Genomic DNA, 71,646 nt, shown 5'->3' on the forward strand with positions numbered 1-71,646 from the left:
AATATAGTCATAGCAAGCCATAGACCGTTTTTATAATGAACACCGAGAATGTTGTCCCGCCAATACAGATAGTGGGTCCTTTAGTATACACAGCCCTTTTCTGTACGAAAAAAAACAAAGCCGCTCCAGTATATACCGGCTTCGTTCGGTTGCTAATGACGCACGACTTTTCCTGCCCCCGCCACTTCCACGTAAGCGGCGGCGTGTGTTTTTATCAACAGCCGCGATCGTACGTTCTATACACCGACTCTTTTTCCCGCTCGACGGCGCACACTACGTGTTCCCTGTCGCGACGTGGTAACCGACACGCACAGTTACCCGCATGGCGAGAGCGCTGTTGCGCTAAGCACAGCTGGTGTAGGGGACGCGCGAGTAGGTCCGCACTCAGAAAAGTCTCCTTTTGTTTCCTATCCTTCATTCACTGACTGCACATCCATGGCCCACATCGAGCCTTCGATACGGCTCTGCAGCATCTACCGCGGTTGCTCAGCTGCCATCGCGAGGTTGGCCTTAACTGCATTGGTCTCATCTTGCTGCGCTCAGCCGACATTCATGCGTTACGTAGTGAAGCCCTGCTCATGTGAGTGTGGCCCATCCAAGCACTTTCAACCAGACTTCGCGGAAACTGATAACACCCCGAGCTTTACCGTCACATAGCTCAGTTTGCAGAGCGCATTTGTTTGGCTTCTGAATCTCTCGCTGGTCCGGATACCACGCTCTCACGTGCCAGACCAGGCAATCTGGACACATTTGTGTGGTTTTTGCAATGCGTTCCTAGTTTATAGCGCCATTCGGGTCGGTCTGCTAATGCCAGAGTTACGACAACCATGTTGAAAGAAAACGGAAAAATCAAGATGCATTCTTTGATATCACAGCTAACTTACGGCCCAAAGCTAATTACTACCCAACGCGTAACAATGACGTCTGGTATGTGCCATCCTTCCGTACTAATTATGGTCGTCAAATGCTGCGACATATAATTCTAATTCTTCTTAATCGGCGCAATGAGCCCTGAGGACCTAACGGTACGGGTTTTTTCTTACTGCAAGTTTTTTCCTCCTTTATCCCGTTTTCTTTTGTGATTGTTATCCTTAGCTCATTTTTAGTGTCTTTGAGCGTTGCGTGTTAATCTTGCCGACTTCAACTATCTATAATTTCAAGAGGATGTTCGCTAATCTTTATTGAATGATATTTACCTATGCACTGTAGTTTTTTTTTTATTGTTCTGTCCGTGTTCTGTTGCTGCCGGTTTTTATGTACGGGGGTGCGCCCCTCTGTCAAGCCAGTCATAGGCTTTTTGGGTGTACCCCCTAACATCCTTGATGTTTAAATAAAGGTATTTGTATTTGTATGTTGACATTATTGCTTAGTGATGTCAGAGTTAAGACAACCATGTTGACATTATCGCCTAAAGAAATGTTTCGTTATGCGCCATACGTCGCAGCGTATTGTTCGCTAACAACATGGGAAGAATGATTAAACACTAACGTGCTGAAATATGGCACCCTGATGACAGTTGCGGTCGTACGACACTGGCATTGACGCATCCCGGTGCGGAATAATCTTACAGCGGTCAAGGCCATGTCGAGCCCAAAAAGCCTACTTGCATTTCGGACGCTTTTAAGGCATGCCTAAAGGTAAACGGATATTTTTCTTTTAATATGTAAGAAATTCCTTTCCACAGCTACAGATTTCTTCTAGCTATGGAGCGGGCGGAGTGGGTGAGGGAACAAACGCGGGTTAAAGACAACCTAGTTGAAATCAAGAGGAAGAAGTGGGCTTGGGCAGGGCATGTAATGCGAAGGCAAGATAGCCGGTGGTCCTTAAGGGTAACGGAGTGGATTCCAAGAGAAGGTGAGCGTAGCAGGGGGCGGCAGAAAGTTAGGTGGACGGATGATATTAAGAAGTTTGCAAGGATACGGTGGCCGCAACTGGCAAAGGACGGGGTTAATTGGAGAGACATGGGAGAGGCCTTTGCCCTGCAGTGGGTGTAGTCAGGCTGATGATGATGATGATGATTATGATTTAAGAAATTTCACGAACTCAATAATCGAGCTGTTTGCTTTCCATAGAGTGGAAGCAACGACGATTGTTCCTCTAGCTCTTTAATAGCATTTTTTTTTTCTGGCCTTCAGCACTGAAGCCGTCTGCATTACAACCTGGCGCAATGACCACGGCGTTCGGCAGCCGAGTCCAATGTCGTGGTTTCAGTATCGAACACGAAGGCGCCATTTTCATACCGACGAAATTCTAAGGCCCCGCAGACTGAGATTCCGCTCAATGCTGTTAAAGAACAGTTGTAGTTGCTAGTAACCTGAAGACCTCTCACTTCACCATGCCCACATACTGATAGGCAGCACTGGCGCATTTATTGATGCACAAAATTTGTTCAAAATGATAGCCCGCGCCGTGGTTTAGCGAAGTCACCGTGGAATGGGGATGTCCGATGCTCGACATTGCTCCGGTACAAGATTTCAAACACAGCTGCCGAAGTAACCATAGTTTATAACTTTAGTACTAAACAACGTATCAACAGCAACGCATAACGTAAAACTAAGACTGCATTAACCTCGTTGTGTTCACATGATTGCTCTGCTATGCGTCTAAATTACTGCGTCTTACCATCTCAACCCTCTTGTGCAGCTTCCCTACCCGCCGTAATACAGAACGTAGAAGTGAAGACCCAAATGGACCGGGGACAAGCCAACCTCGACTTCAACGTAAACGTGAAAGGACCTCTCGAAGATCCCCTACTGAGCATCACCATCAACGGTCAACCGTCGAATCCTCGCCAACGGTGCGTACACACGATACGTGGAAGCGTGTTTTTATATTTATTACTTATTTCGCCAGTTTTCATACTACAAGTTTTATCAATGGCGTATTCAACTCTCAATCTTATATCTCTTCAGCGTCGAAAACAGTTTTAGGGTGAGTGTAACACACATCTTGTCTCCTCGAGGATGACACCGCAGACCATTTTCTACGCTGCTTTAATCAAGACAAGGTGTTTGAATCTTTAAAAGCTACAAAAACACCTAATGTGTGTTTCATCAGGTCAAGGTTACCGGGCTGTATAATGAACACAATGCGGCAAAAACTTTCTCGCGCGTTTGGAGCACTATGCTGTAGTTGTGCATTCATCAAAGGCTGGAGAGAGAGGTAGGTAAGAGACGAATGCTGCCGCAGGTACCTGATTCTTGGTTCACAGCTACATCATGCCTTGACAGAGAGGTGAGGTTAAATGAGATTATAGAAACAAGTGCATCGAAGTTATAAGTCGCATGGGTGAATCCAACCTACTTGATCTATGTCGCAACTCACCTTGCGCCCGTAAACTACAGATGGCCCTGCAGGCAGTATCTAATGGAAGATAAAACATGATTCAGACTTAGGTGTAACGCTAACATCAGACGCGTCTTTCACGGAACAGTATGAGCTCACGTATGGTATTGACAGACAAGAAGGGTAACCTGGGATGTGTCACGTTCGATTCAAATGACTGAGCTGTCTGATGAGATTTAGCGGATTGGATTAAGAAGTTTGCGGGGATAAGGCGGCCGCAACTGGACAACGGCACGGTTAATTGGAAAGACATCCTGCAGTGGGCGTTGTCAGGCTCATGATGATGATGATGAAGCTGCCCACTTCTTATTCTGATGGTAGATCTAAGCACTAGAAGATCAATTTCTTCAACTTCTTATTTTTTTTCGTACGTTAGAATTGCTAGCGCCTGTTAAGCTGTCTAAAGGACGCTATAAAGTTCAACAGCTAAAGTACCATCCGCATTGTGCGCTGATAACTCCTTACGTTTGCCGCGGTAATAACAACGCAATGTACATTTCTGCGCAAAAATCTTCGGCAACATGAGCCTATTCTCAATTTTGCTTGTCTTATTCTCATCGCGGTGTCGACTTAGCGCTAATAAGTTCGTCGAATACGAAAAAAGTAATAGCAATGAGACTTGAAAGTGTGCCTAGAAGTTCCAAAACCTTTGTTTAAGTGGCGGCTACATAATGGCGGCTATAGATCAGTGAGAAAACGTTGGTGTGAACGATTGCGTTCAGATTCTTCTGTTTGCACCTGTCCTCTTGTGACGGTAAAAAGGATAACCGCCGTCATTAAAGAGTATGTTTCCTGTTTGTCTTTTCAGCTACTACCGTTTGTGCGATCTAATTCAGGAAGAACACAATGACAAGCCACCAGGACCTTGTAATCTGGACCCCCAATTATACCACGTTGAATTGCAAGTGTCCGGATACCCGGCTTTCTACCTGACCAGAGAGGTAAGACCACGCTACCCAAAACACAAAAAATAACGATAATAGTGTGATTACTGTTTATATATGTCGTTACCAGACCAGCTGAATCTACTGTGGGATGAAAAACTTTCCGAATTAGCTCCAATGTCGACGAGGAAATATGTTTCAGCGAAATGCCTAAGCCCCTCACTTCATTTGGTTCCCAGCAACTCCCGATACCGTTTCTGCCCTCTCCTCTTGGGCAGGGATTTGACCAGACCTTGTCCCACTTGAAGTTATTGATAAATTCGCTCTCGCCCTACCATAAGCTTGCCGTACCGGTTAGCTCACTTGGTAGAGCGGCTGCAGCGGTGAAGCGGTAGTCCCGGGTTTGAACCCCGGATCAAGACAATTTTTCTTTAACTACGAAGTTTCTGAGAAAGCTATATAGCTTTCCTTTGTAGCCGTGTGGCTGCGCTCGGGTGGATGTGAGTAATTACTCCTTTAGGACAGGGTTAATTGGTGTGGTGTGAGAGAAGCATTTGTCATGCAGTGGAGGTAGTGAGGATAATGATGAGGATCCTCTGCGCCAACGCAAAGAAGTGTGGGAATGGCAGCATCTTTCTATTTAGAAACGTAAAATCTACCGGGGGCACTTAAGTATTTTTACGGGCTTTAAACGCGAAGACATTGTGCACTACTGCTGCTTCCGTAAGTGCCTTTGTGGTCCATTGTGTCTGTGGTATTCTGTGCATTTGTGTAACTTGGTTCGCGTTCGCCACCAAGCCTCCCACCATTCGGAGCTCCGTGAGTTAATGCCCATATATGTAGAATTGGTCGTTCTCTACTTAACATTCATAGATGGCGGCGAGTTCTCATACCACTACCAGCGCAGTGGCGCAGCAGTTAAGCGATGCGCCTTCCACTGGCGGGTGGCTGTTCTTGTCACAGCCACCCGTTGGGATTGTGCACTCTTTCCGAGCATTCTCACGCAGCTGGTGCGACGACTCTCCGAGGTTACCCGAGCTTCTTCCAATTGTATGCAGCTTGCGCGGCGCTCCTTCTAAGTTAACCGAATTTACACGAGCTCCCTCCCATTGGCTGCAGCTTGCGCGGCGCGCCACCGAACTTACCCGAACTTACCCGAGCTTACGCGAATTTGTTTATAGACAGAAATTGTGTACATTTTCTGTACGCCACTCATGAGCCAATCGGTTTTTTTTTTCTTAGCCGCGTCTAAGCAACGAAAGAGCATTACTACACTGCAGCAGTGCGCCTCCGACCGGCCGATTTGCTTCATAGAAAAGCATAGACTCTGGAAAATAGAAACGAAAAAGCAGTGCATGCGGGCGGGAACAGGTGGTAGAATGTTATGCGACGAGAGGAATACGTGAGCCTCTCACAGCATGCGCGCTGTAGACCAGAAAAATAAAGACAGAAACTGAGAAAAGGCAGTGAAATGAGGTCGGCAGCTTTAGCGAAATGGAATGCTTGCCACGCACGCCAAACTTTCAATCAAAACAAAAGAAAAAAGTAGTGGAAGTAATGTCAGAGATAAGGGAGCAGGCATTTTGCAAAAGCATTCCATTCTGCACGGCCAGCCGCATAATCCACCATACCGTACCCATTTCGCAATTCCTTGCGGCCAAGCGACATTTTAGCCGAGAGCATTTTGAGGCTCAGTAAATATGTGATGAAACCCATATGAAATAACCGATTACTATGAAGTTATAAAATTCAATATCGTTACCAACCAGTAAGGACAGACACAGGGATATAGCGTAAGCTGTCTGAATACTGAATCCTTGACTGAAGGAATATTTTCCGGCGAGTCTTTTGAGAAGTCCACTCTGCTCCGACCATGCGCAATAACGAAATTCGACTTGAAATTTCTTCCTTTAGCCTGCATCCTGAGCTGTGATGGCAGCAAACGTAGTGGTGGCGAGGATGTATACTTCTCTAAACCTAACTCTTCTTCCAACGACATATAAAGCTGATACCCTCTTTGAAGATGGCTCCTGAGTCATGCACCTCACGCCCGAGAGTGCCCAGGCCACCCTCTAAATGAAGTTCAACCCCCCCCCCCCCCCCATTTCTCTTGGCAGTGCTCAGCCAGCTGCCAGCATACTACTCCCCCCCCCCCCCCCCCCCCTACCACTCCAGCTATAAGGAATTACCTTGGGTCTCCCCGAAAAGAAAATTTCTGGCTGCGAGCCTCATGCACCTACCTACCACTCGCCTGTCTTCAGTGTCCGTGCAATGTCTTTGCAGTCATAATGAGCAATCTACGGACGGAACATAGTGTGTGACCGCTTGCGCACGCCTAAGAACGCAAACACATGACACAAAATATTCCTAACATGTGCATTTCCGTATTCATTTTAAGCGTGCACCTTTATTCACCTCCCAGGCATGTTTAAGCGGGAGGTTTTCATCCTCAAGCAATTTACAGTATTTGACATTTCGGTGATTCATGCTAAAGAACGAAGGCTGTTAGCGAAAGACTAACCGCCCCATAACGAGTAATATATTTCACCAGGCGCAATATTGTACAAGCTGGGAAAGATGCACATGAGTTGTAGTCCGTTTTTATAAATGACTAATCACCTGGCAATAATTCAGGGTCGTGTTATGTCCACTCGCCAGTCAACCACTTGCCTTCGGTCATTCTCACTTACTAGCCCACCTTTTCTACACTTTTACTAGACAAAATCAACTAGCGGCATCTGTCGGCAGCCAGTAGTGAGAGGCATAGAAAAATAATGAGTGTAGTGAGATGCTGTGCGAACATGCTGATAGCGATGGCCTACCTACCTACACGGCGAAAAACTTCACGAGTAAATTCATTTCTGCGCTGGCACTGACTAAATCTTACGGCTATAGAAAATTACTTAGCGGTACCAAACATTCGAATTTCCGCAGTGAGCCTTGATGTTCAGCGCCTTGAGGCCCGTGGTGGCAGTCGCGAAAGCTAGCAGCGTTTGTCAAATATTTTTTGTTCTTCAATATCTGTCATGCTAAGCAATACGCATGTTTAAACGTTAAGTCCTTCGGCTTTCAATTCTCTCCGCTTCTTTGGTCACCTAACTCTGTACGTTCGTTTTACTCCGACCAAACCACGAGTGTGTAACTATTTTGAAGAAAATAGGCGTCAAAATAAACGGTTGCCTTGAAAAGGTGCCCGCCACACCGCTGTGTAACGCACCTGCACGAAGTGCCGCCGCGGTGGCTCAGTGGTTATGGTGGTCGGCTGCTGACCCAAAACACGCGGGTTCGATCCCGGCCGCGGCGGCTAGAATTTCTTTGGAGGAGACATTCTAGAGGCCCGTGTACTGTGCGATGTCAGTGCACGTTAAAGAAGCCCAGGTGGTCGAAATTTCCGGAGCCCTCCACTGCGGCGTCTCTCATAGCCTTAGTCGCTTTGGGACGTTAAACTCCATAAACCAAACCAAACCAAACCTCCACTAAACATAGTCCTCGTCTTTATGCGGTGTCCCTCCTTTAGAAAAATGAGGTCGAGAGCATTTGTACTACTGCAATTCTTCTTAGATAGATTCTTTGTACCGTTAATCCGATTATGTATTATCTCTAGTAGTAGTAGCAAAAACATTTATTTTTGCAAAAGGAAGAGTTAGGGAGTAGGGGGTTGGGGATAGATAGATGTGGAGCTCCAGTGGTCGGTCTTCCCTAGTCCAGGATCCCGTTGGCCTCCGCCGCTGCCTTGGCCCTGGTCACCAGCATAAGCTGTGTGCTCGGGTCGGAGTCAGTAAGGAGGGCCTCCCACTGCTCTAGACTAGGGCTATTTACCTTTGGTAGTAAAGGGCTTTTTTCACATCCCCAGGTGGCGTGGTACGTTGTGGCGTAGCCCCCACACCACACGCACTCTTTCGCGTATCTGTTCGGCCACATTTTATGATACATGGCTCTGCTTGGGTAGGTGTCTGTAGTCGTCTGAGCGTGGTGGCCTGCTCTCTGTTGAGGATATCCGCCGGAGCCGAGTACTTCTTGCGCGCTCCCAACAACGCCTTCATTGCCTCCCCGTAAGATTCTGGCGTGCTGAAGGGTTCCACCGGCAAACCCACCTTCTGGTTCGTGAACCCTCGGACAACGGTGTCTGCCATGAGATTTCCCTCAACCCCAGTGTCAGGGACCCAAATGATGGTGTGTTGAATGTTTGTGTTGTTTGATCCATGTCTAGACCCGCATTTTGCAGCAATAATTATGCGACTACTCTGCTCTAAAAGTGTCAATACTCGTTTGTTTGGTAGATTTATGTTTTTATTGAGCAACATAACAGCTAAGCAATATTATCCTGGCAAGTATTTCCGCTCATGTGAACAGTAAACATTAAAATTTCTCTGCATATTCGATTCTTCCCACTATTAGTTTAGCGCTTGCATAAAGAATTTCGCGACCTTTTTATACATTATCTCTCCCTTTCTTGCATTACCAACAGCTTATCACCATGCTTTTACGGTGAAACATTTTTCAATTTTTTTTAGTGTTATGTACATCTATAATCAACTGCTAATACACGTGACGAAAGGCGCCTATAAAGTCATCAATTAATGGATCTCCTACAGTCAGTTATTTGTGAGAGTTATTTTACCGATTAAATCATTCTGACTGTAACTCTCAAAGCTCTCCATAAATGTAGTTAATTTTTGCTAACCACATCATCCCTATTTGGCGTAGACGTTTCTACCGAGTAGCGATACAATGCACTTTGCACCATCGCACAAGTTTTGCAGGTTTTCCTCGAAGGTATCGTATGAGCAATAGTGGCAGGAATTGCGATGCAAATGACGCACATGAGCCAGTGACTACGATTAAGGGTAGTTGCTGCGAATTCAACTAAGTGGCACAAATTCAAGTAAATCGAAATTCAAGGCAACTCGAGCCGTTCTTTTCTATAGCTTGTGCTGACTGATGTCAAACCTCGTATGGACACCATTCCGGCAGAGAAAAATCACGCATTAAGTTCTTTTCCTCAGTTATGGTTAATGTCAAATATCGCGAATCCGTGGCGTACCACTTGCACGCCGGATAGTCAATTCTAAATAGAGTTTGCGAATAAACTTTGATGTCACCTTGTTTTGAGTGCTAGTTCATTCAGGCAAAAACTGTTTGTTACTGCGACCGAGCTGTGCAAATAAAAAGTGACCAAAAATGCGGGACTTGCACCCAACGTTCAACAGTTTCAGGTATCTCAGTTTTAGACAACTTTTTCGGTAGAAATAAGGAAACATTTGATGGACAAAAACATGCATGTGGTCCTGGATGGTTGACTTGGTATTTGACATAATAAGAATAGTCATGAAAGATGGACCAGACGGCAAATGTCAATTCGCGACATACCGATATCTGAAATTTTATCGGCGCAAACAAAATTTTGAACCCGGCATTTCAATGCGTCTATGTTAGCTAGCATAATGTGAGGGTAGTGATGTTTTGTGTGGCTTGTAGCTACGGCTACTCCATTCCTGTTCTCTTTTATTTAGCGGTGCGAGTAACCAAGTTCCCCTTAATGTTCTCCCTTCTCTCCCATGCAGGGTGTGCCCAGCAGATTGCATTTCGAGATTCAAGACAAAGGTGAAGTAGTGGGATGCTCCTCGAATGAACCGTGAACCGCACAAACCGCATTTCGAGAATGGCCACATCCTTTGCCTGGATCTGCCAACCCGACTCAGCGCTCTACACGACACGGTAGAAGACTGCAAAACACTTTCGATGCGTTGCGAATCGAAACGCATCGGATTCCAAGATGACTTTCCGAAGCCGTGGCTACAGCAAAGCTGTGTCTAGTAGTGCCCTGGCGCAGCAGCGGTGACAAGACTCTTTGGAGGAACATGTGATGTGACCATCATGCAATGTTTTGCCTTTTATTGTTCTCAGAAATTGTGCGAAATTTGCGCTTTTGTACAAAAAAGAAAAACCGCTTTCATAAAGTGCCCGTGTCATTTTTTGATACAACAAAATGTCCAGCGAAACTTCGCCGCATGCAGGGTTTCCTTGTGACGGTAACAACTGCGCACACAAACTGCGCATAACACCACCACGCCACATGATAGATGACAGTGATAAAGCACGGCGAGAACGATGGGGGAGGGTGGTGAACGATAAAAGCTGCGACAACGGCAGCTTTCCGAAGAGACGCTTTCCTGCTTCAGCAAACCGGGGCGCATATAGAAAGACAAACAGCGACACGACATGAATTTCCACTGCGCCACGAAATGGAAAAAAAAAATTGGAAAGCGAATTTCGGGAACGACTGAGAAAATTCGTTGAAACACGACTCTTTGAAACAAAATTTGAGCAGAAAGTCTATGCTGTTTTTGCAAACTTGAACCAAGGCCGATAACATGTTGGCGGAGAGCGTTTGGGATGTTCGGACGGGAAAAAAGCGTAACAGGAAAACGAAAAGTAGCAAAACTAAAGGGGTGTAATAAAAACGTTCGGCAAGCCGCACGTTGTTTTTTATTTTGAAAGCAGGCAGGCTTCGTTCTTTGCAACAAGACATTTTGCGGCTGACGCTATGCACTATAATACATTTCTACCCCATAGTCTGTAATCTTATGTGGCTATCACGATCCCTATTTGCCGTCGTTTCAAAGTGCTGCTATAGCTTAAATTCTTTTCATCCACGGTTCAAAATATTTGGACAAAACCATATTTTCCTGGTAACTTTACATAAGGGAGATGAGAAATTTGGAAGTTTCTTAATTTGAAGAAAAAATCAGACACCGTTGCGAGAACTTTGCTATAACGAAGCATCGCCACGGCGAGAGCTCTCACTTCCGATTTCTTTGTGACCATATCTAACTCCATATGATAAGGTTTACTTATTTAATTACTCATTTATTTTTCTATGCCTCAGTGTCAATCCTCTGTGTCTTAAGGGAATGGCCGAGAGCCCACATCGTTTTATTAATGTTTTCAATCTAATGAATGCTTTTACTGTAGGGTGCAGGTGGTGGGAGAAGATGGGTTCAGGTTGGCGCTAGGTGGGTGGGGCTTTGGGGCGGGGAGGTGCACTCATAACAGAATGGAGTAAAAAGGGGTGTAACCTCTGCTGTTCTATAAAAGAGGGTGCGGTCGAGGACATTTATTGCCTTTTCACTCCCATATAGGGGTATTGGTGTTTAGAGTGTGGCTGGTGGGCGTTGCCTCTCGAGGGAAGCTGGTTCCCCACTGCATCCTAGAATTTCTATTGCGCCATCGCTTTTTCGTTCCGCCACTGCCGAGGTTTCTACCAGGTGGAGGCCTTCGGGAGCGTAAAGGTAGGTGAATTGGTCGTGAGTCGCACTTCAGGAGGGTGCTGTTGAGTGTTTGTGTGATGCGGAGGGCTTTTGAAGGGTGGGGGTAGCTGAAAACGGAGTGGGAAGGTGGATAGTAGATGCCGCTTTTAGAGGTTGGTGGTTTCCCTCATCGAGGCTTGACACAGACAACGCCGATATTTTCGACAAGTGCCCCTGTTACTGCTATCGCAATAAAGAATACACAAGTGATCACGTGATGTGACGAGGCAAATCTGGGTTAACAGTTCAGGAGTGAAAGCTGACTCTGACTTATAGACGTTGGAAAACAGTGTGGAAGGAATAGTTCACCGATAATCCAGAAGGCAGCGTCCTGCTTTTTGAAGCGTGATAAGGATGTCTTCGAACGCATTGGCAAAACAAAAACAACCGAAATTACGACGCATAAGCTCTGTATAGTGAATCTGTAGATATATTGAAACACATTTTACGGCAATGTATCAGTATAGATCCAGATGTCTAAGTAGAAGCAGTTACTACCCCGGAGGCCCTGAAGTTTAGAGGTAACCAATTTAACGTGAAGGAATGTGCTGTACACGTTAGTGAACCATTGGAAAATTGCTGGCTTGAAAGCAAGACAGTCACACAAGATCAGAATTAAACATTGGGAAAGAGTGAAATTCAGTCTAATCTGATTTCTTTTTGGAATGAAGAGTTCTGTAATTAACTGTATATTGGGGGTATTGCTGAGGGGATTGTAAAGGAAACAGCTCCCAGTACGATCATGAAACGTGATGCGAGAAAGGTATACATAGCAGATGGATTTACCCTGTAGTTAAGCATCATAACTTTGATGCTTTTATTATAATAAACTTTTTTTACTTTACACCGAGGCTTCACACACACGAGACAATTTTCGTGGGGTGAGAAAGTGGGCGAATATGGGTGGTTGGGTGGCCCCTTCGGAAGGTGCAGGTGGGTTGGGGGTAGGGTAGCCCTCTAGCTAGAGGGGTGGAGAGGAGAGGTGGCTGATGCGTGGTGCATCTGGAGGGCGCCTGGCTTCTTCAGCGAATATCTAAATTGAATTTCGTCTTCGCTTTTTTGTTCCGGTCCTGCGTGGGCTTTTAGTCGGCGGAATGCGAAAATTTCTAAATCCCACATGAGAAAATAAATTTTCTTTTTCAGCTTTTCATTCTCATCTACGTTAAACTGCTGAGGGGAACTGTTAGAAGAAATAATGCTGAGAAGCAAGCTTTACACGTTCAAAACAAGAATTATTCTATCTCTTCAGCCTCCACATGAACACGCGTGCAACGGCCTTAATAATAAAACGGAATATTCCTATCTTTTGTCTCCACTGATAAAGTTGTGTACTTCCACACGCGGCGGGCCTGCATGCGCTGGCAAGGTTACTTTACCTTCTTAGAGAAAGTAGCCTTTATGTTCTTCAAGAAGAATGTTCAATCATTATGGAAAGGTTCTTCCAACATTTAACTGTAACGTTTCAGAAACTTAGGAATAAGGACGTTAAGAGCATGCAATAAGTTTGCCTAAAGTAAACAAAGATAACTGCTGTAACGTTCTCGTGCTAACGGAATCTATTGCAGGTAAGAATGAAATCAGGAACTGAATGCCACTATAGCCTCAGGAACGATAGAGATAGTATTCCTCAAGCCACTCGACAGGCAGCAAAATCGTCGGTGTAGTCGGGCAGTAGACGCAATAATACACTGCCTTCATAGATTTATTTTGAAACGAATTCAAGCGCACAACAACACGCACACAAGACAGGAAAGACACAGGACAGGCGCTCTTTTTTTTTCATCTGATTTATTTGCAGGTAAGAGAGCAGATTATATACATAAATGGAGACATGCGCAGTAAAGAAACACATCGTCAGTTCACAATGCGTGCTCGAGATACCTGTACTCTGCGTGCAAAAGATTAACAGACGTGTCACTCCCACAGTCATGCCCCCTCTTCCTGATGTGAAAGGCTTCTAATAGTTCACGTGCCGTCTTATCACCGCCTCTGCCAAGTATCTTTATCTCTTTCAGCCGCGGCTCGCACGCTCTGCAGTTCGCACAATGCTCTGCCAAATGTGTCCCTCCGCCCCTTAACGCCCGCAAATGTTCCCCCGCCCGGTCATTGACACACCGCCCGGTCTGGCCTATGTAAGCCTTCCCGCAGGTCAACGGTATCTCGTAAACGACACCGGTACAGCAGTCGATATACTTTTTTGAGTGCTTCTTCCTGCAGCCACTCTTCTTTTCCGCGCACGAAATGCGTGAGCAAAGTTGGGCAAGTTTCTTCGGTGCGGAGAACACCACAGGAACGCCGTGTCGGCCTGCCACTTTCTTCACATGATGGGCAACCTTGTGAATATACGGTACCACTACCGGTTTAACCGAGTGCCTTTCCAGTGTTTTCGCTTTGCCGAACATGACCTGCTTGGTTTTCCGGAGTAGGGCCTCGGCCACAGAAACAATGACCGCGCAGGGGAACCCGGCCGTAAGTAGCCGGTGTACTTGCTTATTAAAGCTACACTGCATAGCATGCGGGCACGACTTCGTGTTGCGTGTTGTTGTGCGCTTGAATTCGTTTCAAAATAAGCTATGCACCATCTAGCCCAAACAGAAGTTTTGTTAAATTCATAGATTTACTCAGCTGCATTGTGCGCTCTAAACAAATAAAGAATGTTTCGGTTCGCAGCCGCCTGAATTCATGCAGATAATGGTCGACTTGTTTATACGAGTATCTTTGGCTAGTCCACAAGAGGCGTGCGAGCACCGACCTCTTATGGGTAGGCTTGAATCTGCCGGGCAATAAAGCCCCTGGAAATTTTTAAAGTAGCGACAACCTTTGCAGAACGCCGCCTCACCCTCTCCTGCGCCCGTCGCCTCTTCCCATTGGTCGATGGTTTCGCGCGCAAAAGTTCTTTAAACCCACGCTTTTCGCCGCCGCAGACGCCATATTGTCCGCTCCAACCGCGCGCCGTAAGTTCGGCAGGCGTCGTTGCGGACACTGCGCTTTTGCTTGCTGTGAAGAACAGCGGCTTTTGTTTTGTTCGGAACGTGTGTCAGTCACCTAACTTCAAGCCGTCTATCTGTGCGGCATGACGGGCTGCTGCGCCTTCGGGTGCAAGAACCGTCACGACGGCGGAAAGCGGTTCTTCTCGATCCCATCATCGAAAACCGACGCGGGCGGGAGGAAGGTTTGGTTACACAGAATTGGCCGGGCGAATTTTAATGCAACGCCATCGACCAGACTTTGCGACGTAAGGGACGTGCTTTCAATAGCTGCTGAGTTTTCCTTTTTTTTTTTTCAAGCTACGCTGTGCAGTGGTTTGTTCGCGATCGAGCGTATGGCCGCAGTAAGCTCGACATAAGGGCGCTTGCGTTGAGCGCATCGTGATTGCACGCACGCAAACGTGTAAGTGACGCGAGGCACACGTCTAACTCTAGAGTGACGTTCCTTAAATTTGAGCGCATGCCGCAGTTAGACATACATGCGTACTATAAGCGCAGATCAAACTGCGCTCTGACATGGTGAAGCGCAAGCGTTACATACCGCAGTCGCGCGCGTGCTTGCGTGTATAGTATATATATCTATATATATATTAAAGAAAAAGACAGAAAGAAAATTATCGCGCCGATATGCATCGTCAAGGCACCGTAGGCACCGCTGGTGGAAACACCAGCTGTCGCGCGCTGGCTTGCGTTTAATCTCGAAATATGACCAGTAGCTGTGGGTATGCGTGATATAGTGCCCATCGTAAGTGGGTCGCGCGTTTCCTGTCACATACTTTGTACCATCAATTCCGCGTTCTCGCTTCCCCTTGACGCCTAACTAGTTAGAAGGAGGCTACGAATGTGAGCAAATCTGTGATAACCTCTTTTATTAATGCTAAAACGTTTTTTTTTTTGTTAACGTTGCCCACATTGAGGCCTCCTCTATCTCAGTCTTTAAAAGTATTGTAGCCGCTTTTTTTTTTTAAATGAGATCCGTATAACAAAAGGCTTTCGCTTTACCGATGTGCATTTAGTACTCGGGCTGTTTCCGAACCTGAGCCGGGCATGTCTATACCTCGCGGGCCGGGTTCGGGCCTATATCGAAAAAATCGAGCCGGGCTGGGGCGGGTAACGAAAAAGGTTGACGGGCTCGGGACGCGTGAATAATTAAGGCCCGTGCAGTGCTCTAATAGCGACTATACGAATATGGAAGATTATCGGACAGATGTGTTAAAAGCGAGGTAGGTTTTGCTTTTCACTAAATGACTGATACCGATGAAACATTTATGTAGAACTTTATTATCCCATTGCTGGCAGGCGAAGGATATTTGCGAGGTAGGTTTTCTCCTTACTAAGTAACTATTCCAAAGAAAATTTTAATGCGGGAGTCTATATCGTTACAGTTCATGCAAGCAAAAGAACATTAGGGGAGGCACAGATAAGTACACACTTAGCGTGGCCTTCATACCGTATTTCGAGCACTCCCTCAAGCGTCTTACCTGGTCCGCGATACACTTCAGCAGAGCAGACCAAAACTAAAAGCCACTAGAAGAGCGGATGTACCACGCGAATTAAGAATGCCTTCACTTGCAGGTGCCTTTTAGAATGTCAAGCCTGTGCATCCGTTGTAGCACGTCCAGCGTTCCGGCGGGGACGGTCGTTCTGTTTGCATACTCTTCACCAAAATAGATCACCGCAAATTCATTCTACGGCCTCGTGATTCACGGTCACGTTCAATGCGCGCCCCACTCTCGATGTCAAACTTGGCACGCCGCATAAAGCCCGGCGCACCCGGACACGGTGCGCGTGCGGCTCTACCAAACAGTCCATCTATGCGTGCTCATTATTGCCTTTAGAAGATTCAGTGAAGCATGCAAATGTTTCTCCTAAGTCACCGATGTATTTATGCAGCGGAACGCACGGTTAATGCGGAGACATAGAGAAGAATTCGGCGAGTACGGGAATCCAGCGGAACCAATTGAAAAGGGGCGTTAGTTCCTGCGGAGCGGGCTAGAGGTCGCCACCGCAGTCACATGAAATCACAAAGAAAACAAAAGTCGTTCGCCCGGCGCGCAGGGGAGGAGGATAGAAGAGGGAGGGCGTCTTGTCGCTACTTTAGTTTTTTCAGGGGCTTTACCGGGCAACCTCTTTTCGTGGCCTCTGGGAACGTATGCGCCAAAAGCAGAATTTTCAGTTGCCCTCTTGGAAGAGAGATGGCGCTTACCTTTTAAAGCCAATGTTGCACATCATTTTTAAAAGCGCCCAGCTTGGGCTGCAATTTTGGCTATGCATAACCGACTAGAAAACTGGAAGTCCAGCGCATGACTTGATGGCACTGTCGAATGTCGCCGCTCATAATGGTGGGCTTTATTCATGCCGGCGGCACAAAATACACTCGCCATTGTAAAGGACGGCGAAATTCTCTCCTTCCTCCATGAACGGCGAGCAATCATGCGTTGACTCCTGCCATCTGTTGCTCTGCAGCGGAAGCCTTAAAATAACCTTTCTGCGTGTGCTAGGAGAGGGCGGTAGTAAAGCACACGTAATGCGGAGGGGGTAGGGTAGTTTTGCAAGAGCTTCTTGAGAGAACATCGGAGTAAGCGACGGCACCGTTGTCGCTGTGCTGGTGTATAATATCTCCGGAAGAATTTTATATCTAGGATTAACATGAGTCCAACTAGTGCCCTTATGCGTGATTAGAAAAAAAAAACACTTTGTTGAGGCCTACTAGTGCCCTGATGCGTTATTAGAAAAAAAAATTTAAGTCTTATTTCTTGTACAGTCTTAGCAAAAGTTTAGAGCCCATAGGGTTTGCTTCTAAGCCTCGCAGTGGGACTCCTGTAACATTTGTGGTAGTCCTACCCATTGGAGGAGGCAGGACCAGAAATCTTCTTACCTTCAGCAAATTTGGAGCGCTGGAGAGGCATTACGAAAAAGACAGTGTGCTTCAGAATCAAACCCCCTGGGCTACAAACTTTTGACAAAGGCTGTACATGCCGAAAACTAGGCAGCGCCACCCGACAATGGAGGCAGCGGAACGTATGGATTTTTCATAGCCCTTTCAAGACAACAGCGTTTCTCTTTACATTGAAGGGTAGCCAGCATGGGCAAACAAACTGTCAAATGTAAAACTTGCAGTGAATCATTAGAAATTCTTTTTTCTTGTGAAGTTTACTGGCCTCTAAATTTGGTGATTGTCATTCCAATCATTTGGGTTAAAAGGGCTAACAGAGTCGAACATTAAAATGTTGATATCATTGACTGGCCTGATTGGTTAACGGAGTAATACAAAGCCTTCTGGTACACGGGCTGCTGTCCCCAGCCGCTCCTTTTTTTTTAGCGTTCATCCTTTCGTAATATGTCATTACCGAAGGCTTCGCCGTTTGCATGCTGGCCATTGCAGCCGTTAACCACGCGGGCTTCAATCCTCAGTGATATGTGTGTCTGATAGAATGGTCTAGACAATGTGCCCATTTTGATCGTGCCATTCAGGAAAGATGGGCGAGGAGACGATTGTAAGCCTGTAATGGCTAAAAAAACTACCGCAGTCCATTATCTTGGGTCTAAATGAACTGCTAAGCCCGTTATTATTATAAATGGCAACTGTCGCTCGCTTAGAAAGTAATGCGCGACGAGATCATCAGCTACAGCTAGTACACCCAAGGACTGACTGCACTAAGGAAATGTTCCACTTGACGATTTCCATTATTCCATGTGATTTCCGCTTGGTTCGTAAGGAAAACACATGCAACATACGTGCTATACACTGACTTTACGGACAACCCATCGGAAAGTCGAAATTCGTACGAACCACTTACTTAGGACCTCATGCACATTATATGGAAATCGTGCGAAAACTATGCAAAAATTATTGAGAAAAATGTGCAACACTCCTGGAAAATGCACGCAATTCCGCAAATTTCAAAATGTAACTCCCATTCTGCGTTTCCATTTTTTCGTGTGCGGAGACAATATAGAATACTTGAGCATGATACCAATTCCTCTAGAAAGCTATGTGCTGAATTAGCGCCGTTTAAGTCATTTTTGACATAGACTGTATTATGTCATAGACGCTCGTGGTTCACCTTCACCCCAGATGGAACGCTGCAGACGTAGTTTCAACATATTGGACGAGTGAGGAAAGGACTCGGTAGTCTAGAATGTGCGAGAACTATGGTCATGTAGTCCACGCGGTACACACAGTAGTTAAATCTGTCTAGGAGGCGCTGTCCCACCGTCGCTTTTATTTTAATCCTGGATGGATGTCACATCCCGTGACCAACAAACACGTCTCAAGCACATTCAGTGCGACAGCCTGGTTCACAGGACTCAAGGCCTTTCCGTCATACTCTTCTGCTTCAATAAGCACTGAATTTAAATAACTTTTCTACAAATCTATCGGATCATTCTGTTGGTTTTTAACAACACCGGACGTAGAAAGATGGCTGCCTCACTTTATGACCAAGATGCTGCCCCTGATCGTTCTGCACTGTCCGCTTTCCTTCACTGAATCCCGCGGCGCTGAATTGCTCCAGTATAGGCGCTGGTATGAAGGTTTCTCAAGAAAGGTCGCATTCTAGTGCCATTCCTTTTTCCTCGGCTTGATGCAGTGCATGATAACGTAGTACGCGTGGCAGGCTACAACTTTGGACCCGTCGTTGATGGTGCCACGCAGGTCACCGTTCTGCTGATAAAAACAATGAAAACATGTCCATGCCGCCACTCTTTACTTCGCAAATAGCGCTGAAACTAATTGCTGCACATGCAAATGAGCTTAAGGATTCGGTTTATGTTTGCGACGACAACAGTAATGAAATTACGGATTCCTTTCTAAGCGTTGCGATCAATGTGTTAAAACCAAATGCAAAAAGCATTTATAAGTTCTGAGTTCGGTGACTTGGGGTCGCATCTTGTGACACGTCCTCGGTTCATGACTTCACCCAGATGCCATTGATTGCTACGAATTTTCACGTCATGAGTGAAAGCTAAACAACGAGTCTCGTTCGCTGGTTTCGGTATCGAAGTCTGACCGATAGCGAAGAAGAAAATGCATCCTGGGGCTCTGTATTTTATAAGCTTCCATTGTCTGTCATGGGTGACAGAGTAACCCGCGGCTTTCAAGCGTATGTGGGAAGCGACCGGAGCATAGGGTGGTTGTAGACGGGACCTCACCATTGGCTGCACGGGACCTCACCATTGGCTGCATATATCAGCCAATGGTGAGGTCCCGTCTCCAACCACCCTATGCTCCGGTCGCTGAAACTTTACGGTCGATTTTCTCGTTTCAGTTGTTCCACGATCGCTATGACTAACTTCTTAGACATTTTGTAATAAATGGCAGTACACTGAATGTTCTTTTGCGCATAAATTTTGAGATGTTCAGGTCCGCAATAAAACTCTCCATTTTTCAATCTACTCTACGATTATTCATCATCGTTGCGCATCCCACACATAATGTGGGCTTCATCTCAATTAGCAGTTTTATCCTCAGGAACATGCCAAGTCATTTGACACCACTTGGAGCATTCTGCGTCAAACGGGTGGCCCCCATATTTATTGCAAATGGTGGTGCCGGGGGGGAAGTCCCACTTCGATGGCCGCTATACTGGCGCATGTATAACGGATCGAAAGTATAGGTATCAATTGGGGCGCTCCGCTCCCACTGTTACGATTCGATACAGTGTGATCACATGGTTACTGTTTGGGTCAATTTGGCCTTCATTGGAGACAGACGCGTCCTTGACAAACGTAACTAGTAAGATTCAACGCTCCTAAATGGTTCTAGCTGGTCACTCCTCTCTATCGACTCTCACGCCAATGAGCGGCGATAGCTGAGGAGTAACATTCAATATGAATTTGCGCCAGTAGATACCCTTTTTGACAGCACCCCTGGTTATCCACAAGCCCTGGCGCGACGTCGGTTCGCGAATGTTGTAATCGTCGCAAATTAGAAGGACATGGGAATTAAGATGGACACTATTCCCTTAACTCTCTAATATGCGAAGCAACGAATGAATGGCAACAGTTGTGAACTTTTCGTATTTGGTCTGTAATAATCGCTGCAAAGCAAAAACGTGAAAACAAGCAAATTAATTGGCAAAATACTGGTTACTGCTCAGTTATAGTTAGCGAAATACGATAATTTGAATGTGTTTGAGCGCGACGAAAGTAGGCACAAATATGTTCAGGCGCATACCATGAATCAGTAGCAAAACAGAAACCTGTCATATCAGCTGGCGATGTAGCAGCACAGGCTCAATTATTTACGGCTTTTCTTAGGGTTATGGTTAGTTCTTGAAGTCGGTGGTCATCAAGAAGGCTACCTATGTCTCAAGACGCTAGCACTATAATATTTTTTTGATAAACTCGTTAAAATCCACACTTTCTGCAACAATGGGAGAAACCGCTATACATCTGCTACCATAAATGGAAGATATTTACATTTTTTCGGACAGAATAATGCGTGATACGCCGGGCAATCCGGGAACTAACCGAGCCTTCTTCATTATACTCAAATATAGTGCTCGATGTTAAGTTTGTTACCAGCTAACAACTAATCAAGTGTCGAGTGTCAAATCCTTCTATCCCATAGTTTTGCAGGGATAAGTTCTCGGCTACTGTACTCTTTGACACGGGGCGTCTGCTGTTCGAACGCAAACTGAAGCGCCTCGCAGCGGTCGCACCACGAAACAGCCAATGAAGAAACGGCGGCCAGAAGAAAAAGCAGGGCCTGAACGCGTATAGGTGGAATGCAGATATTGAGGACGTATTCCAATCAGACAAGCTGTTATGGTCAGGTCGCGTGCAAAGAAGGAAAATGAAACTGCCCGACGTATTCTAAAGGAACGTTGAGAACAATGCCATCGAAATTTCTTTGTGTAAATATCTATTCTATAGCTGTTTCTGAACACGTTTTCGTTCTGAACACGTTGTCGTTTGTCCGGTTAGCAAATGATGCATTTCTTGTTGAGAGACTTGGATTTGAAACTTTCCTTGCCATGCAGTTGAAACCATGTCGTCTGCACCGAAATGTATTCCCTGAGCACCGTTTTGAACGGAATGGTGATGTAACATAGCCTCTTAGCATATCACAGCTTTCCTTTTGGTTCACATAGAAACTTATATAACATATGGAATATAGTGGGCGCTTATTTTTAATGCGAAATCAATGTAGTATGTTGAAAAGCCGGCGCAAGTCGCCGTCCATGGAACCAAATTCCTCAGTAACGTCAGCATACTCTTGCATTAAGTCAGTAGTAAGCCATAAGATAGAGACATGTGCAGCAAAGAAAAATAAATAAAATTTCGTCCTTAGGTGCAGGGAACTGAACCAAGGACCTTCAAATTGCGAGGAGAGCACGCAAACTACATGCCACAAAAGCGTTTTTTTCTTATATTTTCTTTAATTACCCGTTTAGATAGTTTACGACAACAGGTAACAAACAGCGGAAGTTCTTGGCGAATAAAGATGAACCTAGTTTATGCGTTTCCTTACGACTGTATGACAATGATTAGGTGCGTCATTAGAAAGGAAGGAATCTTTAATGAACCTCGCAACAAAGCTCACGATGAGATCACGCTTCCGTATTGAAAGCGCGTAAGCTGTGATAAGCGCCTTCTCAATTGATTTCTTGTAGTGAGTAAAATTACTTTTTTAAAGCCGTGAAAGATATGACAATGCTGTCTGTTCAGGTAGGTTGTTAGGCATGGTAAACGTTATGTTCGTGGTAGTAGTCAGTTCAAAGTCGATTCGATAACTAATATTCATTTATCAATTTTTTGTAAATTTTTGGTTATGGGACACAACATTACATCACGCAATCGGGGGCATTGAAGCTCGCAGGTGAGAATAGTTTTCAATTTTCGAAATCAGCATTGTGCATCGATATATCAACGTGGAATCATGTCCAACATTCTTGGACGAAAATTTTTAAAATTGCAATATTCTAAAAATATATATAGAAATGTCGAAGATAATGGTCCATTCTCCCGCTGTGTAGCAAAATCTTTCTTTTGTGAGGTTTCCATCGCTCGCATCTAGCAGTTAAGACTGCCATAGAAAACCATTACAGAATGCTCTTAGCGATAGCGAAAACGTTAAAAGCAAAAAAAAAAATCCAGCCTGCCGACGGGATATCACACACACACAGAGATTCTTTATTTCTCTAAAAGAGAAAAAGGCCCCTGCGCAAAAACCTACTTCAGAGTAGCTTGACTAGGCCTGGAACCCTTTACAAAGCAGCAGAGATGGTCAAATGTTTTAGGGCTGCGCTTGGGTGGATGCCAATGAGTAATTACTCCCTTATTACAAAGCAGCAGAGAGCGTACAGAATTCATAAACATAATAAAGCACAGCGTGAATTTGGATAAGCCATGCAATTTCGAAGCGCAATAGAGCCGAAATGTGCAAGCTTTTTTTTCTTTTTTTACCGATTACATCAAAGCGAACATGACACAATATTACAGGCAAGAAAAACAATACATGAAATTATAATCAGACATCTAGAACACAACGCTACTAAAATAGTTCTAAGTAACACACGTGAGTACAAAATAAGATGTTCACTATGAGATAATAGAGATAGGCAAGCGAAATTTTCTGTTTATAAGGAGACACAGTGAGGATGTACAGACATGTACAACAAAAAATATTTAAGAGAAAAAACTGTCGGTATCCTTCATAACACTGAGAAAATTTCCAATAAAAACATATTTTCCAGCTGGCGTTTCCACACCACCATTCATGAATTAAGTGTGTTAGTAACTAGGAATTGCATCATTTGCCTCCCTTAGTTTATGCGAACCTTAGGTATCGTGCATTTCTTTCTTTGACGTGTATATCTGAGTGGGTTCATTTTTTGTAAGGATGCAAGTTTGAGGAGGAATTTACTACGGAGGAAGGAAACGGATTTCATAAGAAGCAGGACGTTGCACTCTAACATTTTGTTTACTGGTGGAATATTGTGTACGATAAATAACGGTGGTGTATGTGCCACGTAATCGGCGGATGAAATAATACGAAAGACCTTTTCCTGCACGATGAGAGTGTGGTTAATATGTGTACGGGCTGCGGTCCACCCGACTAAGTGGCAATAGTTAATTTGGAAGTGAAATAATAGAGGGTATATCATTTTGTTAATTTGTGCAGGTAGTATATATCGCATATATATTGACTGCTGTAGTGAAATCTGACAATATACGAAAAAATTGCGCTTAGAAACCGGTTCTCGTTCAAAAATGTTTTTCTCCTGAATTGTTGGGTATGTAAGTGCGCAAAACGAGCCCACACTGGGACCAACATGCTGAATACGTCGGAAGTAATATATCCGCACTTCAAGCCAGCATGACGCAAGCAAAGGCCAAAAAGTAAAGAGGCACGATGTCAAAGAAATGGTGCTGTTCTTGAGCAATAAATTGCACGACTGACGCAGTGTTCAACGTTGCAGCACAGCGGGCCAAAATACATCGGTTTGGCCCACTAGCGAAAACGACAAGTAACATTGACAGCTGGTGCGCCCTTCTGCGCTTTATAATCACCATAAACGCAGCGGGAGCCCATTGTAGCATGCGTCTGCATGACTAGATGGTGTCAAGTGACCGAGACACGAGCACTAACGAGGAGCTCTACGAGGCAGTGCGCGTCTCCCATAATTTAGAACGTGAGCGTACTTTCTTTTTGTGACCGAGATTCCCCCGGCTTGCAGTGGGGCCAAACCACTTCCAGCGCATGTCGTGCGTCTGTTTTCGTATTGGGTCGTTCTCCGCGTGTACTTCCACTGCAAATTAGTGGATTTTTGGCGGTTTCAGGTGTTTATCGAGGAAAGGAAATGGCGAGAAATTCTCCCACTTCTCGGTGAAAAATATATTGAAAATTGTTTGTTGAGGAAAGGAAATGACGCAGTAACTGTCTCACATATCTCGGCGGACACCTGAACAGCACCGCTAGGGAAAGGGAGGAAGGTGGGAGTGAAAGAAGAAAGAGAGAAAGAGGTGCTGTAGTGGAGGGCTCCGGAATAATTTCGACCAACTGAGGACCTTTAACGTGCACTGACGTCGCACAACGCACGGGCGCCTTTATGTTTCGTTGCAATCGAAACGCGGCCGCCGCGGTCGGGTTCAAACCCGGGTCCTTTCTTCTTAGACTCCCTCCTTTAACCCTTCCCTTACAACGCGGTTCGGGTGTCCACCAAGTTATGTGAGACAGCTGCTGCGTCATTTTTCTTTGCTCAAGAACCAATTTCTTAATATTCCATCTCCAGCTCGCCAAGCGCCTTAACCACTGAGCCACCACGGTGGGTTCCATGGTTACGTCATCTGCTATTTTTGGAAGCACTGCTGCTGGTCAACGCCAACACCGAGTTTCGTAACCGCGGAACTATATAATGAATTCGCATAAAAAAAAACAAGGCGCCGTAAAAATGCATTCCTGCAGTGGGGTACCCTATGCGTTGCATTAACTAGACTGAAAATATTTTCGTTTTTCGGGAGAAGAGAGTGACAGTTACGCTGCAAAGTATTTTCAACAGTACGCTCCGTCTTAGACCGAACAGCGGTCTTTGAGTTTTTCTGTGAAATTTTCTTTCTTCGAACTCATGCTTGCTAACAAAGCCATTGTTTGCGGGTCTCTAATCAGCCCGCCATTTTCGGCGAAAATTATTCGATGCCTCCAAAGCACGCACCTTTGTCACCCACTGCCTGCCAAGAACTGTCACTGGGGTGAATATCATCTTCCCATTGTAAGCCATTCTCTGTACAACAAAAAATTCCAGAAATGTACAGGGCACCCTCATTTGAGACAGCCTAAAATACGACTGGCAGTTTTCGCACAATGGCAACGTATTGTACAATACGATTCGTAGCCAACAAGGCGTTCAAGAAGGTTTTCTCATGGCAGCCAATGCTTTCAGTCTGCTCGCTTTGCCTATAATTCAAAAATTCTGGCATAAACGAGACACATATACGCCATCTGTATTACGAGTGGATGGTTCCCGATGAGTCACACTATTCATTCAGGTCATGGAATAGGGAAAACATGCGGAGAAAATATCAATGAAACACGAGAAATAAAATTCATTTCCATGTCCACGATCCCTGGAAACGCTTGGAAATTACAGAGAGGATATATTTACGCTTGGAAATTACAGAGAAGAATATATTTTTTTAATAATGTCGTGTCCGGTCGCTGTGTTGAATGCAGCGAAAGACGCACACGGTACTTTAAGACTTCGTTTATTTAAAGCTGAAGAGGGTGCGACCAGCGTCGACCGAGGCAGCAGCCGAACTGGCCGCCCGAAGAAAGGAGGGAGCTGAGAAGCGTCCACGGGAGGGAGTGGCTTCCCAGAACAGGAGGAGGGTGCGGGGGCGCACCGTGGGGGGCATCTGGTGACAGCGTGCGACGAGGGGCAAGCGGTCGTTAGGAGGAGGATTGAGTGGTCGTTAGGAGGAGGACGCGGGGGCGCACACACACAAAAGCAATAAGTGGACACAACACTTCCTTCCCCCTTAGAAAGTTGCCTGGTATCGTGCAGGGGGTCGGCGCTCACGCGTGGAGGCGCGCTGGCTTTGTGCGCTCGGGGGAGAAACACTTGTAGGCTGGCTGTTGTTCGCTGTGTCTCCTAGGTCTGTCCTGGGCGAAGTCTCTTCTTCCGGGAAGAGGTGCCAGGCTATGTGGGAAGATGGTGCACGTGTTCTCTCCGCTGGCGGACAGCTCTCAGACGGCGTCGTAAATCTACGCAGCTGGTTGAGATGTCGGCGTGCTACTGTGCCATGTATGTTGACGAGCCAAGAGCGCAGGCCTATGCGTCTGACAATTGTAGCTTCCTCCCAGCGTGGCTTTTTCAGAAACTGTCGGGCGAGGACGCGCTGCCCCTCATTAAGCGTGCCGCAGCGCGGAATTGCTTTTTCTTCCCGGAACGTCTCTGCCTTTGGCTCGGGGAGGATGGCTGTGAGCTGGGTTCGCATTTCACGCTCGAACATCATTTTCGAGGGGGTCTCGCCTGTTGTGCTCTGAACCGTCGTGTGCTGCTTGAAGAGAAAGCGCGCAAGGCGGCGCTGCAGCGAGCCTGTCTGATCTCTTTCAAGGGCGCGTTTTAGCTCGGCTACGTAGCGCTCGGCTTGTCCGTTTGTCGCTGGGTGGTAGGGTGAATGCCTTCCGCATCAATTCGGTGTCCCAGAAATTGCACCTCTGGCACCGCAAAACAGCACTTCGATTTGCTTATGCACAAATTAGCGTTTGCTAGCCTTTCGAGAACGAGCTCTAGGCGCACTGCATGCTCTTCAGTGGAAGTGCCACTGATGATGACATCGTCAAGGTAGACACAAACTCCTGGAATGCCCTGAAGCACTGTCTCCATGAATTTTTGAAATATGGCCGGGGCTGCAGCTACGCCAAAAGGCAGTCGCTTGACTTTGTACAAGCCTTTCAGTGTGTTAATTGCCAATAATTCAGCAGTTGACTCGCTCACCTTCAGCTGCTGATACGCCTGGGTGAGGTCCAATGTGCTGAAGACTCTTGCGCCACGTAGTACACTGAATACTTCTTCAGGTGTCGGTAGCGGGTAAGAGGACGCTTTAGTCGCAAGATTGACGGTGCTCCGGTAGTCTCCGCAGAGGCGTATGGTTCCGTTCTTCTTGCGAACTACGACAAGTGGTGTGGCCCATTCTGAATGCTGCGTCGGCTCGATGACACCTTGCTGCTCCAGTTTGTCCAACTCTTTTTCAACTGAATCTCGGAGAGCAAACGGCACCGGCCTGGCCTTCAGAAATTTGGGTTGCGCGTTGTCCAACAACTCCAGTGTGACCGGGGGCCCTTCGTTTCCTGGAATCTCTTCCGAGAATACTCTTTCGTATTTCTCTTGGAGTTGCTCAACCATGTTCTGGCTCGGCGTCTGGTGTATGCCGCATATCATCACGCCTAGTGGAGAAAACCAGTTTCTCCCTAGAAGGCTTGATCCTGTGCCCTTCACAACAAGCAGAGGAAGCGTATGGGTCTGGCCGTTGTAGTTAACCTGCACGTTGGCAGAGCCCAATAGTGGCAGATTCTGTCCTGACCACGTTCGCAGGTGCGTGTCGTCTTGTTGCAGGGCGGGTGCGTCAGATGGCCATGAAGTTCGGAACGTGTCCTCACTGATCAGAGTACAGGCTGCGCCGGAGTCCACCTCGAACTTAATCAGCTGGTGATGTACGCTTACTTCTGTAAAAATCATCGGTCGCGTGCCGAGATTCATGGTGTTCAGGTCGTACAACACAGATGGTGTTGCTGATGTTGCTCCATGGAGATCAGATAGCGGCGTATTCTCTGAGGCGTTGACGCTGTGATTAGGCTGGGAAGGTGACTTTATCTTGGCAAGTCTCCGTTTCGTAATGCATGCTCTTTCGATATGCCCTCGCTTGTGGCAAAAATTACACGTGGCTGACTGGAATCGACATCCCTGGGGGTTGTGTTGGTCGTCACACCGCCAGCAGCGTTGTGCCTTTTTGACCGATTTTACAACAACAGAAGGCTTGCGCACCTGGTTGCTTGTCTGGTGTACCGGCTCGGTGTTCCGGCGAATCCCTCTCTGCTGGTGACCGGCGCTCTCCGCTCGAACGGCGATGTCGTAAGCTTTGCTGAATGTGAGGTCCTTCTCAGCGAACAGGCGCTGCTGCAGTGACTCGTCACTCAGTCCGCACACAAATCTGTCGCGTAACATCACGTCCAAGGGAAGCATGGTGGTGTTAGCAGAAGAAGCTGCGTCTCCCTCCTGCCCGGTAGCTGTTGTCGACAGCGTTCCAAAATTGCAGTCGGCAGCGAGCTTCTTGAGCGCGGCTACGTAGGCGCTCACAGTTTCTCCTCCCAGTTGATCTCGTCGTTGGAAGCGAGCCCGGCTGTAGACCTCGGATGGCCTTGGGTCGTAGTGCTTTTGCAGCGCTTTTACGATGTCGTCGTAAGACACTGCCGCTGGTGTGCTTGGCTGAATAAGGGCGCAGACAGTATCGTAGGTCTGCTCCCCGCACAGCGTCAGCAGGTTGGCCCTCTTCAAGGCTGGGTCTGTGATGTTGTTAGCTTCAAAGTAGAACTGAAGGCGTCCAACCCACGATGACCACGATGAGCCGTTGAATTCTGGTATCTGATTGGGAAACCCTCGCGTAGCCATGGCTTGTCAATAGCGTTGCGTAGCGCGGGTCGAATCCACTTTCTCGTCGCCACTGTCGTGTCCGGTCGCTGTGTTGAATGCAGCGAAAGACGCACACGGTACTTTAAGACTTCGTTTATTTAAAGCTGAAGAGGGTGCGACCAGCGTCGACCGAGGCAGCAGCCGAACTGGCCGCCCGAAGAAAGGAGGGAGCTGAGAAGCGTCCACGGGAGGGAGTGGCTTCCCAGAACAGGAGGAGGGTGCGGGGGCGCACCGTGGGGGGCATCTGGTGACAGCGTGCGACGAGGGGCAAGCGGTCGTTAGGAGGAGGATTGAGTGGTCGTTAGGAGGAGGACGCGGGGGCGCACACACACAAAAGCAATAAGTGGACACAACAAATAATCACCCATTTGTAAACGAACTTCATTCCAGGCCATAAAAGGCAGTGTGTTCAGTAGGTCGTACTTGATGGGCTATAAGTGCTTATTAGTTAAGATAGCTGATCCACTGGATCTTCAAATCAAAGTTTTGAATGCCTTCTCTCCAAAGGAGCTGATAACTTTCTAACATGTCTCTCACCACTGCACATGAATTTCTTCCATCGGTAAACTGATTCCTGCATACCCTTGCAAAAAAATCCCAGTGGTCGTCAGCGACGGAAGAGAGTTTATTTTATTGGCGACCTTTCAGTCGCTCTCATGGGAGGGGCGAGCCGTTCAGACCCCCCCCCCCCCCCTTCGTCTAGATTTAAGTTTTCGTTCTAGAAAACAAATAAGAGCTGCTAGCGCGACTATACTGACTGGCCTGTGATAAGGGCAAGGTAGAAAAGAGGGCAACTCATTTCTTCGACGACAATATGCAAAGAGTAATTTACAGGTGCTGAAAGTGGCACCCAAAATTGGTGTACTCCCAAGAAAAAGAATGTTCTAAACTTCTATGTAATGTAAAGTTGTTTAACTTTCCCCCCTTATTAAATCATATGAAAATCACATGTTAAAACACGTAACAAGCTCCGAAATGTTTTCTCCTGTTTCTTCTCGGGAAAGCCAGCGCTCGATGCGTCCTGTAAATATGCTCTTACGCACCGACTGAATGAAGGCGCTCCTTTAAATTTCTGTACCTCATCTCTCAATCGCGAGACATCCGGACAAATCAACCCATCAAGTGCGTAAAAATTTGCAGCGATAATAACGTCCAGGCCTAGAGGACCAAGAGTTTTAGGAAAGCCTGTATGAAAACATGAAACCTTGAAAAGATCCACTGCTTAAAGCGAAATTTCTCGCTAGGTTTCCTGTAACCTAAAAAAAGGGTGCTGATTGAGCTGTCCGCCATTGCATGCGGCTGCTCTAAGCGCTCTGAATCTAGAGCAAACAAACATATCCTTTCGGCGATCACCGTTCGACGAGTGAATTTCACTCTCAAAAACTGCCTTCACGACAGCTGTAGACCACCGTTGAGTGGCACTTTAAAATGGCACGCGTCAGTGAAAAAAAAATATACTGCAGGTCTAAATGAGCGCAAACACGTACATCGATTCCACCCACTCCGGGCGCGAGCGACAACTACCCCAATACATTTCTTAGCCGCCAGGACGTGAGCGTTTCGTAATTCGTTACGTCGCCAAATTTCTCGCCAAGCATGAGGAGAACGAAGGGAAGGCACCTTAACGCGAAGTACTTAGGGGCCCCATTATCGCCCGTGACACAAAACTCCGTTCTTGTACGCTCGCTCGTTCCTTCTCGGAAACCCTCTCTTCTCCTCTTCCGCTTGCCGGTGCATTAACTTTTTTTTTTTTTTTGTAATGTGATGACGGTTTGGGAAGCTCGACAGGATTGGAGCGCCGTCTGCTGTCGCCTCTTCGAAGCCACCCCTCACGACATTTTCGTAAATCTTTCTCTTTCTCACTCCCTGAACAAGTTCAAAGAAAAGTTGCATGATCAACACGAATGACTCCTCTGCTGCAGAAGACCAGCTAGAGCTAGTCATGACTGCCGTGTGTTCCAAACGCTACTGCATTGATGACCTGCTATACAAGTCGACGCGCTTCAAGATAGAACCACACGGCGGGGAAGATTCGAAAGAGTGTTTTAGTGTTTCTGCTCCTGTCAAACGCTTCCCCCGATGTACGGCTAAAAATGCATCTGAAATACAGGAAATCACTCGTAGCAAGGCTGTTGGCTGGCGTGGCTTGAATGATCTGCAATGAAGCTTGCGTTCCAGGTAAAGTGTCAGCCCGAAGCGCGCCCGAAATGAAGACGAGTGACGTGTGCGCCCCATACAGGAGCTAGACAGTTTTGGGCTGCTTATTTCTTCAGCGACTGTGCCGCGACTATATCGAGCAGTGAGGCCAGATAGTCGAGTGAACTTCGCCGACTGACGTCGTCGGCGCAATACTTACTGGAGGGCCTTTGCAGCATAAGAGACCCAAGGCGGCGGCAATTCGGAAGGATGTGGATTGCTTTGGTCCTCTGCACCTTCGTCAAGCTTGCGTCGGGCGACACTCAGAACATTGAGTTTAGGTCGTGCGCAGGTGAGTTGCTCCTTTATATCATATGCAGCACTGGTCCAAAAGCTCCAGGCTATGGAGTTTGCGTATTGAGCGTAGTAGTTGAGCAGTTAGCGCCCGCCTGAAATTCAGGAGGGAAGGCAAAGCAATTGTCGTTAGCACTACGGACTTTTGGAGCTTCAGAAGTACCGTAAGTATCCAACTATGCTTCTGAAAAGCAAACCTTGTGGCCTGAAAACTTTCGACTTCAACAGTAGCGCTTCTTTTAACAACGCAGAAAAAAGCCACAGCTCCCGCCAAAGGGACATTTGGAAATGGCGTTCTAGGTCGCTTCGTTTGGTTGGGGGGTGGCTCTTTCTTCTGCTACTTTCTGCGGGGAAATTAAGTTCGGCTGACGCAGCCGTCACCTCTGAGGTGGAGGCGGAAAGCGAAAGCGCCTCGCTACTCAGTTTTTTAACACATTAAGAAAATCAATTTGCTTGAACTTAAGTGCGCAAGGCATTTGGCGCGTAAGAGCATACTAGCCGCTCACCGGAAAGGTTTTTAGCTCTTGATCTAAAAACACGCGCTTTAAAACACCAGTACGGCAAATACAAAAGCGCCGTATCTTTTTCAGCGGTTATCAGAAGCCGGGTTTCAATTCTGGGCTGCGCAGGAGGGCTCAGGGGTTAACCCTAGCACTTCAAAGCTCTGAACGAATTAGAGACAAAAGTCCCCTTCACTCCCATGGCATCCCGAAAAGTGAGAATGCCGTGCGAGGTGTTCTGCCCATAAGAGAGCCCTGCGGTCTGAGTACTTTTGTAAAGGCGAGCACATTAGCGTTATTGCGCCTTGCCATTGTAAAATTTGTTTAGAGAGTATATAGACTTTCTGTAAACATCCTATAGAGTAATCTATCGGCAATACAAATCGTATAGGCAGTCTATGAACTATGAAAAGACAAAACTAAATATGTATAGAAAAGCAACAATCTATAAAAAGTCTATAGAGAGTCTATAGACCATTTTTAAGGGTTGACAGACGATCGAGCTTGTGATGGGGCGATGAGGCTCTTACGTCTCTCTATGTGCTTGGCAGGTCTACTGAATAGCGTGTTAAGGCTCCACTGCTTTCGAGAGTTCTAAACTTGGCGAAGGAACAGGCACCTTATCGCAAGCCTAAGAGGCGTGTTCGATGATTTGTGCAGCGAAATTGCCAATGCACAACTTCTTTAAAGCCTGCATGAAGTCAGGTTCGATTGCCTGAGCGAGGATCTTAAAGAAAAAACAGCGGAAAATACTACCAGCAACAACTACAGGTTACATTCGTTGGTAGTTAGATCTGAAGGTAATATGCCCACACTGAGTACAAACGCTTTTGATTGGAAATAAAAAGGGAGGGGTTGGTGAGATAAGGAACAACCTTTTCTTCGTATGTGCATTTTACTGGGCTGTGGACATTTCAAATTCTATGCTTCATATGCTAGAGTAGCTGTAGCGGAATTTAAACAAAACAAATTTATCATTCCGATTAACGGCTTGTGCACTCTTCCCTAGGTCTGGGCCTCACTTTCGGGTTGCCTGAAAGCTGTCGGAGAACATTTATTTCGAAGAAAAACTTTCAAACAAGATGCGCCGCTGTTTGCTCAAAGAACTGAGAAAGAGTGTTTGGAATTGTGCCTGATTTAAAAATGGCCCTCTTCTGCATTGTTTTTCATCACCCTGTAATATGCCGAGATATACTTACAAAATTGACATAATGTAGTAATTACTCATTGACATCCACCGAGCGCAGCCATAAGGCTACACAGGAAAGCTATACAGCTTTCTTAGAAACTTCGTACTTAAAGAAATTTGTAGAGCTCAATTGGTAGAGCGACTGCTCAGGTGAAGCGGTCGTCCCGGGTTCGAATCCCGGACCAGGATGAATTTTTCTTCAAGTACGAGGTTTCTGAGAAAACTCTATAGCTTTCCTTTGTAGCCGTATAGCTGCGCTAGGGTGGATGTCAATGAGTGATTACTCCCTTATTACAAATCCACGCCACCTTGGGGGATTCCCCTAAACATTTGACCAACACTTACAAAATTGTAAATAAATAAACAAAACCACCAGCTGACGAAATCAAGTTCTTTTAATTTGAGGCAGCTGGCTAAGAATTGAGGCATCTAGAAAATATCATTACCTCCAAAGGATATCTATAAAGCCTTGAATCGCTCCTGATGAATCCCACTCAATGAGGTGAATGTAGCGTGAATTGTCCATTCACTTCCCTGTGGCTGCTGTAATTAGCAGTTCACAGCACTATATTTTCTCCTTCGCAGATCACCCGAATGCAAAGGACGCGGAAATTAAGAGCGCCGTAGGACGCGACTTGGAGGTCGGCAAGACTTTCAGTATCGACGTCACCGTTGTCTTTAACAAGGAAATCAACTCGGACCCGAAGCTCAACCTAACTATCTTCACGTCGAACGGAGTGAAAATTGCGTGCTGGTTCGGCGCCGGATCCTGGTAGGAAAGCGCTACCATCCGCATTTAAAAGTTCTCGGAATGAAATATTTGCAGAAAGGCTCAATTTCATCCCCTTATTTGCGTACGTCCTGGGATATATATATTGCCACCGTCCGAACCAATCAGTGGCGCCGTACTGCGGCCGAACTGTTTAAGATGGGACTTGCCAAGCCTTGGGCACTCGAGGTGCTCGAAGATCGTCTTCTTCCTCGCTCGAGCTGCCTGCTGGCTTGCACGCCCCCCTCGTCTAATTAGAACCTGGTCTGTTTCTTCAGCCGTTTGTCGGTGACAATATGCATACTGACTTATTGCGAATTACACAGTGCACACATAAATTGCAAGTACAGCAATTTTCATGCGAGGGAATCAAATTTTGCATAACTTTTTTTACGACTCGTGTGCGTATGTTATCATTAGTACATCCATCTCTGAAGTTTCGGTACAATCTCAAAAATCATCTACCCAGTGCAGAAAATATAACCAGGCAGAAAATGCCTAGAACAACGGGGTGCTCTTATATGTCGCGTAATAATGTAAGAAGATTATGTCTCCATATGTGTCCGCGAAATCATGAGGATAACCAGGCCTACTCCCGAGAGAAGGATTGTAGCGGAGATGTGACACCATAAAAGGCCTGCATCCTCACCAATGAAATAAAAGTTATATGTGTTCATTTGTGGCAGTGAAGTTAACGTTCATTTGTGACAGTGACTCAGTACATCAGAAGCCACAAATGACCACCAAATAAATAATCGCAAATAATTAATCAATCAGTCAGTTATTTCACCGAAAAAAAATAAGAAGCGAAGGAAGAAAAACCTCCGACGAGGCTTCTGGGACCAATGTAAAAAAAGGAACGACTTGAGCAGAGATAATAATATAAACAGGAAATGAAATGATATTCAGGCAGAGAGAAACAATTAGGACGCGAATAAATACAGGAAGTTAAAATAATAAAACTACAATAACAAAACAAAAAGTTATTCACAAGAGGAAGAAAGCATTCGGAGACAGAGCTAACAAATGTCTGCAATGCAGGAGTGATAATAAAAGCACGAAACTGCTGCGCATAATGTATTACTACAGCTTCCACAAAACGCATGTTAACCTAATGACATGAAGTCATGGTACAAAGGATGTTAGTTCATGTGCAGATTATACTGCATATATTATGTAATGGGCCGAAAACACTGTTAAACACTAAGAGAACCCAGTAAATCGGCTTTACAACGCTATAGGAGATATCAAGGCTGTTATCAGCAAGTATATTCGAAAGTGACATTAGAGATTCACATATAGCATCTGTTCACCGTAGTTAGCTAGTGGGGTAGGTACAGAAAACAACTTCATCCGGCCCAGTTAGTACATCGGTATATAGGCTACAAGCTGAGCCAGGTTATTACCAGTCACTAAGGGGTTAATACCATACCGCAGAACGTTTGGCTGGTTTGGAAGACATGCGCCGCGGCGCCCGTCAAGACAGAACACAGGCAACGAATAGACAGGACAAAAAGCGCCGCCAGCAATTGCATTCGTGTTCTTGTCTTCTGGTTATTTGTGCGTCTTTTCATGCGTCGTATTATAGAGAGCGTTTCGCTGAAGGCTTTATACAATTTTTAAAAATACACTTTTTCAGCTACAAAAGCGCTTTTTTCAGCATAGCATTGTCAGCGGTGTAGTACATGAGAATAAAGCCAAGATGTGATAACTAGCAGGCTGGTTAACTAAAATTGAATAGTTAACTTTTTAGCTATTATGGTTAGGTTCCTTAACTTTTGAGAGGCTGTAGCCCACTGTAAGCAATATCGATATCAGTTTTAAGATTTCGAAAACAAGCTTACTCTCGGCACTGTGGTATAACAAATTGTGTCTATTTCGACAAATTGCGTGCACTGAAGATGTTGCTTTGCTTGCTAACTTCTTGAAAGTGCTTGTAATTTGGCGCGATGTAGCCAAAATTTGTTCGACCACATCGCCAAAGGTAACAGCGTTTTCTAAATCGTAAAAAATGATATGGATATTACTTAGCGTGGTTTCACGCTTGTCGGTAATTAAGGAGCCTAACAGTAATAGTTAATAAGTTAAATATTCAATATTAATTAACTGGCTTCCTAGTTAGCATGCCTTAGCTCCATTCTGATGTAATACACCTCTGAGAATGCTATGGCGAAAAAAGCGCTATTCTAACTCAAGAAGCCTGTTGTGAAAATTATGTAAAATCTTAGGTGAAACACCCTGTATAAAGACGTTTATGTTTCCAGCCAAGTATTGATGTAAATCACTAGCTGTAAAGTAAGAGTACCGACAATGTCAACAACTCTCCGTCCGGCACAGTTGAACCGCACAATTTACCATTTATTTTGCTGATTCTATTCTATACTTATCGTCCGCAGCACCTATAGACAGATCCTGCTGATAGTGGAGGCATTGAGTCTATTCAGCCACCGAGGACGGCCAGAATGAATAAATTTCGATCTTAATCAGAAACAATCTGTTACATTTTCTTTCGCTTCCACAGTTTTTCAAACATTTCGCCAACCACCCTCTCCATTTGTAGTTTCATGAATGGTGTTCTGATTGCACCACCCAAACAGTAGCCCAATATTGGAAATAAATGGTTTCACTCTCGACCTTTGTAGGACCGGAGTTTGCCAACGCATTCCAAAATTGTGTTTCACATTGGTCCTTTGTAGGATTGGCCTTCATCAACACACTTTGTTGGGTTTCACTACGGTCCTTTGCAGGACCGGCCTATTACCAACACAATTCCAATACTGGGCCAATTACTTTTGCTGCGGGCCAAATCAACAGGGTTTGCTGCACGTTTACAAATCTTGGCACAAATTACTGACTTATAAGTCGTTTCTTTGATTCGATAGGGCTGCAAACGGCATCGTACACAGATAAACGTGTCGTTGGGTGTCTTCCACTTGAGCCCGTTCGCTGAGCTCGTCTAAGATGCATGAAGTTTCAGATAAGGAAGGAAAGAAGTAGATGTGTCACCTGTGACTCACTCAATGCTAAAAGAGGCATAGCCGTTGGTTTGTAACACTCGCTTTGAAAACAATACTTGACAAACCAACAGCACGCGCCGTATCGTGTTGTCGGCTTTGCAGACGCGAGAGCCTCGTGAGCCATTGCGCAAAGAAACATTGTAAACAAAGTGCGTTTGGCTCGCATAACACCGTGTTTGAAGGTTTTCTAAACAAAAGGCTGGAGCTCGAAACCAGCGAAGTGGCTGGAATGTTTGAACAGCGGCGCTTGACCCGAGTTTGTTGGTCGGTGAACTCTTTTTCGCTGTCGCCAAGGCTAGAGAAGCATGAGTGGTTCAGCGCATGCTTCCGAAAGAATAAAATTTTGTAAAGCACAGAGATGAGCCACTGCGCATGAATGAATTATTTTGCGTCACCAGCTGCCCTCCAAAAGCCCCTGTCAAGCAGGGAAAGATTCACAGAAGGAGTTTCATACAGGGACGTTCGTGCATGAAAAGCAGTTGCGCAATTTTCTGTTAATAATGCATTCCGGTTGCGCTATATGAACTAATACTCTCTTCCTCTTGTGTGAAATCTAATCTTTAAAAAAATGCCTCCTTCCTCTGTAACCATGGGCCTTTTTTGGAACAGCAAGATTTGTTTTTTCTTGTTGCCATTCAATCCCCATCCTTTGTCACTGTAAACTTAGAGATTGCCCAAAAATCAAGAAAGTTTGCTGGATATGCCCAACGCGAATTTAGTGTCAAGTAAGCAGTATCAAGATATCCTGTCCACAGGTCAAGCAATTATTTAAACCTTAATAGATAATCGTTTTTGTTTTCTTGCGGAAGAGGCAATGTAGGTTTCGGGGGACACTGCAGTGAAGAGCTCCAAATTATCATTAATTTCTACAACAAGAAATTCTTCACCGTGCGCCGGGGTCTCAGGGCAGAGTCGGTTCTTTTATTTTACTTGTTACCAAGCAAACAACGCCTTATGCTGGTAGCTTCCGTCGTTGAATTTGCACTACTGATTGCTGCTGGCGCCCGTTCATTCTCTCTTCTTTCCTTCCTTCCTTCCTTCCTTCCTTCCTTCCTTCCTTTTTTTCATTTAATCCTTCCTTCTTCCTTCTCTTCACCACAGTGTCTACAGACTGTGCAGCGGTACCACGCCAATGGAGAAATTTCTGTCAGCCTCTTGGGACGGCAAGTGCCCCATTGCAGCCAAGGAGTACAAGAAAACATCGGGCATGCACATACCACCCATCGCTAGAATGGTCATGGGGGTGAGTGCATTTGATGGTATAAGCGGGGTGTCACATACAGAATCATCACGCTGGATATAAAGGGCACCGTAGAGGATAATATGAAGATTGATTTCAACTACATGGAGTCACTCGAATCGCACAGCACTGGGACGTCTTTTACATTTTGCCTCCCCCAATGTGCGGCCGCCACAGCCCGGATTATCTCCGGCGACCTCGGAACAGGCAGCCGGACGCCAAAGGCACTGAGACAGGGCTGTGGATTATGAACATGTCCTATTACTGGGATAGCAGTGGAAGCAGAGCTCCCGAAAACGGCGTGGACTGTGGGAAGCCCACCAACTACCCATACATCTACGCAAAAGCCTACGCAAAGATGCGATCGGAAGCTGATAGATGTAAAAGGGAAATGGAGTCCAAATAGCGCTAAAGTAGATTTGCCGCATCACACTGTATGATCGCCCGCCAGGTTTTTGGTTTTGTTTTCACAATGGCGGTTGCACGAAGAACTTTCACCGAGATAACACGTTTCTCCTGTCTGCTCAATCTATCTTTTTGATGTTTAGGTTTGCCTTCTCTCCGTGTCTTACTGCGGAATCGCAATAGAGTCTAGCATCGTTATAATGAAACGGTTTGTAGCGAAATAATGGATATAACGAAGGAATGACGATTCCCCTTGGAAGCTCGGTTTTAACTCGGTTTTAGCTCGGTTTTAACGAGTTTTAACTCTATTTTGTAACCAAAAATATCCACCTGTGGCCCCCCAAAAAAATGGTACTGATGTCAGCCTGAACAATTAGGCGACACTAAGCCCAGAAGAGCAAGCCTTCCAGATTAGAGCTCTCTCGAGGAGACTTTCCTTATAAAAATGGTCTCTAGACAGTCTGTAGACTCCTCATAGACTCTATTGCCTACCTATATATATTTATGTTTGTCTACTCATAGTCTATCGACTGTCTATTGACGAAAGTATAATAAAATTGTCTGGCCATAAATCGATAGAATGTCTATAGACTGTCTATAGCATTCGTATTGCGTATAGGCTGTTCTCTAAGATTTTTTTATAGAGAGTATATAGACAGCCTATAGACTGTCTAAAATATAATTTTTACAACAGTTGAGTCCAATTTAGACAAGAGTCAATACGGGCTAGTAATTGCTGTTTCTTTCTAATAAGCGCAGGGATATTTTTTGCACATAGCCACAGCGAGCTGCACTGAAGCTCCTCTTAAAAATGTGCCGGAAGGAAGCAGCAAACATAGAATGCTAATAGATTCTTCAAAACCTCGGGCGTGATGGTCTTTAAGGATGACGGTAGGGGGACAGTGTCAATACAGCTAGGGACGTCAAACTCAGCGAGTACACAACTGCAAATATCGAACTTTCTAGGATAATCAGGCAAGAAAATATATAAAAAACCATGGCCAGTAGCTCAAGTAATACTTTGCTTTCAGCTCGTTCTTATTTGTAACTTACTCTGAAAATGGCGCTTAAGGGGTCCGGCACAAAAGCGGCGGGCAGTAACGACACTACCTAGTTCCACTCGATATTGGCATGCGGAAACAGCAGTCAGGCTGTCACATGCTCTGGCAGTGTCATTGGAAGGAATGCTCAACGGGCTCCCTTTTCAAGTGGTCATCTTTTCAATCATTTTTCAAGCAACACGAATGCTCTGAGCAACCTTTCTCTTAATTCGCTAATTGCTCCCAACTGCCAAACAACTTCCATGTACCAGGTGGTTCAACCCCTGGAATACTTTCATGTTAATAGAAATTGCGTATTCTGATCCGAATATGTTTAAATGAATATGCGTCATGAGACCCTGATTTAAGTACATGAAAGCACAGAGACCCGTACCTCACGGCTCAGAAAGACATCACGCAAGAAGAACTGTAAACTTTTTCTGGGATGTGCGCTCAGCGTAACGTCCGAACTTAGGAAGTAAATATTCCTAACGCTGGAAAGTCAAGCTTTTGCTCAACACATAAAAAAGATACACCTGTTTGCACCTGCCTACTAAAATCTCAGTATACACTACTATGTTCACGAACTGAGCACCTGGAAAAAGATTTCTGCAGCGCTGATGATGTTAACGTCTGTAAGGTTCTCGGACAAAAATTTTGGACTTATAAAAATGCAAGTTACCATTGTGGAAATATTGAAGGTAATGGTCCATTCTTGCGATATGCAGCAAATCTTTCTTTTTAAGTTTTTACACCTCCTCAAATCGAGCAGTTAAGTCTGTCAATGAAAACCAATGGGGAACGCTTTTGACGGTAGCAACAATGTTAGTATAAAAAAATTTAAGCCTGCCGATAGGAGATCTGCGCTTATATTGGTTGCTATAGAGAAATCTTGGAATATATGAAAAACAAATTGCGTTCACGTCACCTACATAATAATCTCAGCTTCCAACGTCTATTCGGCCGAACATTCGCGTTTAATTCTTCTGCTTTGCCACGTGCTATCAAGTGTTGGAATGGTCTTCCGGACTGCATTGCTACCATACGTGACCCATTAATGTTCAAAAACGAATTGACCACCTTTATGCATCCATGATATAGTACATAAATTGTGTTCGTACGTGTAGTCAACTCCATGCAGTGCCGCTATTCGTTTGCTGTTTTTTTTTCCTGTGTCGATATAATACGGTTTTCTTCAAGTACGTTGCAATAATTGTTTGCAGTCCAATGTATTTAATATTGATTACTTTTATTATTTCCACTTTGTACCATCTTTTGTCTGCTAAATATTGTAACCCCTCCCCTCACACAATGTTTCAAGTGTAAAACCTGTGAGGCACTTGTATAAATAAATAATCTCTCGTTGAGAAATCCTTTTGTCCATAATTGTCGGGTATGATGAATTTTCAGTCCTGAATGTCACGACCGTGCAATTAAACATTTGTTCTTACTGCCATGAACTCAGACCAAGACACCGGAATTAATATGACCCTCGCTCTTTTCTAATTTTCAGGACGGACGCTTACATTTACGGGGTGAATTGATCAACGGCGGCCAGGTAGTCGCCTGCCAGGAGTTCGACGTAACGGTTAAAGTTTAACTTTCTTTTTTCATTTCGGCACAGTGCGGCTTTGACAGCCTGACGATATTTCACAGCGCAGGAAAATCAAAGCGACGCCTCCGCCCCCTTGAACTTTTCGAGTCGGGTCGCAATAAATATTGAGCGTCGTAAAAAAATCCATGTCTGTCCGAAATGTCATCGTGCGCAATTTGTTATCGTAAAATAAAGACAAACTTTCACGACATGCCCTTCGAGACTGTTCCTTTTCTTAAAGTACCGGTCTCTCCGTCACCCTTTTGCGGCCTTGAAACGTCTGAATGAAAACAGATGTATGGTTGTCAAGCTCAGACGGAGAGGTAATGTTACAGGTACGTTGCGGCCGCCCGTTGCTACGTTCTACGATGCTGTCATGGCGACAGATCATAGGTGATATATGGTCAGTTTCACAATGTGCTCGAGCACCTACGCTATTTCCGCTTCCTATGCGCGTATAAGGACTCCCATCACCTAGTGGCTGCGGTCATCTGCTTTCCAACCTAATTTGATGAAGGTAAACATCGTAAAATTTGTTTCTAGAAATAAATATATTTTACTGTTTATAAAGACTGATTTAAATGCATTACAAATTTTGACCCACTATTAGAAATGGGAGTGACAATAGACGAACTTTAATGAAACTGTTTGTGGTTTAAGAGAGAGAGAGAGAGACGACTTTCAAGGAGCGACAGACTAAGCGAAAGAGGCGCGGGTGAGCTGGGGTGAGAAAGAACCTAGTGTGAAGCTTACGGAGAATACTAGTCTAGGCGGCGCTGAGTTTAAAGTGGGAGCTGTGTATAGTGCGCCACGACTAAGCGTTTGTAGCGCACAGTGGCGCCACTGGTAGGAGGGGCATGACCCTCCCTGCACAGTGGAGGACACTGGAGGGCATTACCAGGGCGTCGCAGGTGCCCGGATGTGCGTTCCGCGGGCAAGTTTAATTGTGTACCAGCTTTACCTAACTTTACCCCAATGTACGAGGGCTTCACATAACTGTGACCGTGTCAGTGGAGTGGGTATGAAGGGCTTCAGTGGTGTTATCGTGGCTCTCTGCAGGAATTAGTAATAGTTGGCATACATTTCATGACATACAGTCAAAACGTGAATTTAAACGTGCAGGCACCTGAAAGTTTATCTCCCGCCTCAACATTTTTTTTCAAGCTTAAAGAATCTTGTTCTTTCCTTCCTTTCGGCGTACTAAACAAAAGGAACAGAAAACAAGCAGCAAGTTCTGAATAAATTTCTCCGAAAATATTGCAGAAATTGATCGCATTTCTTACTTTTCAGACTTAATATATCAAACAGTGATTTCTTCGTCGTTATCACGTGATTATTGTTTCTAGATCAACTCTCTTTCTACTGTATCATTTCTTAAGTTTTATTGCTGTCTCAGTGTCCAGCGCTCCCGCAGAAGCGCAACGCAGTACCGCTTTATCCCCGCCTCTTCAAGGCAAAACAAGCTTCAAAGATTGGCAACTGGTACTCACTGTTTAATTTGTTCAAAATAAAGCGCGCCATTTATGTAGCACAGTGGTATTCATGGTATTGTGGTCCGAATCGTGCCCTCAACGAATGTGGCAGTTTTTCTTTTCAATAAGCGATATGTGTTGAAAATAGTTAGCCTACCTACTTCCTAGCAAGACTAGTCTCAACGTTTGTAATTTATCCAATGAACTTGCCGACACCTCGGCCAACGACAGAAGTTTATGTGAACGGCTTCCGGGGTAAAAAGTAAGGTATTTTCTTATTAATGCCGTCCTAAATGTACGCAATGGTTTCATGAATCCAACAGCGCAACTAGTCGTGCGTCAATAGACAGTAACTAATAAGGAGATCTGTGCGTTAGCATTAACTTTCAAACTATCCTCGTGTGATATATGCGAAAAGCTAACAGAACCGATAGAATCCAATTTAGTATCGAAGAAGCCAATGTGTATGTACAGGCACTGTGCGATCGTCCCCTGCTTATGCCATGTCGTGTCCCTCAAGAGGGCGTTGTGAGACCTGCACTTTTTATTGCACACATTACCGATATTGCTACAATCAACGAAGCACCTAAATTTTTCATGCGCCTTACTGCTCTCTAATCACAGCGAAGATTAGTTAACTAAAAACACATGAAGTCTTTCAACAGCCCCTTGCTGGGTCCGAGTAAGATAAACCTAAAGTTAATGAAAAAAAAAGTTAACTTTCTGACAAACAGCAAACTACTCTTTAAACCAAGATATTAAATATGCTGGATACGAACTTGATATTCTGTATGAAATTAAAATACTTAGAATTAATTTTCCCCGCCTCCCTGCTGGGATTCTTGCTTTCATAACCTTTGTATAAAACTGTCCGTAGTAACTAAGGTGCCACTAAAGTCAGGTAACTTCCTGCACATGCCTTAAAAGATATCACAGAATACGAAAGCTCTTACGGGATAATGGTGCTGCTTCAGTGTTCTTAGACGCCTCTCAGAGAATAATATAAGCCTGTTTCTGAAGCGCTCTCCTCGAAGGGGCTTTGCTCCTGCACTGAGCGAGAGATGCGCCCGCAGCTGTGTCATGGAAGCTGTAATGTTAATTTTTTTTTTCATTCTTTGAAGGCCAATAAATAATGCTTCGTAAATGGTGCCGCATTTCTCAAAGGTTACCAGGCCGCATGATTTTCTTCTCAATCGTATAGTGGAGTAGCTAAGCTCCTCTTCAAGCTCTAAACCTCTGTAAATTAAGGAAAACCCATGTCCTCCTCTTTCAAAGCCGTTTAATCTTTCTTGAAGCCGTGCAAGCATTTCAGCCAGCACTTTTTCAAGGCAATCTCCAACTTATGAATTAACTCTTTATTCGTGAAGCCAATTATTAATAAGAGAGCTGATTAGTCCTTACTAACTATTCATCTTAGAGAACGAAAAAATACGGCAGACTAAGCCACGCGGCTCTCGACAGCCGCCAGGTGGTTCCACTGGGCTAGGATGGTAAGTGTTTTTTAACAACCTCTAACTTCTGAATTTCACTCTTTATTCGACAAGCCAATTATTAAAAAGACAGATGATTAGTCTTTACTAACTATTAACTTCAGAGAGCTAAAAAAATGTAGCAGCATAAGGCATGCAGCTCTGTACAGCCGTCAATTGGTTCACTGAGGCTAGGACAGTCCGTGTGTTTTAGAAGCTTGGTTACCTTAAGCCTTAACACCTGGTTTACGACTTCCATGTTTTACGTCCTTCCTTCTACTTCACTACTGAACGCAAACAATCCTTAGTTAATGCCGCAAGTCAGGCACCAAAAAATACACTCCAACCGTCCCGCAATACGCATGTATGGCTTGCTCCTAGTTTTCGCACAAACCAAGAGCTTTATTGGCTACAGCGCAGCCTGCCAGACGCACTAAGTCAGTATCACTGTGCCGAACTGATTTCATTTGGGCAGTTGCGATAATACCTTTCCAACCAGTAAACAGTAGTGATGTGAAGTTTGCTACTTTCATTTTTTGATTACCTTTTATGTAACTTTGTGCTTCAGTAGTGACTGCATAACTCGGCAATTTTATTACAGTACGCGTGTCTAATGAATTGTAGGGTTATTTCTGTTATTTATGCAAACTAAGGGTAGCTACGTTAAATAACTAATCAAAGTAATTATTATATAGCGCTTGCTATTTTGCATCAGTCTATTGTTTTCATTAAAATGTTGTATCAGGTTTTGTTGACACAGCATTTAAATTGTTTTCTTAAAAATTTCAACGTTTGATTTACAGCTTTCAGCGTCGAAACTCTTCTAGACTTCAGGAAAAATAAAAGGAATAAAAGGAATGGAATTGAATTGAAATTTACAGTGTTGGATTATTCAGATAGCGTATAGGCACCAGTCCCTTGTCAAAAATATCTAAGATGCTCAACCCTGCGCTTTTTTTTTTTAACACGGTCTGCTTCCTCATAAATGACATTGATCACATAACCAGAAATCCAAGACAAGTGCTTCTAGTTCCATAGGCTCGCACCACGGGACGCATGGCTATGAACATTAAAAAATGGCGAGTTGAAATCATCCATGACAGAACAAATTAAGAGAATGACCGATTGGCTGAAAAAGACAAAGTGATGGGCCATTAGGCTTAGCGGCACTAGCTGGGCGCTGCCCCGAATTCCAGGTAATGTTGATAGGCAGCAAAATGTGTTCACCTTTAGCGTAGGCCAAACCAAATATCCAGCATAGAGGACGCTAAAAACATGCACAGCATTCTCAACTCAGTTTCGCGAGTATGAATGACGGAAGCCAAAGTCACCGAAACCAAGGAGCATAATTTTCTAGTTTTTATCAATGGGAGATAAAAAAAAGCAGACAAAAAAAAACAACCCCATGCCACCGGTGGGATCCGAACCCACAACCTCTGAATTTCGTTTCCGGTGCACTACGAACCGAGCTTCGGCAACGGCTGTCAGATCTTCTCCTTTTGGGGATGTTGATGTGTATTCTAAGCGAACCTGAGAGTGTTCACCAGCGCCACCCTCGACCATAGCGGTGGACGTAGCATGTCCTTTATTACTGCAAGTGCTACGTAGGAACGTGGTCGAACGTGATAGGAACGTACGTGCTGAAAGTACGTGCTTTCGTGGGTTTAAATTAGTCGAAAAAAAATGGCAATTGCTTAAACTCTTCTTTATGTGGGTACTACAGATTTGAGGTAGACCACATACATGGCTGAGTGGTCCAGGAAGTGTTAGTAGAGTTCGAAACCACGCGCCCCGTGAATCAGTGTTGTTTGCCACAAGCTACGCACTAAGGTGATTGGAGCAAAAACATTGGTTTTCCACATCTATTTGTTGCTAACTTGCCAGGTTTATTACGTTACAAGTTGGATGCATGCGGTAGTCTCAAAACTTACAGAAAATCGAACCTAACTATCTGAATTCCGCGAGTTAGATGTAATTACCAACCATGAACAATATCTGCGCAATGCACGTGGCTTAGCACTGATTGTTTTGATTCTTTATTGACGACGAGGAAAACCCCGCTCTCCGCTGCATTCCTGCGGAACGCGTAATGTATATCCAACAGGAATTCGCGATCTTCATCCAGGACGGACACCACCCTGAAAAGCCGTGAATCACGCTAATTCCACGAGGGAAGGCTTTGGCAGCTCTTCGATTTCCTCATCGCCTCGTTTTCGGTGATATTCACTTACACTCGTTCCAAGTACGAGAGACCGCGACGGAGTATGCATACTAAACGGAGAAAAAAAAAGAGCAACAGCTGAAAAGGAACGCTGCCTGTAAGGCACGTCCTCCCGTCAATAGCACGCAGTTCGAATGCCCACGTGCGCTAGGCATTGTAAAAGCAGTATCGGTTCCTCATGCCTGCCTTCATGGAGGGAGGGAGCGAAAGATAAAAAAAAAAGCAAAACAATTCCTCACGACAAGGAAAACTGCAAGGATGCATAGGCAACAGCCACCTTGGGCGCTATGACCGGCATCCCCGGCATCCTCGGTGTTTTGTAAAAAAACACCCCACATACGCTCGCACGTGCTAAGGCTTCACTGAAACCAGCGTCGCCCTCTCTCGGACACTGCGAGCATTGCAACAGAGCACGACGAGGTTTAGGCTTTCCCCAGTGTCTGGTCTCACTTACAGTGTGGAAGGGTAGAGGAGAGGGAGGCAGTGTCGGGCGCAAAAACGCATATTTTTGGCAGGCAAGAAAAACCAAGGGAAACACAGAAGCCCACGCACTTGAAAGCCGGACACTAGCCGTACAGCGTTTAGTCGGGAAGGCGACAGTTCCGCTGGAACTCTTCTGGCACAGAGCTCCCGGTTTGTTGTCAAGTAAGGCACCGGACCGAAAGTCAACACTGGGCCGGAAGCACTCACCGTGGAAGTGCTGAAGAACTTTTCAGAGTAAGTAACGCTGCTCGCCTAAACTAAAGCTGTTTTAACTTGTTTCTGAGAGTCAAGCTCAAGCTATTGTTAACAGCAAGCGCAAAAGACTTTTCCGCGTCCTTAGATCAAGGAGGCGGCGAGACCAAGCTTCTCGCCAAGCTTGCCAGCTCTTTTGAGCAGCTTAAGAACGCTGAACATTTAAGGAAAAGAGGCTTTGTCTTCACGACGTAAACTTCTCGTCTTATAGCAAAAAATTTATCAAAGTAATTTATTTCGCCCTAAACATTCGTGCGCCAGCGATCTGTCAGTGACCACGTGATGAAGCCAGTGAACAGGCTGATACGCTGATGTCTTCAAGAAACGATTACTCCTATGCTGAAGCGTTGAAAAAAGTGGAACTTGAGATGTATACACTCCGGAGATTGCAGCTATCAGAGTCCGCCCGCAGTAGTTCTAAGCGAACCGTTGCTGTATATTACCCTACTTACATCCGACAAGTGATTACCAATACTCAGGTTTTCTTGGAAATATCCGCAATGGAAGCGAGAGTCCCCACTTTTGATCGACGGTATAACAAGAATTGAGTAATTAATTGACAAAAGGAAAAATCAACCCACACCGCTTCATGCGGTGTTGCAGCAAAGACAGTTTGCAAATACGTACGACTCAATGAACGTACTCTATGTTACGCAAAGCAGGTTGCTACCGCCGAGAGGAGCTATAAGTTTCTAAATGGACACGAAATTCAAAGTCATTCGGTAATTTATTATTCAGAACAAAGAAGCATTGAGGCAACCGAGGAATTATGTCGTTATGGTGCCATTATGAAAACGACCAATAGAAGCCGTTATAGGATAGCTGCGTCTGGCTTAGCATTGGCCGAACATCACAGCGGCGTGTTGTAGAGACATTGGATACCAATTATTGCCTGGAAATAACATAAATGCCAAATTTTAAAAAATTTCATGTCGAAAAAAAAAACGAGCATTGTCACTTTTAGTTCATTATGCGCAGCGAAGCAACGCAATCTCTACAGCAACAGTGGCCTGCAATATTCCATTTTTTCATAAAAATTTAATTAAAAGCCTTCTTCACTCCTTTCTTTAACCGAAAGAACACCAAGGCCCTCCGACAGTGAGCAAGGGCCACGTGACAATGAAGCATGTGCATGTGTGTGACGCTTGTAAGCTGGCCAGCAGGCGAACATGTCAATGCTCCCTCATCATTTGTTCGAATACGATCGCATGGTCCATAATGGTGACGTCATTGACTGTCCTAAGACTGCCACGACGAAACCACAAACGTCGGAACGATTCCTTGGTACATTATGATCTGGAAGATTCTCTGTGAATTCTCACCCGTACAAATCATGCGTGGGATTGAAAAAGCTATTTTGTCATACTGCACCATTTAAAATGTAAAGGCGGCAACTCATTTTGTCCAAGGCAGTGGCAGCCTTTGATCCACTTTCTCCTTTAGCGGCAAACATTACTTTTGGCCTGCGAATATACAAATCCTGATTATCGCTTTCAAACAAACAAGAACCAGGGCACCCCCGAATCGCGAACCAGTAGATCAGGCCTACGGTACCCTGAACCTTGTCATATGCCCATCGGCCGCGATTCCACTATCCGACCACTGCAGTAACCATTTCAGCGTGCACTCTCCTTCATCGTTTCAGCTACAAATGAACATCATTACTCGCAGAGTCAACCATATGTTCTTTTGCCATCCCCGCACATATTCCAAAGCCAACTTGCTTGGCATTTTACACCATCATTCTAAGATAGCAGCCAGGTGGTGCGCCTTTTTTATCCAACAGGCCGATCTATAAGCCTCCGGACAAAGGGTTAAGCCTAACCCGGAAAACTGCTTTGTTGCGTCGCTCTTACAGCAGTGTCAACAGGGGCAAAGAGATACGGGCGCCTACAAATGCAGCAAAACCTCAATGGCGAATGCTTTGAGCGCGTCACAGACATGGCGCGAATTAGTCGCTAGCGCTCGACGAGCTGCGCAGCGTGATGTCGAAAGCTCGCAAGTCTGCCCGTCTCATTGCAGCTGCCCCTTCAGACAAGATCTGCGGTCGACGGCCGGCAGCAGACCAGGGTTCGGAGCCAGCATCGCGTGGTCTTGACCGCCAGTGACCTCCACGCCGGTGGCGCCCTCCCGCTGAGGAGTGCCCGCACCGTCTATCGCAGCCTCGCCACTAAAAGCAAAAGCAGAAGCATTCGCCCTCCTCTATATAACTGTCGGGTGTCTGCCGACCTGTCACCATTGTAACTGCTTCTGCTCCTTGCCGTCGTCACGTGTCGAGGACCAAAGCAGTCGAGACTTCCTTCGGTGCTTCTTGAGCGATCTAGAACTTCGAGACTTTCGACGTCTTCTCTTGAGCCCAGACCCTCCATCCGTGCCTTCAGAAACAAACAAGGTAAAGCATTCAAAATCTTTGGTTTGGTTTATGGGATTTAACATCCCAAAGCTACTCAGGTTATTACAGACGCCATAGTGAAGGGCTCCGGAAATTTCGCCCACCTGGGGTTCTTTAACGTGCACTGACATCGCACAGTACACTTGCGTCTAGAATTTCGCCTACATCGAAATTCCACCACCGCCACGGCCGGGATCGAAACCGCGTCGTTCGAGATAGCAGCCGAGCACCATAACCACTGAGCCACCGCGGCGGCTATTCAAAATCTTTAGTTTTGATTCCCTGTTTTCTCTCAAATAGTAAAGCGGCGCCTGTCGAGGCATTTTATTATTAGGGACACCCTACGCCTGGCGTTAATACAGCAAAGCTCGAAGATCACCGCCACTCCCTCTAAGATCTAGATGCCAGAAATGCAAACAACAAAAGGAGTCGGGATCGGAGGCTAAATAAATCAATGTTGTGATTACTATAGTCGGGTACAAGTCACGAAAGAAGCGGCTTTTCCCGGTCAAAGGACACCGTTCCAGCAAATAGCGTCGCTAGTTCTCATGAGCCTGCTAGCGTAACAATGGAGGAAGGGGCAGATGAAAGGATCCCTACATTGTCGGGTATAGCCCCTTCCTGCATTGTGCCGCCACTCCCTGCATTTCCCTAGTAGGGCAATGAGAATGGGCTGACACCATTGGCTGGAAGAGGGTCCTTTACAGGGAAAAGCCGTTTTTTGTCCTTTAACTTTACCCGAATATAGACAAGATATAACATAGATATAAATACAGAGTCATATATCTGTACAATGGAGAGCTAAACATCCGTGTCCTGTGATAAACCCAGCCCCGCCTCTACTCGGAGCAATTCCTCCACCAACTAATCTTACCATAACACCTACTAAGCTGGCAGGACGAGGCCGAATTGATCGATATCCCGATTACAGGAAGATGTTATCCCAAAAAGCTAATGTCCTATAGATTGTGATAGGGCTAATTCATTTGCACTGATATAGCGCCCTTGAACGCCATACAAGGCTTTTATTCAAAAGAAAGACTTTTAAAGTACCACAGCTTCCACATCAGAAAGCTTCCAAGCGATCCCGGAAATCCTTTTTCAGACCGGTGCTTTATGGACAGCGTGTCGTATTAATACGAGGAAGATAGTTACACGTGCTCAAATTGTCTTACCGCACCTTTTCTCATGCTTATATTTCGTTGAAATCTGCATACTTTCACTATTGGAAGTAGAAAAAAAGCAGCGAGAAATAAATGAACATCTAACAGCAGGAATGAACGGGCGCTCTACAGGAGACTGAACGTACGCTCTACAGCAAAACAAGGGAGGTGACTGTATTATTACCGGAACCGGAAGTGCCGGAAGTGCCCTTAAAGGTACAGTGAGAGCAGCTTGGCCTGTATTTATACGGTATCGCGTTATAATATCAAAACTGGCAACTCTCACCGAAATGGGAGCTTTTATAAGTTAGAAAATGTCGAAAAACACGAAATGCAGTTGGCGCCATCGCCGGCCGATTTCGCAGCTAATATGCATGCGTGACACCAATTTTTGGGAGCGGATCACAGAGACTACGCTGCCCGCCATTCACTTGAATATGACGGCAACCAGTTCATTCCAGCGCTGACGTCATGATTTAAATCCAATGACGGGAAAATATCGAAATTCAATTTTCGCAACCATGAAAGCGCTTCTTCATACCGGACAAGCGTCAACATAGCCACTCAGTCCATTTTAATTGAGAACAATATTTGAATGGAGCTGCCGTCAGTGTCTGTTCAACGTGTTCACCGTCGCTGTTGATTTTAGTCTTCAAATCTCACTCCCCTTGCGGATAACGTATGGGACATATCGGCTGAGCGATATTTTTGCTCTATTCAAACTTGAAAATGAACCGAATAGCAAAATTGAACACACATACAGCAAGGCGGAAACCTCTGTTTAAGCAAACCTCTGTTTCCTTCTATGTTAAGTAAAAGCGACGAGACTTCAGACACATGTCGTCTCTCTGTCTCCAATAAACTATGTAATATTACTGCCCTTTTCCATCACAAAAGCTAAAGGCCATAACATCAGGTCCCAAGAAAGCATTCCTGGCAATGAAAATATTGCTGGTTTTACGGCTCCCAAAAGTCGCTTAGAGCTTCTGGTCTATTGGCTACCGACTTTTGGGAATAAAACTTTTTTTTCGTGTTCCTGCCAGTCAGAGATCACCTTGAGTGGCTTGAGCTTCACGGACAGTCTACAGTACTTTCCAGAAGTAACTAGACTGCATATTGTTCGCTTCTTAGTCGTACGGAGGAGCATTTATGCCACCCCTCAAGCTCCAAACCACTGTAAGATCATCTTTCAAGACTTTCTGGTCATTATAGAAGCTGTAAATCCTCTGCTATACAACTGAGACGCAAATCAATGCAGCAAAAGGTGTCCGCATGATTACGTCGTTCTCTGAAGATAAATTTTTGAAAGTGCGATTGTGATAGTATGTGATAAACTGTTTTCGTGCGAAAAATTTGTTGATGAGGTGAAATTAGTTAAATAAACGCAAAAAAACGCGAAAATATACCCTTCGACGTCAAAATAGCCATGGACGTCGATATAGTACATGAACGGCAGAACAGCCAAGGACGTCCATATAGTATGTGGAAGTTTTGCGTTCGCATTGCTGCACTGTGGGTCGCCGCAGTGATCTCACACCTTTTTTATGGCAAGGACTGTACGTGGATGAAGGTTGCGCAGCTCACCCGCCCTTGAAACTCTACATAAAATCTTCATGCTGGATTTGATATAAAAGCTATCCGTTATCAATGCAAACTATTAATTCATAAGCATAGCTTTACGGAAAGCACTCGATGAATAAGCTCTCCGAAGCACCTTCGCCTGTACTCGATTCATTCTATGTACCCTCCCGGGCAGATGCGGCTAGCCTTGGCAGCAGTGCTAGTGGTCTTGGTCGTGTCCGGATACGCCGCACAGATCGACCTCTTCAAGCCGGTGGTGATCTGCTCTGGGCAACAGCTGCTGGAAGTGATCAACAAAGTCTGCCAAACACCCATGACTCAAGCCAGCCGCCGCAGAAGAAGGAGCTTCAACGGTAACTGCTGGTTTATCACTTGTGTGCAGTCTACCTGCACCCACTGAACACTTCCTCCTGCTCTCTCTCTTTTGACTTTTAAGGCTAAAGCCTCTATAGGCTCGTGACGTACAGTGTCCGTCCGCGCACTTGTCAATCAAACATGCGGCGTCACAAGTAGACGTAGTGCTATGTGAGGCGAGCTGTCAATCAAACCTAGTTCAACAGCGCGGCACCCCGCATATGGTAGTATACCTTCGTTCCCCTATTATTGAGTTCAACTGGGACCAGTGAGTGGTACCATTGGTGCACAGACTGTGGACCACCTAAGGGGTGAAGAATGTTAGGAGTAGTATCAAATAATTCAGCGCGTTACGGAGCATACGATTACTAGTGGAATCAAAGCGTAGCATATGATAGGGATTCCCACCGACACCCTTTGTTTCCCTCAAACCGTGGCTTATTGAAACTTCAAACGTCCATCACGGTCCAACTAATTGAGCTAGCACATTCGAAGTGGTGTCAAACGATTTGTCTTCTTGCACTGTATGCGTTGGCAACAAATATGTAGTATTTCTGAACTCGTAATCGGTTATAACGACCACGCCAAATATAACGAAGGTGTAGTATGCCATAACTCGAAATCGATTATAACGATCATAAAACCAAACAAATGCACACAATGCAGAATCAGAAGCATTCCAGAGAGCTCAGAAAGATGGCGCAAAGGCTTTCGTCTTGCTGCCCGTAAGGTGACTTAGGTGTTCCCCCTGAATTTTTTCATAAGCACGGATCGCCTCAACAGTTTGTACATATGCTCGCCCTTTCACTGATTGCGCAAAGGAAACGCCAAAAGAGGGGTATACATCGTACCTAATGCGCTGGAAATTAATGCCCGAATGTATCTAACGTAGCGTGTCTGTTAAAGACTTTTGTTTTGTGTAGATTGTACCATTTGCTATAGTAGGGGATGGGCGCAAGTGATGCGGCGAATAACGAAAGTTTGGATTGAGAACGCATGAAATATTTGATGCTACATGCCATATAAGGAATGAACTATCACACACAACTGTCGCAGCACTAATTAACAAAAAACGACATAAGGTTCGAATGTCGGTGTTGCGATATTATCTTTTCTTGCGATATTATCTTCGCAGCTCGAGCGATAGAGCGTGATTTTGCCGACACCTGCTGCTACCAGCCGTGCAAGCCGTCTAGGTTCATTGAATACTGCTGACCAGGCTGACCTTCCTCGGCACGTAAGGATGCTATTTCCTACTAAGACCACTGCTTTCCGCTACGACTTTTCATGGTCGTCGAGTAATTGTCGTGTCAAAACTTTGTTTTGTGACAGGACTGTGGAATCATACGACTCGAGTAAAGACACATTCGGTTCACGGGTATAGTTATATGGCCAGAAGCCGTACCTTCCGAAGCAACAAAGATAATTCAGTCCAATATTGGAAATGGATGGTCTCGCACCGGTTCTTTGTAGCACCAACCTTTGTCAATACATTTCCAATACCGGGCCAATTAGCTATGCTACCGGGTTTATTAGGGTATTTTTCGTATACGTTCTTTTGGCTCTCTTCCATTCTCCTTCCAACCGAGACAAAAGCAATTATGAGCATTCGCAGGCCATAGAACATCGCCGAATGTAACACTGCTACGTTCATTTACTACCAAACCAAGACACTTTAAAGGCACACTACCCAAGCACGACAGGTAATCCGCCCAATATTCCAAATGCACGGCTTCACTTTGGTCCTTTCTAGGACCACCTTTTGCCATTATGTTCCTAAATATATTGGGCCGATTACTTGGGCTGTTTGGATAAGGAAGGCATCTAATTTTTGTTCTTAGTAAAAGTCACTCCCACGGCTCTTCGTAGCTATGCCTCTTGCAAAAACTTCGTAAGCTAGACCACAGACTATCCATAATATTTTGTCTACAAAGAATACAGACAGTGTATAGACTGTCAATAGATTTATGGTCATATACTTTTAGTAAACTTTCGTTCATAAACGGTCTATAGACGATGAAGAGACAAAAAATAGACTATCAATAGATTTAAGGTCATATACTTTTAGTAAACTTTCGTTCATAAACGGTCTATAGACGATGAAGGGACAAAAAAATGTCTATAGCAGTCTATAAGAAGTTTATAGACAGTCCATAAACTTTTGTCTATAAAGAATAGAGGCAATCTATTATAGACAATCAATAGTTTCATGGTCATACACTTTTAGGATATTTTCGTTTTTAAATGGCCTATAGACAATGAAGAGAGAAAAAAATGTCTATAGCAGCCTATAAGTCTAGAAGTCTATAAGAGGTTTATTGACCATTTTCGTAAGTTGCGGATAATTCTACGTCGCATTAATTTACTAGTCAGAAAATTTCAATGAAGAAATTATTTCTCAGCATTCCATTGATGACGTCCACGAGCTATATTTGAATGCTGGTAATGTTGGCAAAGACGCCTGGTAATGCTGGCAAAGACGGTAAACCTCCAGATGACCGCGAAGGTGTACCTGGTGTTTCATCTAAGATTTTAACCAGTTTGTAAAATTAGGCTTTTTGAGTTAGAAGGGCGCTTTTTTCAGCAGAGCCTTTTCAGCAAAGTAGTAAATCAGAATGCAGCTAAGACGTGCTAACTAGCAGGTTGATTAACTAATATTGAATATTTAACTTTTTAACTATCACTGTCAGGCTCCTTATTTACTTAGAGGCGTGTAGCCCACGGTAAGTAATATCCATAAAGTTTTTATAATTTCGAAAATGGGATCATTCTCGGCTCTGTGGCCCAACAAATTTTGGCTATTTCGACGAGTTACGTGCACTGGAGAGGTTACTTTGGCAGCATGCATTTTGGCGCGTTGTTGCCAAAATTTCTTGGGCCACAGCGCCGAGGATAATCGCGTTTTCGAAATTCTAAAAATTGATGAGCATATTTCTTAACGTGGGCTGTACGCCTCTCAGTAACTAAGGAGCCTAACAGTAATAGTTAAAGGTTAACTATTTAATATTATTTAACCAGCCTATTAGCTAGCACTTCTTAGCTGTACTCTGAAGTACTGCACCACCGACAGTGCTTTGCCGAAAAAGCGCTCTTCTAAATAAAAAGCCTATATTTAAAAGTTGTGTAACGTCTGAAGTGAAAGAACCTGTATAATGTGAAATGCACGCCCAAAAACACTTCACGGACAACAGTCACACAAACGCACACGATCAAGAGAATTCACAGAGCAGTGAGGAGGTCTGTCCTAAGAAACAGCATATAAACAACTTAGTGAAGTCGTCACAGATTTCATGCTGGTGATTGCTGTCTTTTTCTGAAAACCGTCCTTGACTGGAACAACTTACTGGAAAAGATTGTCTGCGCATCGCCATCCTGTTTTGCAATGCTTTAGCAAAGCTTTTGTTTACTGTTTTTCAATATAGAGCTCTCTGTCTTTCTCCCTTGTTTAACTAAGTGTTATGTAACGTTTTTCCTGCGTTTTTCATCTACATGCTGGGACAGCTGCAGTATTAGTGTGCAGATTTTTGTGAATACATTGTAAGATATTCATTTCTGCCTTTTGTCTCGTTTATATCAATTTTTTTATGTCTGAATTTGTCGTTGACTATCCTATCCTTTCTGCTCATAAAATCGCGTTTTCATGTTACACTCTGCTACATGTTTACTTCTTTCTATGTTTTCCCTGCGAAAATTATTGCCCATTCGGGCGCTGCACTTATTTCAATCTATAAATAAAAAAAGAAAAAGACAGCGGAAGCCCGAGTAAACAGACAAAAAGGGGGATTTAAAAAGGAATCATTGCATGATACGAGCACAGTCTTGTGTAGTTTCTAACAAGCTGCCTGTTTACGAAACAGCAAATTCTAACATCTATGCCAAAGATTCTGATTCGTTTTTTTTTCTTCCATTGCTTCAGGAATTTCGACCCCAACGGCGAAACCGGAGACGGACTTTCACGGCACTTGGCGTCCGGAGCACCCTTCACGTACACAGTTCAAAATGCACAATCCATATCGACAAGTCTTGTGATAGCACTGAGACACGGGAGCAGGTTTTTGACACAATTTACGAACCTGTATATAAAGCCGCTATATTTATGGCGCCCACATATCGGCGTGTCAGTGGCGTGGTATAATGCAATCATCATTTTATTTGGTGTTATATACTCAACTTGTCTTGCTACCTGTGTGACCTCTTGTAACTTTATTACCCCGTAACTTATATTTTTTTTTTACTTCGATGTCTTTAGGCCCTGGAGCCCAGCGTGAAATAAAGTGCACGACACTATTTTAATCCATTCTGTTTGGTCTTTGATTTTTCATCCTGCAAGAAATGATGTCTTTAAATTTGCTACGTTTTGTACTGCTTTGCAATAGGTTCAAAGAGGCCTCGTCTGTGCAAGGAATGCGCTAGCATTGCAGATAATTCATGGGACTAAACAGTATACGTGCCCTAAAACAAGCGGAAGATCTTTCTGCTGACAGCTCTTTTTCAGTAGCAGCCTTCCAGCTACCACACATTCCTCGGAGCGCTGTCTAAACAATTAGGCCATGCAGTTTTCTCACTTTTCTTCTGTATTGCAAGAAAAGTTATGAAAGTAAGAAATCCTGTGGCACTTTTCGCACTTCCTGTGAAAGAAGTAACCGTGATCGATATCCGTGATGTAAAAAAGACAAAGAGGAGAAAGGAATATCATAACAGCCTCGAAGACACGATGACCTCTCTGGCAGTTACGATAGGAGAAGCGTACTGACACGTTATTCTACTGCCTACAACAATGAGCTACTGCTTTTCATGCAGTACAGTAATCCAGGAATTGCACTGCCTAACCTACAAACTTTGGCTTTGACTGTACCTTTGTAAAGCTGGTCTATGTAGTCTATACACTTCTCATAGACTCCATTGCCTTCCTATGGACATTTCCGTCTGTCTATTCACAGTCTACAGGCCCTCTATAGAGAAAAGTCTACTAAAATTGTGTGTCCATAAATCTATAGATTTTCGATAGACTGTCTATTGGATTTATTTCGCCTATAGACTATCTAAAGGATTTGCGGATGCACTGTCTGTAGACCTTATAGATAAGTCTATGGACAGTCAGCAGCCTGTCCAAGGAAATTTTCTTAAGGCTACTCGTTGAAGCAATGAGATAAACTGGTCTTTTTTTGCGGGAAAGGAGGGGGAGGCAGAATCCATTTAATACGCTGTGAACGAGAACAGGAACTGAAAGCAACTTGCAATACCCAAGCGGTGGAACAGTTGCTCCACTGCGCGCCAAAAAAGCACAAACGCAAGACCCTATTCTGCACTATTGCAGGCACCGCCTGAGAACACTCCTTGCTTATGCACTAGTTGACTAATTAGGTAAAAACTAGGTAACAAACGTACACCACATGTGGCAACGATCCAGCGTGGAGCTTCATGCCTGTAAGCTCAAGCAGGTGGCATGGAAAGCACTATGAATGCGGAAAGAATATGCTTGCTCCAATCACTACGCTGTACGTCATGGCGCTACGATCGGCACGACAAACTTCAGCGCAGGTTGCCTACATAGTTCTCGTGACTTGATCTACGGCGATATTTATGAAAAAAAGAAAAAGAAGAAAACATTTGCAACGCTTCGGTCGCATAATGACCAGATATACACACCAGAACGCTAAAGGAAGGTTTCTCTTTCAGCCCACATTTCCATAGACCGTCTGACAAAACACAAAAGCGTACACGAATGGGCGCGTTGGTGTAGCGCTTTTGTTGTCTGTGTATTTACATTCGTTCGTCTGTGCTAGTACGTTGTCTAGAAAAGCAAAAAAAAAACATAGGTGTCCTCGTTCGTGTGACATCTTCCTTCTCTGTTTCTATGCGTTGCGTTCTTTCGTGGACAAACAGAATAATATGTGACGTCTCCTTTAGTACTTTCATTGATCACGACACTACTCTTTTTTCCTTTTTTTTTTTAAATTGAAATTTACAGGACAAAAGTGGGGTAAAGGTCTGGTAAAAGAATTGTGGAATATATAAATGCTGAGGTCCAACTGCATATACATGACTCATATCTACATCAAGAGCGTATGCGTTCATATTCTCTCCATTCATCTGGGTGTTCTCCGCAAAACAATAAAGAAGCACCTCACATGCATCTTCCTTAATATAGCGCAACTATTCCATCCTACTTGTAAATTTAGAATGCCTGCTGCGAAAGAACATTTCAACCGTTTTTTATTCCAATGGACATGGAGCTGTTTCGGCAAAAAAATATTGCTGAAACATGACCCCGAGCCTGAAGCTTTCATGACTCTTCATTTGAAAGAACTGTCAACCAGCTTTGAAGTGCAGTACGAACATACACTTCACGTAAGTGAATAAAAAGTCGCTGATTTCTCAACGACCCTCCAATACCGTTTTTCTAGAGAAACTAAAGCGCTTTTCGTGCAGAACGTTGCATTCAATGCGCAACCAAGGGAAAGGGGTGCAACAGTTGCTTTCTTTTTCTTTCCCGCAATTCCAGCACACCTACGGAATGGACGCCGACAGGCGATATTTCCACGAAAAACTATCGCCCTTGTCTTCGTTAAGACAGTCGCTTAGTTACGCATCGCACATGTTGCCGGTTTGGTCTGGAAACAATGAGACCCTATACAATATCAGCAGGCAGGCATTAGAAAGAGTGTCATGAAGTCGCCGCAGACAAGTTCTGCACAAGATCTTCGCTTGTTTCAAGTTTTTTTGATGAAGATATTTATACTACACCTGCTTTGAAACGAGGTTTGCTCTTCCGTTTTGCCACACAATTAGCTACTCAAAATCTGCTTTTTAATTATAACAAGATAATCATGGGAAGGACTTTTGACCCGCAAGGGACTGAATCTGTTTTTAAGGGTAAAAGAGCTGGTAATGGTGAACACAGCCAGCGTAAAGCTCACAGGTATCCTCGTCATACCACTCGTGCATATAATTCACGTCTGTCTTTTAAGATGTATTGAAGAAACGCATAATTTCTGTAGTCTAAGGGACATTGGAAGCCAGAGAAGGCTGCATTCCCATAGCAAGCCGTCTTTCAAAAGCTGTGTACCCATAGGAACCCGCTGAGCAGCTTTCCACCTTGGTTGCTTTCAGTAAATCAGCTTTCAGCCCCCAGCGTCCAAAATAACTCCCACGTTTCTCACTCTGAATCAAGAGAAGCAATCTCAATCAAGAGAAGCAAGCCGCTGCCCCTTCCTAGATGCATAGAGGCCCGCAGCCCACCGCATGAAAAAAATCATATAAAAGCAATTTTTGGGCCCACAGCTGCAAACGTTTTCGTGTATGGGCATGGGAACGCCAAGGCTTCACAACTTATTTATTTATTTAATAAATTTTTTCTTATCTATTTAATTTTATCTAAATTATTCATTCATTCATTCATTCATTGATTTGCGTACATTCTGATACCATGGTTAAGTCATGGAAGGACAGGCGCGTTATGCAGAAACCAAAACAGCAGAAAATTTGAGCAGAAACTTAGGTCTGTTTGTGGAGGCTTTGGTATTGTTTCGGTAAGCATTCCGGTCACTTAAGGTTCGTACGGTGTGGTCTTTCACAATCGGTTTGTGCAAAATACGGATTTAAGCACGCTTTGTCTACTGTGTAGCATTTCTTGTCGGCATCGGCGACCGGTATAGGAAGTAAGAAGATAGCAACCAATTATATTGTGGGGAATGCTGGCAAACCGAAACTTTTGATCAGGCTTAGCTAGCATACAAGCCAGCTCGTGATTCAAACAATGTTTAGGTTATAGCTGCTGGGGAAAAAAACAGCGCTGAGACGAGGGACAAAGAAAGAAGAAGACAACAGGACAGGCGCTGTTTTTTTCCCAGCAGTTTGTACCAACTAGCTCAACTCTACGTTTTATTGAAGTTTAGGTTATAACTTATGAGGCCATTATGCTACAGCGTCCCTTTCTTTCCATTCTTTCCACGCTTTCCGGACAGCCTCCGACGGCGACCAAGTATGTAGTGTTTGATGTTTCCAATTTATGACACACATTTCGATACAGAATAAAAGGGATGCAATATGAAAACGAAAACAACAAAACAAAATAAGAAACTTAGGAAAAAAGCCTTGGAACGTCTGAAGAAGTCTGAGCCGGCAGAAAAGAGGTCGCTCACCTCTTGGGCATCGCCCTCTGTACCCTAAGCGCTCCTGTACAAATAGCCGCACCCCTTGTGGTGTACGCGAAGTCCGCAACCCAATATTTATTTGTCTTACACGTACAATGCATGGACACGCGGACCGCCTATGATCGCCCTAAGGCCACGTGTCCGGGTCGCTGCATTCGATCAGAGGTCACAGAGTTCGATACGACTATTTAGACAACTGCCCGTCTATTCACTGCTAGTGATCTGCGCACACATTACAGCGTCTGTCGCGGTCTTTCGATGCAGTCCCTTTACATGACGCCCAGCGCCGTGTACTAAAGGCTGTGCGGAACGCCCACGCATCTATGTTTTATGCAATCGAAATCGTCTTGTCGCCTAGGCCATGTATTCGAGCGGAGACGCCGTGGGAGTAAAAAAAGAATATGCGTGAGGAGTGCCCAATGCCCGGCAAATAAATAAATACTGGGGCGTAATATTTCACCGAATATACAGTAGCCGAAGCCGTTGGCCAAATATCGAAGATACTCTGCCCAACAAGACGAAACGGCTCTTTCATGACGTTGCCCTCGAGGGTTTTTATGTTTCTATTTTATTTTTGGAATATTTTCGTTATGCCCTGTTATCTGAGCGTTTATTTCGCTATACTACTGCGTGCACGCCAACGTGTCTCCGTATTCATCTTTTCTACTCTACACATGCAAGCAGTATAAAAGGAAACAGTTCATTCTCAAGAGCCAGATTTCTTTTTTTTTACGTTCACATCTGCACAGAACTTGTGAAAGCATCGAAGATATGGTGCATACAGGCGGGAACTATTTCGAAAAAGTGTGCTTCTAACTCACGGCTTCTGTACAACGCAGGACGCGTGGAATGCAGAAAACATATTTTCCGACGGCGTCTCCTTTTTGGAATGTGGGGAATGTGACATAAGAGTGGGCTGAACCGTGCCCTTTCAAGTGTTTACTGCGTCCTTCATTCTTGACTGCGTGGCTTTTGCGCCCTGAACCAAAAAAGCGCAGTACTTGTCTCTTAGTGCACAGGGCCTGAGCAAGATTTTTGGGAGATTAAGTTTAAAGGATAAAAAGCAAGGACTGCAAATAAAAAGCCTTGTGGGCGGAACTAAACCCAGCAAGAATGAGCTGCGTAGTCTACTTCGTTCAGCATGAGCAGTAGGGGTCCCACAGTTACTAAAGTCAATAATTATAGGTTCGACTCCGTAATCCGCCGTTGCGGAGGCTTAGTGGCTAAGGCTTTAGCCTGATGAGCCGAAAGGCGCGGGTGCTGCTCCGGCCACAGCGGCGGGAAAGTCATGTGCTTCCTTTCTTCAGTGCAACTACTGCGCAAAGTCCGGAGCCCTCCACTTAACCCTATCGCGATATCCGGAGCCCTAATTTAATCCGGAGCCCTCCACTACGGCATCCCTCATAATCCATGTGCAGACTTATACCACCTGTTATACCACACCATACCACCGCAGTTATTTTTTTTTTGTTCTGTGGTATAAATGGACACTGGGGACCAATAGAAGTTTGCCTTTATGGATGTTGAATGTATAGATAGTGTGCGGCGTTTTAATCACAAAGATGATAATGACAGTGAATTTTGATGGTGAAATGGCATCTGCACCCAAAGAGCGCCACGGCACAAGGTTTTTTCGTTTGCTCTTGGTGAAGGTCAAAGACCCATTTCCCAAACATTTCACCTTGATTAAGCCGAGCCGAGGGGAAGCTTGTACGCATTGTATCACCGATGGGTACCCGGCGCCACTGGGGATCGAACGCCGCACCTCCCTAATCACAAACCGACCACTGCCACCGAAAACGGATATTTTATAAGCTTGCAAAGAACAAGAACTGCAAGACAGGTGTCGCCATCACCGGCCGATTTCGGAAGTAAAATGCAAGCGTCGGCGTCGATTTTGGGCTGCGGATCACACAGGCTACGTTACACCACCAAAATGGTCTCTAGACGTCACGTTCTTTCTTTCTTTCTTTCTTTCTTTCTTTCTTTCTTTCTTTCCTTCTTTCTTTCTTTCTTTCTTTCTTCCTTTCTTTCTTTCTTTCTTTCCTTCCTTCTTTCTTTCTTTCCTTCTTTCTTTCTTTCTTCCTTTCTTCCTTTCTTTCTTTCTTTCTTTCTTTCTTTCTGTCTTCCCTTTTTCCTTCCTTTCTTTCTCTTTTTCTTTCCTTCTTCTTTCCTTTCTTTCTTCCTTTCTCTCTCTCTTTCTTTCCTTTTTCTTTCTTCCCTTCTTTCTTTCTCTCTTTCTTTCTTTCTTTCTTTCTCTTTCTGAGCCGCCGTGGTGGCTCAAAGGTTATGGTGCTCGGCTGCTGACCCGACAGACGTGGGTTCGATCCCGGCCACGGTGGTCGAATTTTGATGGAGTCGAAATTCTTGAGACCTCTGTACTGTGCGATGTCAGCGCGCGTTAAAGAATCCCAGGTAGTCGAAATTTCCGGACCCCTTCACTAGGGCGTCCCTCATAGCCTGAGTTGCTTGGGGACGTTAAACCCCGTAAATCAAACCAAACTCTCTTTCTTTACGGGCGCCACGAGTTTGAATCGACTGGCGGGAATTTTAAAGCGTTAGCTTTCCTTGTCTACTTCCTCAGTTTCGAGCTGCCGCCGCGGTGGCTCAGTGGTTATGGTGCTCGCCTGCTGACCCAAAATACGCGGGTTCGATCCCGGCCGCGGCGGCTGGAATTTCTTTGGAGGAGAAATTCTAGAGGCCCGTGTACTGTGCGATGTCAGTGCACGTTAAAGAACCCCAGGTGGTCGAAATTTCCGGAGCCCTTCACTAAGGCGTCTCTCATAGCCTGAGTCGCTTTGGGACGTTAAACCCCATAAACCAAACCAACCAAACCAGTTTCGAGCTGTCATCGCCTGCGGCTTCGCCGTACGCAGTGCAGACCATCGCAGCATACCAAGATGTTGCGCGCCGATAACAAAACAGCGCGTTTGACTTTTTTATGGGAGCGCCGGTGGCGGTGGATAAGTCAGCGAACTTTGGCGAGCGCGAAGACGCTCTGTGCCCTTGACGGGAGCGCCGGCGGTGGTGGTTTCATCCCGCCGGCTGGCCAGTGTGTACTTAAAAAGCAGGCGAGCACATCATCGCAAAAGAGCGCGGTAGTTTTAACCAGATTGCTAGGCATATACTCTTCGCTCTCACACCACAGCTAGCGCGCAAACATTTGCGTTTCACGCTGGTAACCGTCCTGTGAATTTTTGTAGATAAACGCTCCGTTTGCCGCTGTACAAACGTCAGCACAGACATAAATAGTGAGATAATCACTTGTTATCGAGAACAATAGTTGGATATACTTATCTTCAGTGCCCTTTTTAAACTACATGTGAAATCTCAATGCATCGAACGCTTTTGTGTTTTGCATCCGTCAAAATCCGACCACTAAATTAGAGATCGAACTTGCCAGCGTATTCTTAGCAGACCGACCCACTTATCTACCACGGCGGTTTCTTTATAGCTTACAAAGCAAACAAACGGGCGGCTCCCATGCGCGCAGGTCTAAAATTATATTTCTTGCAAGGACCTCGAGGATATGGAACCGAATTTCTTTCTTTTCGGCTTTCCATCTTTTCACTCGAATTTCAATCCACGTCCAACTTTTCTTCAGCCTCTGTTCCTTGTTACAAAGCCCATAAAATGCTTTAGAGGAAAAAAAAGCCTACGAAAAAGAACTCTAAAGAGAACAGGAAAACCTACTCATACAAAGCCCGAAGATGGCGTCATCGTTGAGTTGTACGTCAGGCTTTCCCGAACTAAGCACGGAATTGGAAAAAAAGGAGGACCATCACAACGAGCTCGAAAAAGGTTTGACGCATAAACTTCTGGAGCAATCTTTAGCGACAGCGAAAAAACGCCCGCTTTGCTTATGGAGCTCTCATGCAGCTGAATGAACGGAAGCACTATCATGGCAAGTGAAAGCGGGGAGTATCGGTTGTGCAATATTTATTGGGAGAGGGCTAGACTGTGGTGCGACATATAGGCAGCGGTGTCATACCCAGCGACTCTGGACAAAAGCGTTTTTCAACGGGAAAAAAGTTTATGAAGACATTTTTTCTTGTATAGTAAGATTTCACTATAGCAGGCAATATATCCGTTTTTGCTGTTAACGTTTTTGTTATTGCCAGAAACGTTCAGCATTGGTTTTCAATGGCAGTCCTAACTACTGGTTGCGAGCTACGGAAAAACTCTACAAGAAAAATTGGTGTTACGCACAGGAAGAATGTACCATTATCATAAATATTTGCATAACAGTACCTTATAACAATCAAATATTCACAACTTTTGTAAAAGATAGCTAAACTCGGTCCAGGATTTCGGCCTTTCAGTGCAAGTATTTCAAGTGAGATGAATGGAAGGTTAAGCGGCGAGCCTACCACATCCAATATACTTTCCAAATTTTATTTCATCATTTCTGGTTCCGCTATTACGTATTCCCATGTCACTGCTGCCACTTTCACTACTAAGTCTGTTGAAATAACATTACAAGCTTGACGCACTTTCCAAGACGAAAGCAGGTTCGAAAAATACGTAAAAATTATGGCTTTCAGGCAACAGAAGGTGAGATAGTTTACACTATGAAGGTACATTCACCACTTCTGAACTCGAGGTTCAATATATTAGCCTACGGTGATTTTTAATAACCTTAATATGCTGCTCGACTTGCGACTTATTTATATGTGTGTGCAAATGTATTCTCGTCTTTCACAGACCACAACTCCTTGTTTTCATAACCCTCCTGACACGTAAGGTGTGAATTTTGCCGCCAATTTATTTCAGTCCTTCAGAATATAATTATCTGGGTTACAAAACGTCACTTAAACATATTCTGCTCCTGACGAATGCCCAGTATTAAAGAATTATTAACTTTCTCAAGGAAGGGACGAGGCTTACGCGTGTTAGTTGCACTGATACTAGTACTAACAAATCCGTAAAATTGATTTACCACCTCTTGTAATGGATGTTAATCCGTTCGCATCCCGTGCGAAAGTACTCATACGCTCACTAAAAGCGACCTCGAATCTTGTCACCGTACGTACGTACGTACGAATGATCTTGTGCCGTTGCCTAGCAACCCGACTTACTACCCGAGTAACTCGGGTAAGCTCGGGTAAGTTCGGAGGAGCGTCACACCAGCTGCTCATAAGGTTGGTTGGGAAGAGCAAAATGGGTCGCACAATCCCTGCAGGTGGCTGTGACAGAAACAGCCACCGGCCAGTGCAGTGGCGCATCGCTTAACCGCTGCGCCATTTCGCTGGTAGGGGTGCGAGGACTCGCCGTCATCTAGGAATGCTTGGTCCAGAATGACCAATCCTGTATATATGGGCATTAACCGACTTGAGCTATCGCGGCATACCCATCAGGCGTAGCTCAAGCGTCCCCTCCAAATGAGGAATAAACACCTGCTTTGGCACGTCTGCTCTTTTGAACTTCGCTATACCCCTACCACTTTTTTGCTTGACCCCTGCCGCAAAGTGTACCCGCACTGGCTTCAACAATGTGAAAGCTCCTGAAGAGGACGGAAGCGATATAGCCTTCGGCCATACTCCCGAATGAGAGACGTGTCTAAAAGCATGTCAGGAAGAACTTTTTACGTCTCTCAACCTCCTTCCATTGCCGTCGCACCTGCAACTCCTTTTCTCAGTAAACCGGCTAAATTCGTCCCTACAATCGCATTCCCCGAAAATTCCCCTAGAAGATGTTCCCTGTCGTGCTACTCCCCTCCCGCTGATGCTTATCCCTTCAATGCGTCCCTTGGCATTTTCACGGCTACGTTCTTGACATTGACCATGACCTGCTTTCTTTCTCAAGCGTATGACGTCTTTACAGATTTATTTAGGCAATGTTTATTGACTCGGGACATAAAAGGGATACGTAAGGATGGATGAAAGGAAAGGATGGAGCTTTTCGATAAGCATTTTTCGCACACATGCTTTGCAACCCACTTTTGTATTGGGGAAACCAATTTGCTTTTTTCCGTAAACAACTTCTTGTATTTGGTCTTATAGGGACACCGTTTTGTATGCCGTGTCTTCCCATCCCGCATTTTTCGCTCACATGCCTTGGAGCTCGCTTTTGTATTGTAGAAAGCAGTTTTCTTTTTTTTTTTCATAAACAACTTCCTGTGTTTGACCTTATAAGGACACTGTTTTGTATGCCGTGTCTTCTCATCCCACATGAAAAGAAAAAAAAAACTAAATGTGCAATATCTCATTATAACATGCGATTCAGTATTCGCTGATAAACCGAAGTCAGAGCGAAGATATATTCTCGCTTTGACTTGAAACGGCTTCGGAAAACTTGAAACCGCTGCAAAAATTGTCTTTTTGAAGGGCTTCTTCCCACGTCCTACATTTAGAACAGAAGATGCCGAAAGAAACATAGGCAAGAACAGATGTAGGGGACACCCACTGAATGAAGCCCATGAATGAAACTGGTCTTTAAGGAATCATTAGAGCGTCTGTATGAAATGGTGTTTTAGATTCAACCGTCCAAGAAAATAAAAAAAAACTTTTAGTAGCTCTTTCAAACATGACGTGCTTTTCTGCATCAAAACTTGTAAGCATCAAGAGATTAAGAATCGCTTTGCCCATCTATTTCGTAAACACGGTTACTGCGTAGGAGCGTCTTTGGAATCGTGTGTTTTATTTCACGTCCTATTTCAGAAAAGATAACGTAAAGAAGCCAATAAATGTCAATCCTTAGCGTTTTTGTGCTTGAACTGCTTGCGTTTTGAAGCAATGACAAACATATTCGACATGGCTTGTAAGTTTTCCTCTTGTACAGCCAGTCTGTGAGGTGTTAGCTCTGTATTCATTTTATTTTGGTCTATATAAAATATTATTCGGCACCTCTCCACCCTCAATCCTACAAGTGTAGTATACAAACAACACGGCCTTGATAAAAAGTAGAACTTTGCTACCAAAACAAACGAAAAGTTGGCGCAATTTCTGGTCGCTCTCGAAGAGACGATCTCTATATAAGTGCAGGAGTTTTATTTGCTTAAGAAATGGAATAACAACGCGACAGTCGGTGCCGGAGTGACAACAAAAACGAGAAAAACCAAGAGTCCCTTCCATCGTATACTGTTGCAACCTAGAAATTGAAACGACTTACTGTGTAGCTCTGAAGGTATGACGCTCAAAACTTAATCGTGGCTTCGACCTCGGCGGTGGCAGCCGCGTTTCTATAGAGGTAACATACAGAAACGCCTCTGTACCAAAATTTCGGTGGAAAATGAAGAACCCTAGCTTGTCTATGTCAAGCCCAAGCCCTAAACTACAGCTTGTCTCATAGCCTAAAGGTTTGCATTGCCCCATCAAAATCAATTTATTCATTATAATTATTGTTATAAAATTGCAGCGTGCATTGTTTAGGTAACAGGTGCATGTAGTAGATATAAATGCAAGTCTCATTCAAAGGGCATCCGCTTGTTTTGACCCGCCGCCGGTTCCTTTTATCAGAAACCTGCCCCAGGATGCTATAACCTTTAATTCACTTCTGCTGCAACCTTATATGTGCACTGCGAAGAGTAGCAGACGCCGGCTGTGTTGTGGAGGGGGGGGGGGGGGGGGGGAGGGTAGGGGGTAGGGGGTAGGGTCGCTTGAAGCGATGGAAAAAGGGGAAAAGAGCGAAAACGGTAAGAATAAGGTTGCCACCGTGGTTGCTATCGTCTCCTCGTCTGCTTTACACTGAGAATTATTTTTGCAGCCCTTGACCAGGTGAATATAACTCTATTGCAATTATACTACTCAGATTTCCGTTCTTTCACCCTTTTCGCTGGTTGAAGCGGAGGCGCCCGGCCGCCGTCGACAAGATTGGTCAGATGGCGCTGTGGACAAAAAATAAGAATCAAAATATGAATTTAAAGCTTGAAATGTGTAGACTCTCGCACCACCTTCTTCATTTTATAGTGTCCATTGATATCCAAAGCTTCTGTAGATTCAAAGATTCTGTTCAAAGCCGTTCTGTGTGTCCCTTCTCCTACTCTGTCCTGTTTGCGCTGTTGTACCACCACGAATTGTTATCAACTCGACCAATCTGCCGTTCTTTTTTAATTTTTTAAACCTTCAACCTGATTTCGCTGTTTTCTTAGCTCTCAGCGCCTTTTCACGCAAACTTTGACTGAAGAAGAGATTGGACCGCCCGTGTGGAACCACTGAATTTCACGCTTTCGCAACTTCTAAGGAGCTTACCTCTCTGTAAGCCAAGGAAGCATGTATTTTCCAACTGAAGGGGCACAGATTAGTTAGGCAGGTGGCATCGTTAGTAAAGTACAATGAGAGTCCCAAGCAAAGCCTCTAATTAAGAGCCCATTACGGAGAGCCTTCCTTATCTGCGTTACGTTGACATGGCAGACTTTAGCGTGGTGAAGTTTGTTGGTGCGCATAAAATGTCGGTAACTACGCGGTAACCTTCCTTCAATCCGCAAAGATCGCTTGGCATAAAAAGAGTAGTTAAGTTTTCAGGGATCCTGTTATCTCCTGCAGCATTGTGCTTTGCCTGCAGATTTGAAATAGAGGTTACGAACGTGGCCTGAAATCTTTCACAAAGGACGGATTCCCTCATGTTTTCCTACCATGTTCCATGTTTCCTGACCAGGGAAAGTGAATGTATGCGAGCAGAAAAAAAAGACCTTAAGATATCTATAACTGAGATTACTGCATAAGTGCGACAAAGATCACAACCATTACCTGATAGGAAGGCAGGATCGACTGGTTGAAACGATTCCAGGCACAGTTTGTGTAAGTATAAACAACTTCAACGAAGATCTGGAGATTTTCATGGGTGCTTTTATTTACCACTGTACAGTCAACGAGATCGATGAAAGTTTCCCATCTGAAATCTCTCTGTTCGGGAAGACTTCAATGTACAATAAGCATTCATGGATAGCACATCTTCAGCAGCGAATGTTAGGAGCTGAGCCAAAGAGTTAAATCAGTGTTAACACGAGAAAACTAAAGACCTTAGGACCTTGTATGTAAAGTACATGCTACACAAACATCGTAACCCACGTCTGCAATGCTGCCACTTGGTGGATATTTCAGTTACCACACGCCAGTGACACTGGTCCTCTCAGCCAACAATCTTCAGCCAAGGCCTTTGGGCATCACAGTGGAATAATCTTCTGATTCACGGCACGCATAGCAGATGCGAACCGTTCGATCATCAGTTGCATTGTCTTTGTTCACTGATAGATTGCCAATGACTGCATGCAACTTTGGTGCTAAAGAAGCCAAACGTTTCAAAATGTCATTTGATCAAATGCTTGGGTTATTATAACGTTTTCAACCCGGCGCCTAAGTGTGTCTCACGTGAAAAGGATTATTCATGTTTCGCGTCCGCCACCCACTCTGAAACTGCCCGGCAACCATGTTCGATTCGCCTTGTTCGGGTTCCGGCTCTCGACCAACGCGCACCCAGATGCCCCCTCCCCTCTTGAATCGGCGCCAGAGGGCTTTTCTTCAGACGCTGCCGAGCGTCCGTCCGTCGCAGCGGCGATCGACTCGCATGACTTCGGGTCATTAACGCACATCCCGGCGCCGTCTCCATCGCTGCAGCCACCGCCGCCAAGAGCGGGACTTCCCTCCCAGACGCCCTCGCGCGTAAGAGCCGCGCGCACCACTTCCTCCTCCAACTGTGCCGACCGTGTCGCGTGATTCGGACCCGTGACGCGAGTGTGGTTTTTTGGGGGGTCATAAATCTTGGGGGCCAAGTTTTAATGGCTGCCCCGTTGGTGTCGCTTTAGCTTATTCGTCTTCGGGCGTGGTGGCGGAGAGCCTTGGGGCACAGGAACAAGGCCTGAGGAAGCATAGGGGAACAAATGCCGTGATGGGACAAGCGGGGGTTTGTGTCTGTGTGCGTTACGCGCGCGCCAGTGTAAGGGGGTTCGGCCGTGCGTCCTGGTAGAGGATGAGGGTGAATGGTTTCGGAGAAAAAACGAGGAACGAGCAGTATAGCTCAAGGGTCACGGGGCCGACCCGCGGGTCGTTCCAAATGCCCCCCCCCCCCCCCTCCCCTCCCCCCCCCCCCCCCCCCTTCACGCCACGTGTCCTTCATGAGCGCAGAGAAGCCCTCGGCTGTGAGGTTCTGATGCATGAGCTTGTAGGCTGCCGAGTTTTCCCGGGGCTAAGCAGCGCAGTCTTGAACCTGTTTTCGAAGGCTCAATAATCTTAAGAGCTGGATTCGAGGGTTATGAGGTCGAGGCCGACCGGTAGGTCGACGAGACTGACTGCGATGTAACCATCACGTCACTACAGTGCCTCCAGCTGCGATAATTATATTCGTCGACCCTGTAGGCTAGAAAATGTTCTCTATTTTGAGCGATGAAATACATACGCCTTACTTAGGAGGTTACACATCTTGATAACCGTGGTTTGACTGCATGGCAGTGAGGCCGATCCAAAGGTCATCTAGGATTCCCCGTGTGCGTTTGCCGACTCATGTCCTGTGGAATACTCACTGGCTTGGACGTGTCAGCTGTCGTAACTTTAAACTGTTTGGAACTTTATTTCTCGAATATGCCGCAAAAGCTGCACGAGGAGCGAAAAACTGACTGTGAGGGTTTATCCCTCCAAAGTGGACGCTATTACTGAGCCTATCAATAAATGCAACACAAGATATCATTGGACATAAAGAAATGCAAATAAGTATATCAATGCACTATAGCTTCTGCAAGGTGAACGACATAGTGGGACGATCATGCTTGCAGAGTATACGAGGACCACCACATGAGTTCTGAGAACAAAAAGCCCTTACTTTGCTTTGGGTTTCATTTGGAAACGGGGAATCATACGTGCCCTGCATTGGCACCAAATATATTTTACACACTGAAGCACAGAAGTCGAGCACGGTTTATCAGCGGAAGCGAAGATGAAGGAAAGAAAAGGTCTAAGATATTCGTTAACGAAAGATGGTCACTTCTAATAATGTGGCAATGAAGAAGACGGCATGAAGTCAACACTATTTCAAGAGCATGCTTTATACGAACATAACCGTTAAAAAAAGCGGTGACTAATATATCCCTCAATAAAAACGGGCGTAGCCACAAAGCGCAGTATTCTTTTCTTCCAGCTTGCGAGAAACTGCGAAAAGGTATCCGTGAATACCACAAACGCAAGACTTTTTTTTTATCCGTGTCTTCGAAATAAAACCGAGAGGCAATGCGCGGAGCCCAGACAAAGAAAAACGGATATTGTCAA

At 45.1% G+C, this 71,646-nt stretch overlaps 3 protein-coding genes across 3 annotated transcripts; all 3 read left to right on the plus strand.

The window, feature by feature from the left end:
• Nucleotides 1-270: 270 nt before the first annotated feature.
• LOC149330388 (uncharacterized) lies at nt 271-10,190 on the plus strand. The gene is made up of 4 exons (XM_089559835.1): nt 271-580; nt 2,644-2,797; nt 4,154-4,286; nt 9,794-10,190. The coding sequence occupies exons 1-4, from the start codon at nt 436-438 to the stop codon at nt 9,866-9,868; spliced, it is 507 nt and encodes a 168-aa protein (XP_089415961.1). The 5' UTR covers nt 271-435; the 3' UTR covers nt 9,869-10,190.
• Nucleotides 10,191-30,829: 20,639 nt separating this feature from the next.
• Nucleotides 30,830-40,926, plus strand: LOC149330389 (uncharacterized). The gene is made up of 4 exons (XM_089559836.1): nt 30,830-31,152; nt 33,429-33,615; nt 37,731-37,872; nt 40,828-40,926. The coding sequence occupies exons 1-4, from the start codon at nt 31,071-31,073 to the stop codon at nt 40,912-40,914; spliced, it is 498 nt and encodes a 165-aa protein (XP_089415962.1). The 5' UTR covers nt 30,830-31,070; the 3' UTR covers nt 40,915-40,926.
• An 11,190-nt stretch (nt 40,927-52,116) lies between these two features.
• LOC149330390 (uncharacterized) lies at nt 52,117-53,510 on the plus strand. Its single transcript, XM_089559420.1, has 2 exons — nt 52,117-52,294; nt 53,431-53,510. The coding sequence occupies exons 1-2, from the start codon at nt 52,117-52,119 to the stop codon at nt 53,508-53,510; spliced, it is 258 nt and encodes an 85-aa protein (XP_089415546.1).
• The last annotated feature ends 18,136 nt before the right edge of the window (nt 53,511-71,646 follow it).

This window comes from Amblyomma mixtum, chromosome 9 (assembly GCF_055824585.1).
Source record: "Amblyomma mixtum isolate Tamu chromosome 9, ASM5582458v1, whole genome shotgun sequence".
Classification (NCBI taxonomy): Eukaryota; Metazoa; Arthropoda; class Arachnida; order Ixodida; family Ixodidae; genus Amblyomma; species Amblyomma mixtum.

What these genes read in the sequence shown, in the direction of transcription:
- LOC149330389 (XM_089559836.1), top strand. Translation starts at nt 31,071, where the DNA reads ATGTGGATTGCTTTGGTCCTCTGCACCTTCGTCAAGCTTGCGTCGGGC. An exon ending in TGAGTTTAGGTCGTGCGCAG is followed by an intron (nt 31,153 to 33,428) that starts GTGAGTTGCTCC and finishes TCTCCTTCGCAG; the next exon opens with ATCACCCGAATGCAAAGGAC. An exon ending in TCGCTAGAATGGTCATGGGG is followed by an intron (nt 37,873 to 40,827) that starts GTGAGTGCATTT and finishes TCTAATTTTCAG; the next exon opens with GACGGACGCTTACATTTACG.
- LOC149330388 (XM_089559835.1), top strand. Translation starts at nt 436, where the DNA reads ATGGCCCACATCGAGCCTTCGATACGGCTCTGCAGCATCTACCGCGGT. An exon ending in CCGTCGAATCCTCGCCAACG is followed by an intron (nt 2,798 to 4,153) that starts GTGCGTACACAC and finishes TTGTCTTTTCAG; the next exon opens with CTACTACCGTTTGTGCGATC. An exon ending in CTTTCTACCTGACCAGAGAG is followed by an intron (nt 4,287 to 9,793) that starts GTAAGACCACGC and finishes TCTCCCATGCAG; the next exon opens with GGTGTGCCCAGCAGATTGCA.
- LOC149330390 (XM_089559420.1), top strand. Translation starts at nt 52,117, where the DNA reads ATGCGGCTAGCCTTGGCAGCAGTGCTAGTGGTCTTGGTCGTGTCCGGA. An exon ending in CAGAAGAAGGAGCTTCAACG is followed by an intron (nt 52,295 to 53,430) that starts GTAACTGCTGGT and finishes TTATCTTCGCAG; the next exon opens with CTCGAGCGATAGAGCGTGAT.